General features: G+C 48.4%; 4 protein-coding genes and 1 long non-coding RNA gene across 5 annotated transcripts; 2 read left to right on the top strand and 3 right to left on the bottom strand.

Moving 5' to 3' along the window:
• Positions 1-2050: 2050 nt before the first annotated feature.
• On the bottom strand, positions 2051-3112 carry LOC125553691. Its single transcript, XM_048717433.1, has 2 exons — positions 2888-3112; positions 2051-2747 (listed from the first exon to the last, which is right to left on the bottom strand). The coding sequence occupies exons 1-2, from the start codon at positions 2966-2968 to the stop codon at positions 2475-2477; spliced, it is 354 nt and encodes a 117-aa protein (XP_048573390.1). The 5' UTR covers positions 2969-3112; the 3' UTR covers positions 2051-2474.
• A 7832-nt stretch (positions 3113-10944) lies between these two features.
• LOC125551075 (proteoglycan 4-like) lies at positions 10945-13197 on the top strand. The gene is made up of 4 exons (XM_048714224.1): positions 10945-11286; positions 11475-11631; positions 12409-12487; positions 13050-13197. Exons 1-4 carry the CDS (start codon positions 11061-11063, stop codon positions 13188-13190), a joined length of 603 nt encoding a protein of 200 aa, XP_048570181.1. The 5' UTR covers positions 10945-11060; the 3' UTR covers positions 13191-13197.
• Positions 13198-20389: 7192 nt separating this feature from the next.
• LOC125551076 (factor of DNA methylation 1-like) lies at positions 20390-27965 on the top strand. The gene is made up of 8 exons (XM_048714226.1): positions 20390-20549; positions 20653-20714; positions 20833-21710; positions 21845-22026; positions 25040-25129; positions 25220-25507; positions 25595-25807; positions 27490-27965. The coding sequence occupies exons 2-8, from the start codon at positions 20689-20691 to the stop codon at positions 27715-27717; spliced, it is 1905 nt and encodes a 634-aa protein (XP_048570183.1). The 5' UTR covers positions 20390-20549; positions 20653-20688; the 3' UTR covers positions 27718-27965.
• Positions 27966-28221: 256 nt separating this feature from the next.
• On the bottom strand, positions 28222-32884 carry LOC125551077. The gene is made up of 2 exons (XR_007302190.1): positions 31918-32884; positions 28222-28488 (listed from the first exon to the last, which is right to left on the bottom strand). It is a non-coding gene; the product is annotated as an uncharacterized LOC125551077 (long non-coding RNA).
• Positions 32885-42733: 9849 nt separating this feature from the next.
• On the bottom strand, positions 42734-44713 carry LOC125553692. The gene is made up of 2 exons (XM_048717434.1): positions 44045-44713; positions 42734-43999 (listed from the first exon to the last, which is right to left on the bottom strand). Exons 1-2 carry the CDS (start codon positions 44177-44179, stop codon positions 42734-42736), a joined length of 1401 nt encoding a protein of 466 aa, XP_048573391.1. The 5' UTR covers positions 44180-44713.
• Positions 44714-70778: the final 26065 nt, after the last annotated feature.

A 70778-nucleotide genomic window follows, 5' to 3' on the forward strand; every position in this document is an offset into this window, starting at 1 on the left:
CCCAAGGGAAGCCGTCAAGGCGAGAATGATGTGCCAGCTCCTGTTGTGAAGCTAGCAGGAGTAAGGGAGGACAAGCGTGAAGCCGGTAGGTGAAAACAACGATTTTCATGTCACTATACGAGACTCCAAATGGCGCATCATCCATGTTCTGCAACCGTCACATCAGAGTTTGTGCCCAACAATATATCCCCAGCTGAAATATCTGATTTATTTCGGCTATTCACACTTTGGTGGACGGATTTTCAAGCTCCTTTGAGATGAGAATGCATGGCCTATATTTTCATATCGCCCTGAGAGTTCATTGTATTGGCAAAATAGGGCATCTGGTTAACGGTGTTCATCATGTTTATCTTGTACTCCTATAGCCGATGCTCGGTGTTTGCCAATACCAGCGAGGCCGACTTAATTATTTATTCGGCCACTGATCAAGAGTTTAGTGCATAAAAGCTCTGACTCATGATGATAGTTATCTGCAGGATCCATGTTACGAGACAGACGATGTTCGGCGGGGGCTTGATGGTGTACTTTGGTCAACAATGAGTTGAGTCACCGAACAGTTGTCGGTATTCCTTTGAGGTGCATAGTTATAATTGCTCGGCAAGACGGCTTGGCAATGTATCGTCGAGAGGTTCTAATATTTCCAAGGGGTACCTGGACAAAGTAAGGTTAGAATTGACATGAGAAATTTGTGTGGAGGCCTTTGTGACATCCAATGGTTGTTCTCAGACGACTATCATCCGAAGAAGTTCTACTCAAGCAGCAACAAGCCCGAGCATATGGCCGATAACAATTATCGTCCTCAGCATACACAGCCGATGGAGTGTTGACATCGTGCTTAAACAATACCCGAGGCAAAGTATTTTCTGGCACGCAAGCTCTGCCAGAAAACAGGGGGGCATGTGTTGACACCCGATTTTGGCACGATACAAAACACAATGAATATGGCCTCAAATGAAGAAGTTCTCAAAGTGAGAAAGTTTCGTATCATCAAAAGGATAAACTTTGATATTTGGGTCATAGCCATCCGATCTCATCTCTAAGGCCGAAGTTGTGTTTGAAGTACTGAGATTTTGTATTCAGAACACTTTTCGGCTGATTACACCCCTAAGACTGCCCCATATTGAAAAATGATCTACACGATTTGTCTTCGTCTCGTCGAAACGATCGATTTAGATATAAAAATCATCCAAATCCGAGTCCGTATGCAAAAGTTAAAACAACCGGAGTGCAGCTCAGTCATGAGGCGAGATGTGGCGCGCCCTACCAGACGCATGTCTGATGGGTAGCGCGAGGGAACAGGTGTTTTGCGCGAGCGATTTGACCCTCAAGATGACCTCTGATCAAAAAACGTTCAACATGAAAGTTGTTCGTCTTGTCGAAACGGTCAAGATTGCTTTTAGGCTCATTTTCATTCAAGGTCGTTTACCACCTCAAAAATTACCCGCAATGTGCAGCCAGTTTAAACCGAACAGTTTTGGAAAGTTCGGACAAAACCAATCCGAATTTGACTAGTATTTTGGACGTGAAACCAAGCCTTTTCCTTGCACGGGAAGTCCAGCCGCCTCTTATATACCTAAGGGGTGACGGCCGATTGAACAACACACAATCGAACAAACACATCTACTACTTTTTCATGTTCATCTACTTTTTATCTCTTCTTTGTATCTTTCTTCTCGTTCTTCGCTAGTTCTTCATGCTGGAGGGCTGCGGATCCACGAGGCTCTAGGGGCGAGCGAATCGACCTGGAGCAGCCCATAGCCGCCGCGAGCCCTGACGGGGTCCCTCCCGGGCAAACGGGGCTTCGGGTCTACAAAAGCATCTGTCGGCTGTCCTGCGTATCGCGCTGCCGGTCAGATCTCCTTCGACGCGAGCTGCGGTGCATCATCCCCGACGTCGAAGGTACATGGTGACGTGTTCGTGTGCGAACAGAATCTTAATGTGCATACAGCAGATTCAAAACGCCAATCGATTCATGTGATGTATGAGCAGCGAATATGTACTTTTGGATGTAAAGTTGAATGATTAGATAGATGAATGACCGTACCTTATGGTTGATGGCGTCGTTGAGTGCAACCGGAGCATGTTGCCGGCGTCGGTGTGTTCGTTTCTTGCGGATCTGGTGGCGGCCGAGTTTCGCCGAGGTGGCTGCCGAGGTCGTGGTCTTTGTGTGACCGTGTACCTCCGGGAGATGCTTCTCGTACAGCCTGCATCGCTCGCAGCCGCGCATGGCGGCGAAAGGAAACCCTAGAGGGCTCTGGTTGGAAGTGTGTAGAAATGCCAATTTCCAAGATGTGTGGGAGGAAAGCCAATTTCCATGACATTCTGGAGCTGGTTTGAGAAGGAGGGCATGTATCTAACAGCAAGCATACAAAGCCTGACTAGCTTGTTGATCATGTCAAAAGCTTCATCAAGTTGAAGTTTTAGAAAACCATTCTCTTGTTGCATTTTCTCTAGTTGTCCATAACTTAGGTCCTTCACAACAACACCTGTAGCGCGTTCCATGTATCTAAAGCCTCCACCGCAGCGGAATCCTCTGCTATCTCTTCGTTGGCAGATCGAACCCCTGTAATAATCATTTGTGATGGAGAAGCACCAGCGCTGTGAGTAGAGGTATAGAAAAGCATAGTGACAGATATTGTGTTCTGCGAGTAGATCCTTCTCTGATAAATAGCTTTAGGAATCCCAAGATACTCCAACATAATATCAAGAATCATTCTTGCAGAAATTGTCAAAGTGGTATGGTCAACCTGGATGTTTGTAAATGGTTCAGACACGAAAAAAATATGTAACTGATAAATGAGCAGCAAAGGAATGTCTAAGCATAGGAGAATATATCAATTTTAAATGAGTTGCGAGATATAAAGCATATTGATAAGTTTGGGCTAACCTTTGTAGGAGGAGACAATTTTTTGTTGGTGGATGAAGCAGAGCCAGATGAACCTTGCTTGACAAGTTCGTCCAAGACCATCACAGCCAAAGTCGTCAGTTTTACACACAAGCACTCTAGGAGCTACAGGGATAAAATATGGTACCAAGTAAGAACGAGCAATAACATGCAATAAGATTGATTTGAGGTGGCAATGTGTGGTCAATATAGTCAAGAAATAGTGAATAGAAGGTATGGGTGAAAAATAAATATTTAATCACTAATTTTTGTTTTAAACATTTTAAAATCCAAACTTTTTAAGTTTCTGTAAATAATAGAGATGTAAAGTACATAGCAGATGGCATTGCATACAAAGGCAGCATACAAATTTATGACTCATATATTGATACACCGGATGCTTTGTTGGGCAGTGTTCAAGAGAAGTACACTTTGCAGGGCAATTTCTGAAGAAAGGAAAGAAAATTCAAGGCGTCACACAAAGGAGACATAACAACAAACACGTGATGAGCGTGAACGAAGCGATACAGCCAGGAACTGAAAATGAACACACGAACATGCATCAATAGAGATGAATAGAGCATGAAACGTACCTTGGCGGTGATGAAAGGCGCAGCGAAGAGGGAGGACCAGGAAGAGCAATCGATGAACAGCAAGAGATCTGGCAGTCACTTAACACAAACCTGGTAAAAGAACACCATAGAGGAGCAGTAAGAAGAGAGCAACACCTATCAAAAAGAGAACAACAGGCTGGCTTAAGGGAGGAGCGATTCTACCTCCATGGTTCTTTACGAGCTCCATTTTACTAATCAGGAACAATCAGAATAAAAGACAGAGTACCATCCGACGATCAATCATTGAGTAACCATCAGTGCATAGCGGAGTTGGGTAAGTATTGAAACCCTTAGATAAGCAAAGATTCAGTACATGAATTTGGTTACATAGGAGAAAAATTAATCAACACGAGGGCTTGTGAGAGCAAGTGAGCAAGAACATACCACTGTGAGCTCTTCTGCATCACTGCCTCTCTAGCATTTCTGACTTCCCCCGCAACAGAAGAGGTGAACATCACGGACCATAAAACACGTCAGTTTCATTAATCCTCTCCTGCATAATGTGTTTCTTGTTGTGACAATAAATAAGTAGAAGTTGTGCCTCCATCCTCCTCATAGCCATTGTCCTGAGCTCACTCCAAAACAAAATATAGAAGGCTAAAACATTAGTAAGAGCATGAGATACATACAAATACGGTAGGAAGAAAATGGGGTAGTATTGATAAATAATACATGCAGCCAACATCTCATAATCCTAACAGAGTGCAGTGTTACCAATTTTCTGCAGTTATTAACTCTGTTCAATATATTTGCACAGATAAAGTGTTGAAGAAAACAAATTAAAGAACTCTGGCGCTGGGTAATGTCTAAAAAATAAAGAGCTCTTTTACAGTACCCCTAAATGATTATAAGCCCTCCATTTCTGTTAATCCGATGGATGATCTTAATCGGTACTTCAACAAGTGTACAAGAGAGTACCAACTGAAAAAGCTAGGGAGTACCCCGATCTTAGGGGTAAAAATGTAATCTAGATGCAATTAATTTATCGTGTCAGTACGGCTGCTACATAATAACGTTTCAACTTGACGTGATTAATTATTTTTAGAACCCTAATTCTTCACTGGGATAGACGCCGGCGACGGCCATGCCATCCCCGCATCAGAGTCTCAGGGAGAGACGGCCATGAAGGCATGGCTGCTCAAGTACTTGTCAAGTGGCGTCAGCTGGGTATGGTCACCAACCAGGGCAATGCTGAAGCGACAGGACCAGGGCGAGGCGGGATCACTAGGTCGGCTGGAGCTCCATCATGCTTGCGTTGACCAAGTGGTGGACGTTCATGTGTGGGGTTGATCTGGCCAAGGGATAGCATTGGCAGCCGCGTGCGTAACAGCTCATGAGATGATGGCGGCACGCCTATAGGCCGATAAGCACCCGATTTTTTTAGGGTACTCGCTTTTTTTAACATGGATAAACAGACGTGTTACCAAAAAATTTATAGCAGATCTGATGTGAAAGATATCGCTTAAGAATATGAGAAAAATGACTAAACTATCCTTTCAGGTGGATGGCCAGATTTTAGTGGCACTCCATCCCTTCTTAAGGGAGTACCAGGGTACCGTAAAAGAGCTCAAAATAAATACGACTACAAAACTCCTCTTGGCATCCAGGCAGTACAGAACTTCAAAACGTGAACTGAATATAACCAGATAATGAGACATAAACTCAAGGAGTTTTTTTATATAGTTGGGGAAGCTATTGAAGACCTCCACGGTCAGTAATTACGATCATGGAAGCGAAGCCTTAAATGCCCTTTTTGCTAATTGTTTAATATGTGTCTGCCCATGGTGTGGATCAATACAGTACTCCAGTAAGGTAAAGCAAGACGAAATAAACAAATTATGTTCTTTTTGTTGCTTACATTTATATTTGCCAGACCATGTAGCAAGTGCACAAGAATAATTTCTACAAACTTAGGAGATAAGATCCGGGTAGCATGAATGTCCACCTCGATTGATTGAAAATTACAGGAGCTTAAATCAATCCGGGGATGTGACATACATCACCAAATGGAGTCAATCACGCATGGGGAAGGATGTGGCATGGAGTAAGCATAGATGGGAACAGAGAGGGAGAGATGGAAGGGTTGAGCGAAGCTTACCTTGGCTTGTTGGCAGAAGATGTGCTCCCCGCCGGTCGATGCAAGCACCGCTCCCCAAGCCATGCCCATGATATTGACCGCCGCTCCCGCCACATGTAGAGGCCGCTGTACTCACCGGCGCTCACCACTGTCCTTCATCGCTCGAGCCACCGCTAATAGAAACTCGTATCATTTGTGATAAATTAAACTCAATTGCATCCAGCGTGATAACCAAAAGAACAAGTGTGAATTATCAATTTTGGTGAACTTAATCACCACCTTAAAATTGCTTTCTCACCTGAATCAAAAGAAAAGAAAACTGAACACATACAAATAAGCCGAACACATACAAATCAGCCGGGGACAAACCGGCAAAATAAATATTAATTGTGAAATGGCTGACCTGATCTGGGAGCCAGAGCAATCATCATCGTCTAGCAGAGTGATCTAACTCTTTGGAAGCGAAAAGCAACGGGTCTGCCGTGTACAAGCTCTTCCTGTAGTCCAATATGTGTTAGAAACTGTTCTCCCTGTACACCGTAGTATGTTTGCTGCTCTAGGGCTGTGTTGAGCTGCTGGTTGGTTGAGAATGATCAGTCGGTCATACACTCAGTACCTGAATGTCAATGCAATGTATTAGCATCCGATCACAGGCAGGTGTAGTATGATAAAAGATTGGATTATATCTTCAAAACCATGCCTGTGCAGCCTCATTATATCTCTGACGTACAGAAATATGTAGCAGTTCGCAAGAATTTCTCGGGAAATGATGGAAAACAGGAGCCGGGCTTTTTTCTTCGTGTTTTCAGGATAGCCTCCATACACCTATGGGAATCAATATCAGACCACCGAAATCAGGAAGGTAACTTGAAAGGGGAAAAATGAAGCACTCACCAGGCAATAGTGCAGTTCAACTATCTCTGAAGTGCTGCAGTGTCTGCCGAGCATGATGATGAAAAACAGTTCCAGAAGCTATAGATGTTAGCCATCGTTTGCCCGTGTACATAGCCTGCAACACCAGTGTTTTCTTAGAGATTTGGCATCTTTATGTCACAAAGAGTACCGATCTGTCAAATCCGTTGTTGTTTTTCAGAATATCTAATTGCTCATTGATCCCTGCAATGCAGTTGACTCTCAAGAAATGTCCAATAAATGGAACCAAATTGGTTTCTTGACTTCCCATGAAGATAAGACGCCCTGTGCAGGTTCACCAGCTTGTTAATCACTGCTCGGCTGATGACGAGCGATGTGACATTCGTAGTGATCGAAACCTGTAGTTCAAGGTGCTTGGTGCCGAAGCTGCCATTGCCCAGCAAGAGGGAAAACTGGATCGCCTTGCTCGATGCCGGAATCGTAGCCAGGCCCGTGGGAGACATGGCTTGCGCAGGCACTGGCTCAGCCGGCAGCGACTCCGAAGGGCATGTGATGTGACGCATGTCTGCGTTGGCGAGGGATGCAGAAGCTCTTCCATCGCTTGGCGCAGCTCTGAAGCCATACGGCCCAACTTTATAGATCACTGTATTTTAAATGGCATTAACAACTTCAGTTAAGTTCATCTCGTTTCAAAATGCACAGCACAGCAGAATTTATTTCAAATCCATCTTCATACTTCCACATATAACAATCTTGCTCAAAATCTGTAAGAGGAAAAAGGAACCAACCGAAAAATCTTGCTTGAAACCTCATACAAGAAAAAGCACAATGAACTGAAGCGGCAACAAAAAGCGCTGCAAATTGTACCTAAAGACAAAGACAACCCACTGAGCAGATGAAATAGCAAACCAAATCTGACGATAAACCGATCAGCGCGATTTTTCTAAAAAAGGTAAAGAAAATTGAACGTATCACAGTGAGGAGACATAAGATCAAACACCTCATGAGCGTGAACAAACTGACACAGGCAATGAAAGAACATGCGGTGCCCCCATGTTTGGTTTTGGTAATTGATGACAATCTCTATGGACTAATGGTTGCCTTGAGTTATATTTGAAAGTTTTGTCCATAGACTTTTCTTGGAGTACATGTGTTGGTTTCAAGGAGAGTTTGTGTCAACCAAGGTGCTATTCAAGGAATTACGTAAAGATTGATTTTGTGAGAGGTTGATTAAGACTAAGTCAAAGAGTGAATCAAGTTGATCAACCCACAAAGCGTAGAAGATGTACCGAGAGGGATCAAGTGATCCCATGGTATGGTAAGCATTGTCAATTACGCTTTGTGTACTAACCCATGGTCTTCGTGAGGGTTCTTTGTGGGGTTAGGTTGCGGTGTGCAAGTTCAAGTGGAGCATCACGAAGAGATCAAATGCTTGAAGCTTGCCGTCCTTTGTGGTGACAATGGACTTATGAAGATGTGCGAAAGAGTGGCTCACCCATAGTGGAGTATGGGGGAGCAATCAACTAGTCTTCAGCAAGTCAACACAATCAAGAAAGGTTGCGGTGTGCAAGTTCAAGTGTAGCATCACGAAGAGATCAAATGCTTGAAGCTTGCCGTCCATTATGGTGACAATGGACTTGAGAAGATGTGCGGAAGAAAGGCTCACCCATAGTGGAGTATGGGGGAGCAATCAACTAGTCTTCTCGAGCCAACACAATCAAGAAGGGTGGTCCAACTTGAAGGAGTCAAGATCGTCATCATCTAGCTCAGGTGGACCATGTGCAAGGCAAAGATTTGCCCTTGATAGGTTTTCTATTTTACCGGTCTCATGATGGTAGTTGGGAGACCGGGTTATAGGATCGATTGCCATACTATCAAGGGGGCTCTCAATGAGTAGCTTGATCGTATCGTTCGTTGAGAGGTCAAACCATTGCATCCTTACATCATCTTTCTTGGTTTTTATTTGGTTCTCTTTGTGAGTCTTAGAGCTTACGGTCATCTTGTTGACAAACTTGAGTTCATCGAAAACGGAGTTCGCTTGCATCTTCTATGATGTTTTTGATGTTGGAGGTTTTGCCGGTTCTTCTCGGTTGGAGGTTTCACTCTTCTTTTTGTTAGGCATACCTCCCCTGCCTCTTCTTGATGCTACTCGTCGTCTTGTTTCCAACAAGTTTGAGTTTGCTCAATTCGGAGCTCATATGCAGAAGTTATGGCAGTTCTGGTTTTCTTGAGTGTGGTTTTTGTCAGGGTCCCAGCGGTAGTACCATGGTACCCAGCGGTAGTACCGCTGAGGAGTCACAAGCGGCAGTACCGCTCCGCAGCGGTAGTACCGCGGTGACTCCACAGCAGTACTACCGTTGGCTTACCAGGTCCCTACCACGTCGATTCGAGGGGTCTTTTTCTGTGTCGGATTGTGCGGTACCTCGCTGCGGCAGTAGTGCGGCAGTACCACTCCTTAGCGGCAGTACCGCCCTTCCTCCGTGGTAGTACCACCCGGTTCCCTCTTTCCCTTTCCCCTTCGTTCTGCGCGGCAGTACCGTCGAAGGGAGCGGTAGTACCACTTAACCCAGCGGTAGTACCGCTGTCTCCTGCGATACTACCGCTCCAAGGTTCATGTTTTGTTGCTCCTTTTCCCTGTTTCTTCCGCCTGAGCGGTAGTACCGCTCGTGTGCGGGCTGAGCACATAACGGTTGGATTTTCCCCCTCCTATAAAAGGGGGTCTTCTTCCCATTGAACCTATCCTTCGAGCTCGTGTTCTTTCCCCATTGTTGACCTTCTTCGAGCTTGCTAACTCTCAATTCCTTCATGGTTTCTTACTAGTTTTTGAGGGAAAAGAGAGAGGAGATCTAGATCCACATTTCCACCAATCACTTTCTCCTCTATGTGAGGGGAACCCCTTGGATCTACATCTTGGAGTTCTTTGTGTTCTCTTTCTTGTTCTTCCTCTCATTTTCCTCCCTAGCATTAGTTGCTTCGGTGGGATTTGAGAGAGACGGACTTGGGCACTCAGTGTGCCCTTGCCATTGCATTTGGTGCATCGGTTTGAGTTCTCCACGGTGATACGTGGAAGTTACAAGTTGAGAAGCTTATTACTCTTGGGTGCTTGGTACCCTTGAGCTTGTTCCTCTTGGGTGCTTGGGTGCCCTAGACGGTTGTTGGTGTTCGGAGCTCAATCATTGTGGTGCAAAGCTCCGGGAAAGCGTCGGGGTCTCCAATTAGGTTGTGGAGATCGCCCCGAGCAATTTGACGGGTACCGGTGACCGCCCCCAAGGGTTGCCAAAGTGTACGGGTTCGGTGACCGCCCCTAAGGGTTGCCATTTGTATGGGTTCGGTGACCGCCCTCAAGGGTCCCTTAGTGGAATCACGACATCTTGCATTGTGCGAGAGCGTGAGAAGATTACGGTGGCCCTAGTGGCTTCTTGGGGAGCATTGTGCCTCCACACCGCTCCAAACGGAGATTAGCATCCGCAAGGGTGTGAACTTGGGATACATCGCCGTCTCCTCGTGCCTCGGTTATCTCTTACCCGAGCCCTTTACTTATGCACTTTACTTTGTGATAGCCATATTGTTTCTTGTCATATATCTTGCTATCACATAGTTGCTTATCTTTCTTAGCATAAGTTGTTGGTGCACATAGGTGAGCCTAGTTATTTTAGGTTTTGTGCTTGGAAAATTAACCGCTAAGTTTATTCCGCATTTGTTCAAGCCTAAAACGTAATTATTTTAAAACGCCTATTCACCCCCCCCTCTAGGCGACATCCACGATCTTTCAGGTAGGAATCAAAAATCAACACACAAACATTCATGGATATGCATGAGCAGACCACGAAACGCTCCTTGACGACGATGACAAGCGGAGAATAGAAAGCATAGGAGGGGCTGGGCCTGCACATCAAGAAATACAGAGAGATGATTGGGAACTCACCTCGGCTTGATGTCCTCTCCACGTCTCCCTCTGCTGCGGTTTGCGGCGGTTCACGCTCGCCGGATTGAGCGCCAACAAGGAGGGAAGGACGGAGCGCAGGCCGCGGGTGGAGGAGATGGAGCTCGGGGCAGGAGATGGAGGGCATGAGCGTGGGGGAGGGCGGCGGCGGTAACTCTAACTGGGAGGAGACGTTGGGTGCGAACGGAGAACGAGCGATCGAGGAGATTGCGTTTTGTTTCTTTTTTTCCTTCGATATACAGTGCACCCCTCACGCCATTGGTTGCGCCACACAGTGCGCCTCTGTCCCACGTGGCATGCACGAGTAAGCCCCTTTGATGCACACCTTATTGTTTTGGATGAGCAAAGTGAGACAATGATTCATATTCATGGTCTGTTTATTGTAGTATTACCTCTATTTTTTTTGGAGGAAGCAATATTACCTTTATTTATTCATAATAAAACCCTGTTAAAAACTACTGATAGCTAATTTTGAATTGGAAGGGGTAGATATTTAAAAAGACTGTACATGATTTTTTTTTTCTTCTTCTCTTGAATATTCGTGGGTTCAGCGGGTTGTTCTCCAATCTTCCGTAGCAAGGCTCTCGTCTCTTCTTCTTCCCGCTCTGCTGCTCCGCCGCTCAGCTACAAACCCCACCCCCAAATCCAACCCAATCCCGCGCGAATGCGATGGAATCCTCTACCACCAACACGACCACGCCACCGGCGGCAGCCGCCAGCAAGCGGAGGCGGAACGCGGCGCTGCCCCTAGGGGATCTGACTAACCTCCTCCCGAGCACCCCCGCCCCGAGAAAACCTAGCGCCAAGCGGCCCCTCCGGCCGCCGCGCTCCGACGCCTCCGCGTGCACCTCCTCCGCGTTGGCCACGCCCGTCTCCAAGGCCTCTTCCGCCGCCGGTGAGCTCACTGCCCCAATCTCGGCTCAGTCCTTAGTTAACTAGCAGCAGCATCTTAGCTAGGCGCGCCGATTTCCTTCACCATTATCACACCGCAACGCCTTCTCCGTTCGATTGCTGAGGTGCTGTGGATTATTTGCTTCTCCTTGCGTGGCACCAATTTGAGTTTCTGACTCTGGATCTTTGCAGCTGTTGAGGAGCCGGGTTTGGTGAAATCGCCCATCTCGACGATTTACACGAGTCGAGGGACCCGGGGGAGGAGAAATCCCACCAGTGTCAAGGCGCCTTTTCCTACTGGAGCAGCAGCAAGTTGCCCCCCTCTTGGGAAAGCTACAAGGGCCGGCAGGTGAGCAAGTTGATATGTGCCTCGGGCAATTTAGTCCCCTTTCGTTCAGAACTGACTTGCATTTCATTACTTCGGTTCAGAGTTCAGACCCTGCAGCTCTACACCTGCTTTTGTGCTATCCATTGTGTGATTTACTTATGATAAGCTTCTGCCGTGAGATAGTTCATTTCGATTGCTGTATTTAGTTTGTCTTCAAACCAGACCAAGTACAACAAAGTTTTAATTAATGCAGATTTTTATCAGTAGGTGAGAATAAATTTTCATCGCAAATGATAGAATAAGGTGCAACAAACGCACCAACCAGGCAACCATAATAATTGATGACAAGGTCCATCTGATTTTGCACAGTGCTATTTCTGTTGTATACCTGCAGCCCATTCATTTTGTTGCATAATCTTGTTAAGCCCGCAATAGTTCTGTTTGAAACACAATATGAACAGTTAGAGTTCAAGTTCTAACTGGTCTAGACTGTCAGAATACCTGTCTGCTTATTATATTTTGATGGTTTTGTCAGTCTGGCTATCTATTTGTTAACTGCTTGCATTCTTGTTGTTAAGTGCTTTGGATACTGGTAGCTTGTACAGTGTCTTTTGGGTTTTCAAGAGAATGAAGTTATCAAATCATATACTATGTCATTAGTAATAGGGGTAACTGGATAAGTAAATGTTCCCAGATGTCCAGATATCTGCAAGTTCCGAATGCAAAGTCTGAATATTGGCATAGCTAATGCTTGCAATGTGAGCGTATTTAGTTAACTCAATTGCACCTCCCTTTCAGTCACTCAACTAAGAAAGCCCCAGCAGCTCAGGATCCTTGTCCTATTTCATCCTCAGCTCCTTGTCATCAAGCTAAAAAGGTAAGCAGCAGTAAACTTTGAGCCATTTTCCAAGAATTTTTCCTTGACCGCCATGCTCTCTTTGACTGATCTTTATGATACGAATATTAATTATGCTTGCTGTTTGTAGCTCATGATTTTGCCCAAACTTTGTCATTCAGTAATATGTGACAAGTAAATGGTAATAAGGCACATATTGATTTTCTGCTTCATGCTCCTTTTCATGTGTATCTCCTATGCGGCATTTATTCAACACTGTATATGAAGATATGCTTATTTGAGTAAATGTTGACACCTCACTTGTATGCTGTAGAGCAAGTACTGGCACCATAGTGTCGGTATCACACAAACTTAAGAAGGCAGCTCAAGGATTATGTATGTTTGGTCCATCTAAATATCCGCTGATATTGTTTTTATTCTGAATGTGAAGGACTTAAGTAGTACATGCGCTAGTCGAAACATCAGTGCTTAAGCCTACTGTATAAACAGCCTTCCACAGAATCAACCTTAGGAACAAAAGTAAAAATGTTGGGACCCTAGCAACAGTGATTTCACCTTGCTGATTGCTTGAATTTCTGAACAGAAGAAGAGGCACTTGGGGGTGGAGAACTCATCTTCTGGCAGACCCAAGTTACCAGATGATTTCGTCGAGAAGCAGAGAGCATACTTCCAGGAGATCGACGCCTTTGAACTGCCGGAGGAAGAGGCCTCAGAAACTGACTGACCTGCATCGAAAATCAAGCCTTATCCGTCGATCATGTACGATACAGCTGTACAGAAATGTACTCGCGCGGGTTACTTTTATAGGACAACTGCGAGTTATGAAGTAGGAACAGACAGTCCTTGTAACATAGGTGGTGTGCTTTAGTGATCACTGATGCTCAGTTTCGCGTGTTTGTAGTTGTTGTATTGATGTCTAGTAGGATATGGTTGTGTTGGGACATGTCCTTGCAAGTTTTTCTGTGTGTGGAAGGAGCCATGTCCTTGCAAGTTTGTTTCCCCAATGTATGTACATTGAGCTAAAATGATGTAATGAATGGAGTTATCCAGCAGTTACCTTTAAAAGTTGCAAAATAGCTTCAGCCATCTCCCGATGACTACTCAGGTTAGTGAAGATGTGGTATGATAAGGGCATCTTCAAGGTGGACCCGCAAACCTTCCGTAACCTTCCGGACTGCGCTGTCGGTCCGGACTACGGAAGCCATTCAACGACGATCTGTATCGGTTCGTGGAGCGGTCCGGAAGCGATTTCTCGAACTGTTCCCAAGTCTGCTTCTGACTACCCTGACCCATCAAAAAAACCCTCCCTCCTCTCCGTGTGCTCCCACCCGGCGCCACCTGTCTGCATTCATGCTGCTGTAGAGCGTGCCGCTCCGCATAGAGGAGGGCCGATGCGACCTCTCATTGCCTCTGCCATTGAAGCGGAGTGCTGGCTGCACGCCCGGCTGAACACGCCTCCTCGTCGCATTCATACACCCTCATTAATCCCCCGTGGAAGTCGAGAAACATACTTCGTTCCACACGTCCGTTCATGGGCGGGTCGGCATTAAATGCAACGCCGGCCGAGCTCCTACCGTCTGCTCTCTATTTAAATGAGGGTAGACGTCGGGCAAGAACCACACCCCTCCGCCTCCTCCCAATCTCCTCCACCACTCTTCTGATGACTTCGGAAGATCAGTTCTTCGACGCACAAGCCAACTGGGTGGCCCGCCGAGCCGACCGGATACGAGCGAGGCAGCTCGCTACTCCACCTCCCGAGCCTCACTTGACGGAGCAAGTTGTCGCCCCAAGCCGCCGCGTGGTTCAGCAACTCGCCGCTCTAGGCCCACTCGATGAGGAGTGGCTAGTTGCTCGACGCCGTCACAGCGGGGAGCACAGCGGCACGAGCATCATCGCTGCCGTCGACGACCGCGCCTCCCACATCTGCGGCTGCGCCTCCCCTGCCTGCGACCGCGCCATGCAGGTAGAGGCAGAAGTCGGGTGCACGGAGAGCGACGAGTGGGAGGCCAACGCCTCCACGTCCGTCGCTATCACCAAGGAGAAGTAGAACACGGGAGTCTGCCGCCGCTTGGGTCCCATGAAGGACACCGGCGTACACAGCCGATGTCTTGCCCGGTTCTTCTCTTTCGAGGACCTCTGTCGATCCCACATGGGCTTCACGGAAGCACATGCACCGCCTTCCCCTCCCGCTGAAGCATCAGCCGGGGGTTCCACTCCGATGGCTGGTGGGGAAGCGAGCCGTCCTTTGCGCTGAAGCATATACCTCCAGGGGTCCCGACAATCCGGTGATCGGGCTGCCGGACATGAGGAAGACAAATGGATCCGCGGACGGTGATTTAGATTAGGTATTAATCATACCTTCAGAGCTGGATATAACACCCTCGATGCGACTATATCTCCCACGTGTCGAGGCACGACTTAGAGGCATAATCGCATTGAAGGCATATGTCGCAAGTTAGGCAATCTTCACAACATCCCATGTAATATAAATCATAAGGGGGAGATAACATAGTTGGCTTACACTCGCCACGTCAATCAAGTACATAAATAACATTACATCATCCAAACACTCATGGCCCGACTACGGCGCCAAAACAAAAGAGAACCCAACATGCGACACGGTCCCAATCACCCCCAACTGGGCACCACTACTGATTATCGGGAAAGGAAACATAGTAACGTTGAGAGTCCTCGTCGAACTCCCACTTGAGCTCAAGTGCGTCTCCTGGAGCAGAATCATCAGGCCCTGCATCTGATGTAATAGTAATCTGTGAGCCACAAGGACTCAGCAATCTCGCACCCTCGCGATCAAGACTATTTAAGCTTATAGGTAAGGCAAGGTAAAAATATGTGGAGCTGCAGCAAGCGACTAGCAAGTATGGTGGCTAATCTTATTCGCAAAAGAGAGCGAGAAGAGGAGGCAAAGCGCGAGCGAGAAACTAGAGAACAACCTGCGCAAGCATTACTCCAACACCGTGTCCACTTCCCGGACTCCGCCGAGAAGAGGCCATCACGGTAACACACTCAGTTGATTCATTTTAATTAAGTTAAGGTTCAAGTTATCTACAACCGGACATTAACAAATTCCCATCTGCCCATAACCGCGGGCACGACTTTCGAAAGTCCAAATCCTTGCAGGGGAGTCCCAACTTAGCCCATGACAAGCTCTCACGGTCAACGAAGGAATAAACCTCCTCCCAATACGTTCCGATCAGACTCGGTATCTCGGTAATTCAAGACACTTCGACAGGTTAAAACAAGACCAGCAACACCGCCTGAATGTGCCGACAAATCCCGATAGGAGCTGCACATATCTCGTTCTCAGGGCACACTCTGATAGGTCAAGCTACGAGTAAAACCAACCCTCAAGTTTCCCCGAGGTGGCCCCGCAGGCTGCCCGGTTCGGACCAACACTCAGAGGGAGCACTGGCCCGGGGGGGGGGGTTCAAAATAAGATGACCCTCGGGCTCCGGAAACCCAAGGGAAAAAGAGGCTAGGTGGCAAATGGTAAAATCAATGTTGGGCATTGCTGAAAAAGCTTTAATCAAGGCGAACTATCAAGGGGTTCCCATTATAACCCAACCGCGTAAGGAACGCAAAATCCGGGAACATAACACCGATATGACGGAAACTAGGGCGGCAAGAATGGAACAAAACACTAGGCGAGAGGCCGAGCCTTCCACCCTTTACCAAGTATATAGATGCATTAAGATAACATAGAATATAATGATATCCCAACAAGTAAATAAATGTTCCAACAAGGAACGGCCTCCAATCTTCACCTGCAACTAGCAACGCTATAAGAGGGGCCGAGCAAAGCGGTAACATAGCCAATCAACGGTTTGCTAGGACATGGTGGGTTAGAGGTTTGACATGGCAATTTGGGAGGCTTGAAAGCAAGTGGTAGGCATCATAGCATTGGCATAGCAAAAGAGCGAGCAAACTAGCATAGCAAAGATAGTAGTGATTTCGAGGGTATGATCATCTTGCCTGCACAGTTGTCAGAGTTGACTGGATCCTCGAGAGCAAACTCAACGGGCTCCTCGTTAGCGAACTCGTCTCCCGGCTCTACCCAAACAAGACAAACAAACAACAAGGATACAATCAACCACGTGCAAGGATCAAGCAATATGATGCAATGATGATATGCTATGCGGGATGCGATGCGGGATGCAAAATGCAAGATATGACAGGAAATGCATGAACCTGGCCTCAACTTGGAAATACAAGTGTGCCACTGGAAAGATGAGATGAAATCGCTTGAAAACGATATAAAGAACGTCGGAATCGGAGTTACGGTTTGGAAATGGCAAGCGATTCAAATATGACACCGGTCTGCGATTTACAGCAAGTAGCCAACTAAATGCAACGAAATAAACATGCTACAGCACCCAAACATGACAACAAAATACATGGCAGGGATGCCTACAAGATGCTTAACAAAAGTCTAGCACTGAGCTACGGCCTAATCATCCATTAACAGGTTCAAACAAGCATGGCAAAAATGCATATGGCAAACAGATCTCAGACTTAGTGAAATTATCACTTGTCTGGAATTTCAGACCAGGTTGCACTCTTCGGAGCAACAAAACTACATGCTACAGGACCTGAACATGGCAAAGTAAAGCATGGCATGGAGCTACTCAAAGAGCTTAACAAAAGTCCACTAGTGACCTTGAGCTAAAAGGGATCAGAAAATACAATTGCAAGCATGTGAACATAGCAAAAACATAATCAGTTTTCAGGCTTAGTGAAAAACTGGCACATGCTGAAAACATAACTCAAGTAGGCATGTTTACGAGCTCGATGCACTCACCACAGTGCAAGTCATGGCAAGACAAGCATACACCCATCAAGAAGGCACAAAATACAAGCTAGACATGGTAAGAACAATAGCATAGCATACACGGATCAACTACAACATCATCGGCAAAATTGCAAACAAGTTGACAATCTGCCCAGATTCACAAAGTAGCAAAAGTAGAGCTCGATTGACTCAAGCTAGGGTGCGCCATAATTGCAAACAAAGACATGGATGGATAGAGCACTACAATATTAACAAAACATCCTTACTGATCATCCTCAAAAGAGGCATGGATCACTAAGAAACACCATGAACATATGGCAACATGAGATAAACAGCTCAAGGACTTGGTGGAAATGCTAAGTCCCTGAAAACAGAATTAACAAGTGCACCACTTTGCAAGCTTGCACTAGTCACCACATACGTCACAAAAATACATGGGTTGCACCTCTGGAAAGATGACAAAACCCTTAACAAAACATATGTAGAGCATCAGGGCATATCATGCACACATTAATCATGGCAAAAATGACAAAAACCTAAACGGATTAGCAGATCTGACAATTATCTCAAGTAGCCCTCTTCTAACAGCATTTCGGGCATCAAGATGAACTCAAATGAAAATGATGCAATGGAATGAAATGATGTACTCTCTGAGATGAACATTTTGATATGCTATATGCATGAATCGGAGCTACGGATGCGAAGTTACGGAGCTACGAACAGGGGCATATGGATCTGCAATTTCGGGACTTAGAAGAAAAAAACAACCTCTAGGGTTACTGTTCACGGATCTCAGATCTGCACGCAAAACGAGGTCGGACGGGTCCCTCGCCGGAGTTCGTCGCCGGAGAAGAGGGAGGGGCCGGGCCGGAGCTTGGGGGCGACGCCGGCGAGCTCCGGCGGCGGCGCGCGAGGCGGCGGGGTCGGGACGGCGCCGGCGGACGGCTGGGCAGCGACGGCCGGGCGGTAGCGGCGCCGACCGGAGAAGGAGGCGAGGCGGCGCCGGGCTGTCGCGGCCGGGGGAGACGGAGGCGCGGGCGGCGGCGCAACCCGGGCGGTGGGGCTGGCGATGCGGGCCTCGGGGGCCGGCCACGGGCTCCCGGGCCTGGCGGCCGAGGCGAATGGCGGCGCCACGTGGCACGCCCGGAGTGGCTGCGGGCGGGCGGCGCGCAGGTCGGACACGTCCGGTCCGGCGTGGACGTTGTCCGGCGGCGCGAGGAGGAGCGGATCTAGGGTTTTTGGACGAGGGGATCCGGATTTTTCGGGGAGGGAATATAAATAGGCATAGGAGGAGCTAGGAGAGTTCAAATGAGGTGCGGTTTTCGGCCACGCGATCGTGATCGAACGCTCTAGATGATGGAGCAAAGTTAGGTGAGTTTTGGGCTAAATTGGAGGGGTGTTGGGCTGCAACACACACGAGGCCTTTTGGGTTAACCGTTGGAGTATCAAATGAAGTCCAAATGATACAAAACTTGGCAGGCGGTCTACCGGTAGTAAACCAAGGCCGCTTGGCAAGTCTCGGTCCAATCCGGAAATGTTTAATCTCCACACACGAAAGAAAGCTAGAAAAGACCACCGGAGGAGAACGAAGCGCCGGAATGCAAAACGGACAACGGGGAAAATGCTCGAATGCAAGAGATGAACACATATGCAAATGCAATGCACATGATGACATGATATGAGATGCATGACAACGACAACAACACACGAAGACAAAGACCCGAACCCGAGGAAATAAAGTAACTTAACGCCGGAAACGACAAGAGTTGGAGTACAAATTGGGAAAGTTACATTCGGGGTGTTACACTGGACTAGCACTGTTGATGTAAAATGTACTGAAATCCGGCATATTTATATGAAAATCCGGCTTTTTATATGAAATCCACCATGTTTGCGTGAAAGCCGGCCGTGTTTGCACGGATTTCGTCAGGTTCTTGAGTTGTTGTGAAAATGTATGTGGCTAGCGTTGGATGGCTGCCCTGCGCATCCGTGTCCGCGGACTGATCCCTCCCAGTCTGCAGATGAATGCGGGAGATTTTTTGCGGGTTACCACTAAATATGCCCTCAACAAAGAGTGTTATAAGTTCTGATGTACGTTCCACCGAACACTTGAGGTCTTAAAAATGCGTCAATTTTGCTGAAAGGTGAGCCACTTTCTTTGGTCTGCCCTTATTCTTTCTTTCATTCCATAATATAGAAGTGTCTTTGACACTAGTTGAAGGGCGTAATTATTGAAGCATATTTTGACTGGTTAACACAAGACAAAGTAGTGTGTTCGCGTCCTTTAAATATTTTTCCATTGCCTCGCAAAAGTTACATTTTCCCGAGGCTTTTGTAACACAAAGCTCTTGGGGCCTGCTCCAAGTAGTAAGCCAGTAATGTGTCGACACGTTGCAGGAGTAGAAACTTGGTGACGGCTGGACTCTTTTGTTTCCGGACCATGTACAACACTCAAATATCTAAAAACTGGAATTTAGGGGGGGGGGTGGGGGGGAATCTTCAAAAACCGGCTTCAACAACATATCTAAATCTGCATGAAGATACAAAAACAGACGTGGCACCAAGTCGAGCTGCAACCCAGCAAACTTTCACCGTTGTCACCCTGCCCCGCACCCTCCCCTTCCCCGCTAGTTGATTTTGGCCGCCGGCTGGTCGGCCATCCTGAGCCCCGCCGCTCGGGGCCATCTACTGCAACCCCCAGGACCGCCGTCGCCACTTGGTCACGCTGAGCTCCTCCCTTCACGCGCCCCCCTCCCCCGTTTTCCGAGGTATGGCGCCGTGCCGGTCAGAGCCCGCATCCTCGCCATCGGGTCCGCATCCCGATAGCCCGACATAATTGTTCCCTGAGTTTCCGCTGTCGCCACCTCCCGCTTCGGCCGACGCGCAACGATTCCGCCCGATTCAGGCCTCCCACCGACATCTTTATGTTCCATGTGGTTCTGGAAATGTGGGTATCAATTTTAGGTATATATGTTGTAAAAGCAGAATCTTTTTGCCTACCCAAATCTTCACTCATGTACCTAGAAAATGAATTGAGGTACTCAAAATTTATGCATCGCTGTCCCTTCTAGGACATCCCATAAAAAAAAAATACTACTACTCACTTGCTCACTTGCTCAGCGCCCCCTCCCCGTCTCCCCCATTTGGACATTTCGGCCTTTCGCCTCCTCGATCACGTGATCATCTCCTCTGCTCTGCCCCCCGCCCGGCCACAGCGCCGTACACTACACAGCAAGGCGGCGGCTCGCCTCACCCAGCGCCGCCGCGGACCGCAAGGTGAGCCCGGACCCTCCCTCGCCCATCGTTCGTGGTCCGTCTCCTCCCCGCCCCTTCCTTTGAGCGACATTGGACTGATCCTCTCGGGGCCTTAAAACCCTAGGTTGGTTGTGGCGGCGTCTGCCAGCGGCGGCCATCCATGGATTCCGGCGATGCGCCTGAACGGTACGTGATGCCCAACCCCTCCTCTTTCCGTCTCTTGAGATCTCGCTCTACGCCCTGCGAAATCAAGGAACGCGGCAGCTGCCTGCAATTTAGCGCCTTTCTTTTCCGATTTTGGCAGGATTCGCGAGGAAACGGGTTCTAGGAGCAGAGACGGCCTGCCTCAGCGTGACGCGACTGGAGCAGGTCCAGATGCTAATCGCCATGGGGGAGACCGCGTCCTTACCAAGCGCCTGAAGGATGAATCGCCTGACACATCGGAGCCACCGCCGTCACGGCTGAAGAAGGCTGTGGAGCTGGAGCCTCACCCCGTTCAGAACAGAGACGAGCAGTTCGTCCTTACCAAGTGCCTGAAGGATGAATCGCCTGACACATCGGAGCCACCGCCGTCACGGCTGAAGAAGGCTGTGGAGCTGGAGCCCCACCCCGCTCAGAACAGAGACGAGCAGTTCGTCTGGCCCTGGATGGGAGTGTTGGTCAATGTGCCTACTGAGTGGAAAGGAGGGCGCCAGGTCGGGGAAAGTGGGAACCGCCTGAAGGAGCAGCTCTCGGCCTTTTGCCCGCACAAGGTCATTCCTTTGTGGAACTATAGAGGCCACACCGGGAAAGCCATCGTTGAGTTTGGAAAAGACTATGCTTCTTTCTGCAATGCCTTCAAGTTTGAGAACCACTTTGAGGCAGAAGGACATGGCAAGCGGGACTGGGAGCAGCGCAAGTATCAAGGGCGCGAGATGTTTGGATGGGTTGCAAGGGCTGATGATCAGAGAGCCCCGGGACCGATCGGGGAGCATCTGCAGAAAAATGGTGATCTGAAAACCGTTGCAGAACTTGAGAATGAAGGAACGCGCAAAACCGACAAGCTGGTAGCTAATTTAGCCAGCGCAATTGAGGTAAAGACCAAGCATGCCCAAGAACTTGAATGCAAGTACAATGAGACAACCACCTCACTTGACAAGGTGATGGAAGAAAAGGAGCTGGTCCTCCAGAGATACAATGATGGTTGGTCTGCAATCTTTTGCTGTTTATATGTTCTGTTATGGTAGAACAGCATATGTGCATTTATCTCCTTTGAGCATTGGGGCCTTTCCCTTTCAGTTATCTAATTATGCATTTTGAACTTGCATTATCACCAGAAATCCGCAAGATGCAGCAACTTGCTCGTAGGCATTCTCAGATGATCCTTAATGAGAATCAGAAGCTTCGTTCGGAACTGGAGGCGAAGATGCAGGATCTTGAATTCAAATCCAGGCAGCTTGATGAGCTTGCTGTGCGAAGTGACTCGGATAGAAGGAACCTTGAGAAAGAGAAGGAGAAGGTGCGTGTCCATTGTCACCGATAAAGAATTATGGAAGTTAGTTTTTTGTGTCCTCTCCTTTTGTTTGTTTTCAAGGATGGTTGATTGTTTCTGTGCTTCTTTTAAATAGCATCTTTCTGTTTACTAGTAACTAGCTGGATGACCTGTGCATATGCGCGGCTAGAATTACTACATGGCATTAATATTGGAATTTTCTTCTCCTTCCTATTTGTAAATGAATGATCCACGATTTAATTCATGCCACATTCATTAATATTTGTATGTCTTTCTAATATAGAAAATAACGGTAGCCACTAGCGAGTGTATTTTATTTAACAAAGGAAGACCGTTAGCATTGAGATCCGTGGCCCACTATATACAGAACAATAGACTTTCTTACTAACCTCTAATTTTACCTCATCCACTCTTGTTTATCTCATGTTCCCTATCTTACTGAGAATATATTTTTTCCGTATTCTCCAGCATGAATTAAATTCAAACGTGGGGCACCAGTACTTAAACATCGTGTTCTGGTTTTTTAGTTGTCCTTTTATCTAATGCAAATATCATGCCTTCTGATGCTTCCATGCATCCTCATATTGCTCTAGTTGTTTCTGTCATCTACCCATCTAAGGCATGTCATTATCTGGGCATATTTATTCAAAATTGCTACAATATTTTCTCTTGTGGTAGTTTCTTCTCCTGTTGTACACATGCTGTATTGCATAGGCTTATATTTTTCAGCACGGCTGAAACTACATACTAGATACTCACGTGATTTGTTGCTTCCCATATTTACTTTGACAACAATGACACCATTTTGCATTTTATATACTATGTATTTTCGCTTACACACAATGCATTACCATCGACCATTCTTACCTGATGGCATGCATGCTCTGTATGTGGTCCTTATGCATGCTTAGACTTATGATCCTTTCCAATCTACCACTTCTCTCTGTCTTTTTTAGTTGCTCTAAACTTTTGACCGCCAATCCATATGTGCATGCATGGTTATAGAACTATGCACCCGATGCATGTACTTAGATCCATGGCATGTTACACTAAAATTGCTGGCCTTATTTTACACAATTTCATAGTAATCTACACCGTTGCGATCTGATATTACCAAAATAAATGCTTTAAGTAGATACTTTCTTCTAGTGCATAAACACCGTTATAGTACATTCATCAAAATAACCTTCGTAGCGTTTCCTATTACTCTGAAATACATCAAAATATGTGATGTAGATATTCTATTTTTTTATAGAAGCAATCAAAGATGTTATCATGTTGGCCATTAGAAGTAAATGCTGTGAACCTTTCTTTCTTAACGCTTTGCGTACTAGTATCGCTATTGAATCTGCAGAAAGTATTTCTATATTGTTCAGTCGAGATCTACTGACAGTTTTTGTTGTACTTTTCTTGCGTTTGACATGTAGTTTTGAGATGCGTGGGTTTTTATATTTTCCAGAACTTGATCAGTTCGACATTACTATTCATTTGCACTTTGCTCAAATTTCTAAGAGTAGTAGCCTGAACTCTGAAGTTGACGCGTAGTACAAATTGGGATGCATGACGTTTCGTAATTTGACTCCTAAGCTGATTCAAGTGTGCGGGCTCTGATTTTTCACGAGGAGTATGCCTTAATTGAGATGCATTGGTGACTTTCCCTATTCGATTCCTAAGCTGATTTAAGCGTACATGCTCTTATTTTGAGAGGAGCACGCGTATGGGATTCTGATTCAGATGTACATAAGTTCTTTCCTAGTTTTATCTTACAGTTCTATACCAAGCACTATTGTCAGTTGAAATTGGTCTATGGTTTTGTGCGCGTGCGTCCATCTGAACGTCTTAGTTTTTGTTGTTAAGTTGATCTTGATGAATCTCTACTGTCCGATTTTTCTAACCTTAAATTGGTGAATCTTCACCTTTCATTTCATGTTGGTTTAACAATATAATAAATAGATTCATATCATTGCATTTTTCTTATTTTTGTCGTCACTCGAAATTCCACTCTTGGACGGCAATAGATTGCAGAGAGGTTTAACAGTAGGACAATTTCAGCAAAATGCACGTAATTTGTTTTTTACTTCTAGAGAGGGCATGACGGTAGGCGTGAAATGTAGATGCCACTCTTGGACGTAATGCTGTGAACCTTTCTTTCTTAACGCTGTGCGTACTAGTATCGCTATTGAATCTGCAGAAAGTATTTCTATATTGTTCAGTCGAGATCTACTGACAGTTTTTGTTAGACTTTTCTTGCGTTTGACATGTAGTTTTGAGATGCGTGGGTTTTTATATTTTCCAGAACTTGATCAGTTCGACATTACTATTCATTTGCACTTTGCTCAAATTTCTAAGAGTAGTAGCCTGAACTCTGAAGTTGACGTGTAGTACAAATTGGGATGCATGACGTTTCGTAATTTGACTCCTAAGCTGATTCAAGTGTGCGGGCTCTGATTTTTCACGAGGAGTATGCCTTAATTGAGATGCATTGGTGACTTTCCCTATTCGATTCCTAAGCTGATTTAAGCGTACATGCTCTTATTTTGAGAGGAGCACGCGTATGGGATTCTGATTCAGATGTACATAAGTTCTTTCCTAGTTTTATCTTACAGTTCTATACCAAGCACTATTGTCAGTTGAAATTGGTCTATGGTTTTGTGCGCGTGCGTCCATCTGAACGTCTTAGTTTTTGTTGTTAAGTTGATCTTGATGAATCTCTACTGTCCAATTTTTCTAACCTTAAATTGGTGAATCTTCACCTTTCATTTCATGTTGGTTTAATAATATAATAAATAGATTCCTATCATTGCATTTTTCTTATTTTTGTCGTCACTCGAAATTCCACTCTTGGACGGCAATAGATTGCAGAGAGGTTTAACAGTAGGACAATTTCAACAAAATGCACGTAATTTGTTTTTTTACTTCTAGAGAGGGCATGACAGTAGGCGTGAAATGTAGATGCCATTTGGTACCCCCCCCAGTATCTCTGCATAAAACTCATGTCAGGCTGTTGTGGTGAATACAGAATGAGATCAAAGCAAAGTATCTTAAGATGGCAACGTCGGAGCAACAGAGGGCAGATGAAAATGTGCTGAAGCTTGTGGCAAAACACAAGGTTTGTGCCTTACTATATATTGTTTTACTTGAGGTTTTGAGATACTAATATCTATGACTGTCTTCCTGTGCTGAAAATGGCAAACTGCAGAGGGAGAAAAAGGCTGCTCTAGATGAGATTATCAAGTTAGAGCAGAAACTGGATGCCAAACAGAAGCTTGAGCTAGAAATAAAACAGTTGCAGGGAAAATTGGAAGTGATGAAGCATATGCCAGGTGAAGAAGACTCTGAATCAAAGAGGAAAATAGATGAACTTAGTGCCGAGCTTCAGGACAAGTATGATGAAATGGATGCAGTGGAAGCACTCCACCACACTCTGCTTATGAAGGAAAGGATAAGCAACAATGAGTTGCAAGATGCTCGGAAGAAGCTAATAGATGTAAGTTATCTCATCGATTGAGTACTTGGATTTGTCTAGTATTATGTTTGAATTACATTTCAAAGCTATCTATTGCATATGCTGCAGGGTCTGCGGGATGTTACAACTGCCCGAGCAACTATAGGCGTTAAAAGAATGGGTGATCTTGACCTGAAATCATTTGCTAAGGCTTGCAAAGGTAAAATGTCAGAAGAAGATGCAGAAGTAACTGCTTCCATTCTTTGTTCAAAGTGGGAAGAGGAGATTAAAAATCCAGAATGGCACCCTTTTAAAGTTATCATGGTCGAGGGCAGAGAGAAGGTAGTAATATCTTCGCTCTTGCTTTTATACACTTGATGTTCTCTAATAGCTTGTAACTCGAGTTATCAATTTCACATTGAATTTCCTGTTCTGCAAACATTAACTCGGTTCATCTATTCATAAGTAAATTGTGGTGAGAGCTGAAAATTGGAGACACAAAGTTTAATTTACTGCCCTGCATATTCTTACATTAATCTAAAGGGACAAAAGTAGCAGAAATTCTCACATTAATAATGGAAAGGGAAAATACTTAATCTGTTGATCAAAAGTATTAGCAACCATAGATAGCGAGAGAAAGAACATTCCATAATACAAACATTGGACTTACTGAGTTAAGGGCTCCGGATAGTGTTATCATTTCTGAATCTTGCTGTGTTTGAGCCTGACCCAGAAACATTTGTTACATTACTAATCAGGTCCTTTCTGTTTCCTCCATCTGTTACTTCCTTGCTCCTTCATTACATGCAAATAAGAGTGGAGGAAACAAGAAAACGTCAGCCACCAATTGTAACCAGCCAAGGGGCTATATTCTTGTGTAATTTTTAATCTAGTTTTTTCATGGGAGTTATAAATATCTTGTTTTTCATGGCATGGTGTCAACTGTGGATGTAAGCTACCGCACGATATCTTTTACAGCTAACCAATTAGAAAGTCAATTAGGCTATGCCATAAATAATTTTTCTTTTGTGCAATAGCAAATATTGGATTCTTGATGAAGGAATCTGAAAAATTAGCCATATGTATCTATGCTTGTTGTGAATGTTAGATAAGTTTCATTTACTTGATTTAGCAGCTTGTGGAGAGCTTGGTCATATGCATATATTTGTGCAACTTCAATGCTAGGAAGCTAGATTTTTGAGTTCCTGTGTGCAAAACCTTATGTTGATGTTAGCTGCTCTTGATTGAGATATATAGCATCTAATTGAATAAATGGTGACTTGTATCTATTCAAGACTCTCTTTCTTCCATTTATTGTTTTTCTTTGAAGCTGATGGTCAGTTCTATACCAGTTAAGTTATATTTAATTCGCAAGCTTTTTGGAAAGATAGTACATCTAGCATTTGCTCATGGAGTAACCAAACTTCTTACTGATAAAAAGCTTGCCACTCAGTATCCACATTGCCGGATGCTAATAACTCCCCCTCTCCTAGAAGTTTATGATAGGGACGCTTTTATGATATTCCTTAGTCAATTAAAAGTTGGTTCTCAGTTCCTAGCTTGGTTAAGCTGGACACAACATGTCTTGGCTGTTGGAATTTGACATGATACTTGATACATGGAGCTCAAAGCCCTCCTGTCATCTGCAAACAATGTTTGCCCCCTGAACTTTTTGTAGCATGCTTGTTCCACATGCATGGAAAGGTATATTTGATATATTTGATATACTGGTTTATTAATGCAGTCATGCATTACTATGTAATGAAGCAGGCGTGTCTTACATTATTTCACACGCATAAATTATTTTTGTTCATCCATGTTTTGTTATACTGTGGCAGCATTTAGACACTACATAGCTCCTATATGAATACTTTGCTAAATTCACAGCACAAGATCGTTGATCACTGTCTGTCTTAGGCATATTTGTGGAGCGCACGAAGTTTTGAAGCTTTTGGTGCCTGTTTTATCTTACATGTTTAAAATGGAGTAGTATGTTTATCTAATGGTGTGTGCGTTGATGTTAGGAAATTCTCCGTGAGGATGACGAGAAGCTGCAGGAACTGAAAGAAGAGCATGGTGAGGAAGTCTATGGGTTGGTGACAAAGGCTTTGCTTGAAGTGAATGAGTACAACCCTAGCGGCCGCTATTCCGTGCCGGAGCTGTGGAACTACAAAGAGAATAGGAAGGCAACCCTGAAAGAAGTGGTCCAGTACGTGCTGAGGCAGTGGCGCACACAGAAGCGGAAGCACTGAGCCCAAGTACCTAGGTTCCTGAAGCAGTGAAGTAGTGAAGTAGAAGTGTATTGATCTTATATTGTAATGAACTCGTGAATGTTGGTGATTGGTTTAGCCGTGGATCATTCAGCCTTGACCCTGGCCCTGGTTGGTATAGCATTGACATGAATGCTGGTAATTGGAGATTGTGAACTGTCCTGTTAGGATAATGTATTCTGTACCAAGCTATGAAGTAACTGTCACTGATTTCAGCGACAGTTAAATCCGAAGTGAGTATTAGTTAGTTATATAGCACGAGAAACTTTCAGCGATGTGTCGGCGCTACAACTACAGTTTTCCGCAATGTGCTGTTGTCTAGATTGGCGCCTGATCGTTCATGCCCAGATTTCCGCGATGACTGCGCGCCCAAGTCGAAGCAGGTCACCGCTTGATCATGTTTTATAACCCACCACCGAAGGCAAGGATTCCTTGAATTATCTCTGACTGCGCGCCCAAGTCGAAGCAGGTCACCGCTTGATCATGTTTTATAACCCACCACCGAAGGCAAGGATTCCTTGAATTATCTCTCGTCACAGAGCAACTAGGTACATCCACGGTTGGAACAAGCCACACTCACATCAAGCACACCTCATCCTCATGCAAACACGGAGTAGCAACTTGAGGTAAACATTACAGCACTCACTACAGAACCATCAGAGATATTCAGGTTAGCTCTCCAAAAACGTGTGCCTGCCTGCATTCATGCGCCGCGCGTGTGTGTTGACTGTTGAAGACCTCAGTTGCGAGCGCCTATAATTGATGTAACAACAAAATACAGCCTGATTAGAACAAGTGAAGATGTAGTCCAATAGTAACACATAGCAACAGTCAGAGTGTAGTAATAAAATCAGGCTGTACATTTCATTCAAGCGATTAAGTTCTTAAAGCTGAGCCACACTACATAACAGTATATAAGATGGCTTACTGGATTCACTAAGCAAGGTAGATTATTCAGCTAGTGTTGTCGGACTGAAATGCCATACATAGTGTGCTAATAGCCTCACCAGGAGTTGACTCCCGGTAGCCTGAACTAAACGCCTGTGCGGGATCTTCTTATATCAATTAACAGAAGGTGTGCACACGACATGAAGCAAGCTGGTTACAGAAGCCATCTAATACGAGGCTAGATTCATCAATACCAGCAAGTATGGTATTGGCAGGCGCTAACTAAGGATCTGTCGATGATCTTCAGAAATGAAACGCAAAACACAGAAAGTAGGCCACTTTAAGACGATGGATTGCTCGATCTAGAAGTACTGTAGCTAGGGTTCTTAGCCAGCCAAGAGATGGATCTCACCGACCCCGAATGGTGCTTAAATAGCAAGGGAAAGTAGCTAAAAAGTAATAAAGCAGAAAAGCAGCGATGCATAAAGTTTGGTAACAAGTGGGCCAGATTATGTAACAATATATATGATGAGTTAGTGGGTTCACTAAGCAAGGTATATTATTCAGCTACTGTAGTGGGTACGCTAACAGCATCACTAGAAGTTAACTTGTAGAAGCCTGAAATAAACAATGGTGTGGGATCTTATATTAGTAGATAGACAAGGTGTGTACACAACATGTAGCAACTTGGTACAGCAGCAGCCACAAGGAACATAACTAGACATAACAGGGTGCTTGAAAACTGTGACAAAACAGAGTAATGCGCAGAAAATATGAACATACAAGAAGCAGAGCAATCATTCAACAAAATGTGTAGTAGCTTTGTGCAAAGTGAAAACTGAGAAACATGCAACCCCTAGTATTCTGAATGTCAAGGCTCACAGTTGGTCAACCATATCTAGTTGTCATGCAGTTGAAACTTTGAAGATATAGCATCTCCAGAATTCATGCTAATAACTCAATCAACTCTCTCGAAACAGGCTTTCACCCCCGCTTTTATATATAAAGCAACAACCGAACAAAGTACACGGCCGAACGATACAAGGTGGAGAGGTAGTCCTCTTACAAAGCCGATCCCAGAATAAACGGATCACCAATGGTACCGATGAAAAAGCACAGGAGGACCGAGTACAACGCCATGCTACGCCCTATACACCTAAGCTCCACGACAACGCCCTCAGGAGGGATGCCGGCGCCAAGCGTCGCCGCTGTCGAGTCCACAATGGACAAAGGTTTTCACCTGGAACCCGGACACGGATGGGAACACCACGACGACGTCTTCAAGAAGAGAGCGGCGCCCTCGAGCGTCACCATCGTCGGCGCCAGAGCGCAGAGCTTTCGCCCGGTAGTTCTCGCGTGTCACCACGAGGTCTTCAGAAGAAGCATGACAAGCTCAAGTCCCCAGATCTGGATCGAGACGCCCCCACGGAGACTGAGAGCGCGCCCGAGCTACCTTGCGCCAAGCCTCTCGCCGCCCACACGACCAAGAGACAATGCCACCACCGCTGCCATGATGCCTGCCGGAGAGCCAACCATGCGGACCACCTTCCAGGGCCGCCGCCCCGGCATCCATGCCACGCGACAAAGCCAACCGTCCGCTTCACCGTGCACAAACCGTGGTTAGAGAAGCCCGGCATCAGCCCCCAGGCCAGGGTCAGCGCCACCACCGTAGGGGCACCCACACCTGAAGTCCCCTCCTATCCAGGTGGACCGCCGGGGGGGGGGGGGGGGGGGGGGGGGGGACATGGCCCAGTGGCTACCGACGGCCATCGTCGAGCCATCAACTCAGAGGATGTCCGTGGCCTACGACACAAATCTGACTGCTGGCACAACACTGTCCTGACCACCACCACCACGGTCCTTCATCAACGCCATAACGAGAAGACGCCCCCCAATCGAACCACAAGCTCCCATCTTGACCGGAACGGAGGCGGCCCAGAGCCGTGCACCGACTCCAGGGCGACCGGACGTTGGACGCCGCGCAAGGAGCGACGAGCCCCGGGTAGGAGGACCGCGTCAAACTCTCGCACCGGATGCCAGTCCGCGTTGCCGGCCAACTACCAGCCAACGCATCCGGGGATCTGGGCATACCGGATCCAGATGAGAGGCCGCCAAGGCAGCCGGCAGTCCGGCCGCCGAGCAGCCGCATCCACGGTGCCAGCCCCGCGGCCCCTCGGCTCTCCACGCATTGTCCTGCCACCGCCGCCCGAGGCCAAGGCGTCCACCGTCCACCCGCTGACCAGCCTCCACCCGCCCGTGAGAAGAGCCGCCGGCTACCTTGCTGCCAGCAGCCGCCGTCCGACGCCCAGGAAGCGCCAGGCCGCGCCGCCCACAGCCCTCATCGCATCAGCCCCTCACGCGCTAGATCCGCACCGCCAGAGCTCGCCCGGCACGATCCTCCACCGTCCATGCCGCCACCACGCCAGCAGCCTCCAGCGCACCCGCGCGGCGTCGCGTCGCGGTGCCCGTGCCGCACCTCTGCCTATGGGGGATCGAGAGGGCCCCGCCGCCGCCGGCCCGGACGAGCTTTGCCCGGCCAAACCCTTTGGCGGCGACGGGAGAGGATAGGGCTGGAAAAAAAGCTCGAAGCTCGTGAGCTAAATGAGTAGCTCGTGACTCGGCTCGAATCGACTCGAACTCGAAGAATAACGAGTCGAGCCGAGCTTTAGTTTAAGATCGTTTATAGACCAAGTTAAACGAGCCAATCTCACGAGTACTCGTGTAACTCGTTAGGCTTGGTACAAAAGATCAGCTACTTCCAATATAAAAAAAGATCAGCCACTCAGCACCCTATGTCCCAGGCGCACAACACAAGGCCTAGCCGTTGAAGGCCCAACCGCCTAGGAGACTCATGTGTTACAAGGAAATTACTATTGTTTAGTGATATATATGTTTAATATATACATAATAATTTTTATAATGTTTGAGGGTTTTATGTTCATATCTTTAACGAGCTTAACAAGCTAAACGAGCCAGCTCGCGAGTTATACGAGTCGAGCCAATCTTGGATTTGAGCTCGTTAATGATAACGAGTCGAGTCGAGCTAGCTCGTTAACGAAACGAGCTCTAGCGAGTCAAGCCGAGCTGGCTCGACTCGGCTCGAATTCCAGCCCTAGGAGAGGAGGAGGGAGGGTGGGGAGCTCGGCAGCGGCCGTCTAGGGTTCCCTCCCCGCCGCCACGCGGGGGCGGCGCGGGAGGGAGAGGAGAGTACAATCAATCAGCCCTGTTGGTCTTGTCTCCTACGGTGAACTTAATTACGCTAATCAATCAACTAGAAGTTAGTAGTTTCCATACCTGCACATAAAGCTTCATATATCATAATCGAAGAACTCGGGAAAACCACGGAGTGAAATACACTGCTAGATGGTCATGACAAATCATGATGACAAGCATTACGCAACCAGCAAGCAATAAAACATGCTGCCATATGGTCATGTTGTACAACACCACTAGTTACCACAACAATTCAAGCTAATCATCCTACTAGAATATGAGAACTACCCAATTTTCAGAACCACATTATGTAAAAGTATATATGATGACTTAGTGGGTTCGCTTAGTAAGGTAAATTATTCAGCTATTGTAGTGGACTTAAATGCCATAGTACACTAACAGCCTCACTAGAAGTTAACTTGTGGAAGTCTTAAATAAACAATGGTGTGGGATCTTATATCAGTAGACAGAACATGAAGCGTGACTTTTTCTCAAAATAAAAACATAAAGCAACCTGGCAGAGCAGCCACAAGGTGCATAACTAGATATAACAGGGTGCTTGAACACTACGAAAAAAACAGTATATCCGCAGAAAATATCAACATACAAGAAGCAAAGCAATCAATCAATGAAATGTATAGTAGATATGTGCAAACTTAAAACTGAGAAACATGTCAAGCCTCACAGCTGGTCGACTATGTTTGGTGGTCATGCAGTTGCAACTTGAAAGATATAACATCCCCAAAATTCATGCTAAATCAATAAACCTAGTTTCCATAGGTGCACATAGAGCTTCAAATTTCAAACACCAGGAGAGTAAAATGCACTGCTAGATGGCCGTGACTCATGATCAATCATGATGACAGGCAATATGCAACCAGCAACCAATAAAAATCATGCTGCCAGATGGTCACATATATTGTACCACCAGTTACTTCAGCTATTCAAGCTAATCATTCTAGTATAATCTGGGAACTACACAATGTTCAGATAACATATGCAGAACAATTCTAAAGCAGTGCAGTACATGTAGATGCTGGAGAATGATACTAACCATCTACATTAGAGGATTTCAACTGGTGCAAAAGGGTCATCCTCAGAAAACTTTGCTCCCCGCTGAGAGGTCCAGCATCTGCCTCCCTCAGTACCAGTACTCTCATAGGCAGAAATCTTACATTCACTGGATAGCATCTCATCCACAGACCTTGAAATGAGTCTTGGATTGGTCATCAAACTGAAGAATGGAAAGATGGGATCTGAGACACGTACCATGGAGTAGATTGGGCATGGATGCTGGTCAGTTGGTCGGCCGTTTCGTTTCGTCGAGCAGCTGGCGGGCATGCTGCCATTGGAGTTGGGGGGGGTGGGTGGGTATGAGGGGGAGGAGGTCGTGGACGTCCGTGGCAGCGAGGAGACGGAGAAGAGCCAGCGCCGCGCCCTTGAGGTTACTCGCCGTCGCCGGTGCTGGTGGTTGAGCGGCGAGAAGCGAGGATGCGATGCGGTGAGCCATGCGATGCGGTGAGGCAGTGAGCAGACCTTGAGCCACTTAGGGGTTACGGCTCGGTCGGTTCGGTCGGAACCGAAACGTGCCGGTCGGTTGCCCTATTGGCACGCGGGGGTTTGGGAGCACTCCATGGTCGCCGGCCGCCGGAGCTCGGAGAGGCAACCGGACAGGATTAAAAAACAAAATAGAAGAGAAGAAAATGGTTGGGCTCAATTAGCCCGGCCCAAGAGAAAAAAGGGCTCCTCGTGCGTGCGGCGTGCCCAACCAGAGCGAGAGAGAGGGAAAAAAAAGGCCAGAGAGACGAGGAGGTGGCCGTTAAATTCAGTTCGTCCCCGCCCTCCCCGCGTACTCGTCGCTCGAAACCTTCTTCCTCCTCCCACCTCCGTCCCAACTCCCAACGCCACCGCGCAGCACTGCGACTCTCCCCACCGGAAGCCAGCCAGCCAGCCAGCGCACCGCACCCTCCTCCCCCTCCACCCCAAACCACCTCGTGCTCCCTCTGCAAGCCCGCATCCTCTGCGATGAATCAAGTTGGCCAGCGGCCACCACCGCCGCCGCCGGGGAGCTTGATCAGGATCCTGCGCTCGGTGGCCTATTCACTGGGCTTATCTATCCGCTCTCTCATGAGGCTACTGTGGCGCGCATGCCGCTTACCGGCGGGCCAAGACGAGGAGGAGCGCAATGATGCCAAGAACAAGAACAAGACAGGCGGCCGAGACGATGAGGATCGCCAGAAGATGACGGAGATTGCCGCCAGGAAACGAGCAAGGAAGAAGGCCAAGAAAGCGGCCAGAAAGGAGGCCCAGGCGAAGGCCAAAAAGACCAAGAAGGAGGCCAAGGCGGAGGACAAGAAGAAGAAGCAGGAGGAGGAGGACATGCAGAGGAAAGAAGAGGAGGAGGCGGCCAAGGAGGAGGCCAGGATCAGGGAAGAAGAGCAGAAGGCAGCCAAGGAGAAGGCCAGGCAGAAGCTTGCCGAGGACAAGAAAAAGGCTGACCTGGAGGAGGCCAAGAGAAGGCAGCGGGAGGACGCCGCGCGGAGGAAGGAGGAGGCCCAGATGGAGGAGGAGGACAGGCAAAGGAGGAGGGAGGAGGCCCAGAGGAGGAAGCAGGCGGACAAGAACAAGAATGAGTATGAGGTACGATCGATCATGCGCTTGCTCGCTCCTTTTGCTATGAGTTCAGTTTTCCTGTTCCTTTCTGCTCCTGACTGAATTGGCAAAATGAGGATCATCAGCGTTACTTTCTGTTCATCAGCGTGTTTTGACCGATCATCAGCGTTTAGGCAGGTTTAGATCTCTAAAAAAAACTGATGTTTGCTGTCACTATAATGGTAGATGTAGAATAGTTGATCACAATTCTGCTACATTACAATTTAAAACCCCAATCCCTTGCCATGTTTTAGTTTCTACTGAAGAAATGCCTGAAAAATGCCCACCTCTGCTTATGGATGATGCAGAGCGTGTTGATTCTTTGTATGGAATTTTAGCTAGTGTTCGATCTTGATGAAGTGACCGTTCTAAGGATAAATCACCACCCCGATCTCTATATCTAGTCAGGTTGCTCCTTTCCCCTTTGTTGTCAAGACTACATCCATCGCTAAGCCTACCTGAAAACATTTGGTCATTTGAAGTTGGGGATTTATCAGATAGCTGTTTTGGTGAAGAATGTGTATCTTTCCTTAGTGTTTGATCATATTTGACGATGTAGAAATTTCCAATGGTATGTCACGTGACTGGAGATCATCCTTTTGTTTGAGCCTTTCCGAAGACCAATTGCCCATTATGTTTTACTAGTTTGCTGCATTTTTGTTGCTCATAAGCATGAAATTGACTGAGTGATTCTGAAAACTGTTTGACTGTTGTAGATTGAGAGAGATGCTCATAGGAGCTTCAGGGATAAGAATCTTAGCAGCCTCAAGGATAATGGAATGACCGTCTGTATGATCTGCTACTTTGAAAAAGAGGACTATAAGTATGGATGTACTGACAAGCAGGTAGCGCTTTTCTCTCGACTTCCTAATTGAGTGTGGTAAACTAAATTTAGGGACTAATCTTGGTTTTTGTTTGTTTGTTTCTTTTCAGAAGGATCGCCATATCGGAAATCGTCACAAAGCGGGAGTGGAACACTGCAAGAAGGCGGGTTGCTTTGTGATTGCCAAGGACAAGAGCCAGCTAGGGAAGCACCACTACTATTGTCATGGCATGAGCAAGTAAAACGGTATATCCTCTGCACTTCATGAAGACTATGTTCTGCTTAGCATGAAGGGCTGCCCTTATTATAGCCTTTAGAATTTGCAGGAATCTCTTTTGAGAATTTTGTACAAATATTGCGAACACTCTCTCATAATAAATTTTAAGACTAAATGCCATCGATTTTCCTTTCAGATTGTTCATCATATCAGCAGGGCGCGCAAGGGAGTTGGGATTGAAAGTTGCAAGAAGAAGGGCTTCCTTGTTATAGAAAAGGAGAGGAACATCTAGCTCCATAGTTTGAGCAAATGAGCCCACTGTTTGGTTCTTCTGTAGCAATTGATAGCATTAGTTTTTACTTTGTTTCACAAGAGGCTTCTGCAGCGAGTGCTAGCATTAGTTTTTACTCTGTTTCTTTCACATGAGATGTGTGCACTAGGGTCTAGTGTGCTCATTGGAGAATTTTGTACAAAAATCTTGTGAATGGTCTTTTGTGATGGATGGAAAGGCTTTGGTGTCTTAGATTCTAACGAAGACTGTTTATACAGCAGAATTTAGTACTGATGTTTCCACTTCTATTGAATCCTTTACATTCAGAATACGAACAATAGTGGCAAATCATACAAATGATATTATGCAGCAGCCGCAGACAAAAAGAAAATGAGTGGCTGCTGGTATACAAACAGAAATAGAAATAGCAATAACACCCAGCCTCTGCAACAACGCAATATCGTAAAGAGATTACGGACATTGTCATTGTGATGGTTTCCTGGTTCGTGCGATGAAAAAGTACTGATGAAAATCTGCGTTAGTAAAAACTTCAATGTACTTGGTCTGTTTTCAAGACAAACAAAATACAGATGCAGGGTTCGAATGTAAATTCAGAACCAGCCAGAATGATCTGGCCCTTACATAATGTCTCTCAACTAGACTTGACCTATCATAAGAACTAAAAAGCATCCGTCTTCAAATAAAATCCCTCTTCTTGCCAGCCTTCGATCGAACAGCATTGGGCACATGCAACTGACTACGCTTGCAGTTAGAAAAGACATGCCATTACTGGTAGTGGTATCGACACGCCATGCGAGTGTATTCTCTTGATTTCGCCAACAGCATCATCAAGATCTAAGAGGTTGTTATTCTGCTGATGGTTGGTATGCGTGTCTCTGTATAATTCAACTTCTTTCATGCACCCGTATCACCAAGGCATAAGTGTTTTGGTAGAGCAAATTCCCGCTGACGAGTGTTTCCATCATAGTTTTCATCCATCTTCGCATATGTGGCTTGAACCTGCACAATGCCCCCATAGCGTGTGTAAGTGGGAATCGATAAAAGAAAACTATTTCGATGAACAGCACAGCATTCAAATATTTACTGGACATCTATCCAATCTTTTGTAAGTGATGAAAATCTCTTGTTAGCCCAAGTATAAGGAGGCTGTTTTACAAGATGGCGGAAGATATGAATTGTGTAAACCCACGTCAAAGCAACCACGCTGTTTCATAAGCAAGGGAACTTTTTTCGCTAGCCTACATTATGACATTCAGATGTCCCATACAAAAGTCAGGTCGAACCAAACCACCGTTCACGAGAAAATGATCATTCAAATCATTAGTTGTGATCCCTGTAGATTTCAATTTTAAGATATAGATTACCTACACTGCGAGGCATGGGTTGACAAAATGCGGTGGGCAAGATATTGCATGTTTGACTGTCGTGGCCCCTTGTTCAACCTCAACATGAGATCCGACTCATCGCTGCCTATGCGCCTTGGAATCTGTCGCCAACATTTTGTTTCCTATTTTTTTGGCAGACTGCGCTAACTTGAAATTGTAGTGGAGTATTGGATCCCCAATGAGCATGAGATGGCTTGATTGCCGTCTCAGAAAAAACGCTAACACTACATGTTTGCATGAGCATCCCAACAAATATGACGGCCACAGTAGCGTTCGGTGTAAATTAAAGATTCTAAGCTGTTTTGAGTGACAATCTTCCTCCTTTTCAATGTAACTCGCCGTAATGCTTGCCAAAGCATGAAAGAACCATATGAAGTAGCCCAGGAGCAAAAAGTGTAATTACATATAGCATTCAAATAAAATCTTCAAAGTTATCTTCAAACATGGTCAGGGATTAGCAATTGCACTGACAACATGTGCCGATAATATTTAGAAAATGATGTCATGTCCAATAGCTAGTTAATTGTAACACCCTTGATGCGACTATAGCTCCCACGTGTCGAGGCACGACTTAGATACATAATCGCATTGAAGGCATATGTCACAAGTTAGGCAATCTTCACAACATCCCATGTAATATGATAAATAAAAGAGAGATAGCATAGTTGGCTTACACTCGCCACGTCAATCAAGTACATAAATAACATTACATCATCCAAACACTCATGGCCCGACTACGGCGCCAAAATAAAAGAGAACCCAACATGCGACAACGGTCCCAATCACCCCCACCTGGGCGCCACTACTGATCATCGGGAAAGGAAACATAGTAACGTTGAGAGTCTTCGTCGAACTCCCACTTGAGCTCATACGCGTCTCCTGGAGCGGAATCATCGGGCCCTGCATTTGGTGTAATAGTAATCTGTGAGCCACAGGGACTCAACAATCTCGCACCCTCGCGATCAAGACTATTTAAGCTTATAGGTAAGGCAAGGTAAATATAAGAGGAGCTGCAGCAAGCGACTAGCAAGTATGTTGGCTAACTTATTCGCAAAGGAGAGCGAGAAGAGGAGGCAAAGCGCGAGCGAGAAACTAGAGAGCAACCTGCGCAAACATTACTCCAACACCGTGTCCACTTCCCGGACTCCGCCGAGAAGAGGCCATCACGGTAACACACTCCGTTGATCCATTTTAATTAATTAAGGTTCAAGTTATCTACAACCGGACATTAACAAATTCCCATCTGCCCATAACCGCGGGCACGGCTTTCGAAAGTTCAATCCCTGCAGGGGAGTCCCAACTTAGCCCATGACAAGCTCTCACGGTCAACGAAGGAATAGACCTCCTCCCAAGACGTTCCGATCAGACTCGGTATCTCGGTAATTCAAGACACTTCGACAGGTTAAAACAAGACCAGCAACACCGCCCGAATGTGCCGACAAATCCCGATAGGAGCTGCACATATCTCTTTCTCAGGGCACACTCAGATGAGACATCCTACGAGTAAAACCAACCCTCAAGTTGCCCCGAGGTGGCCCCGCAGCCTACTCGGTCGGACCAACACTCAGAGGAGCACTGGCCCGGGGGGGGGGGTTAAAATAAGATGACCCACGGGCTCCGGAAACCCAAGGGAAAAAGAGGCTAGGTGGCAAATGGTAAGACCAAGGTTGGGCATTGCTGGAAAAGCTTTAATCAAGGCGAAATATCAAGGGGTTCCCATTATAACCCAACCGCGTAAGGAACGCAAAATCCGGGAACATAACACCGATATAACGGAAACTAGGGCGGCAAGAGTGGAACAAAACACTAGGCGAGAGGCCGAGCCTTCCACCCTTTACCAAGTATATAGATGCATTAAGATAACATAGCAATATAATGATATCCCAACAAGTAAATAAATGTTCCAACAAGGAACGGCCTCCAATCTTCACCTGCAACTAGCAACGCTATAAGAGGGGGCTGAGCAAAGCGGTAACATAGCCAATCAACGGTTTGCTAGGACAATGATGGGTTAGAGGTTTGACATGGAAATTTGGGAGGCTTTCAAGCAAGTGGTAGCCATCGTAGCAATGGCATAGCAAAAGAGCGAGCAAACTAGCATAGCAAAGATAGTAGTGATTTCGAGGGTATGATCATCTTGCCTGCACAGTTGTCAGAGTTGACTGGATCCTCGAAAGCAAACTCAGCGGGCTCCTCGTTAGCGAACTCGTCTCCCGGCTCTACCCAAACAAGACAAACAAGCAATAAGGATACAATCAACCACGTGCAAGACCAAGCAATATGATGAAATGATGATATGCTATGCGGGATGCGATGCGGGATGCAAAATGCAAGATATGACAGGAAATGCATGAACCTGGCCTCAACTTGGAAATACAAGTGTGCCACTGGAAAGATGAGATGAAATCGCTTGAAAACGATATAAAGAACGCCGGAATCGGAGTTACGGTTTGGAAATGGCAAGCGATTCAAAAATGACACCGGTCTGCGATTTACAGCAAGTAGGCATCTAAATGCAATGAAATGAACATGCTACAGCAACCAAACATGACAACAAAATACATGGCAGGGATGCACACAAGATGCTTAACAAAAGTCTAGCACTGAGCTACGGCCAATTCATCCATTAACAGGTTCAAACAAGCATGGCAAAAACGCAAATGGTAAAACAGATCTCAGACTTAGTGAAATTATCACTTGTCTGGAATTTCAGATCATATAGCCCTCTTCGGAGCAACAAAACAACATGCTACAGGACCTGAACATGACAAATAAAGACATGGCATGGAGCTACTCTACAAGCTTAACAAAAGTCCCTTAGTGACCTTGAGCCAAAAGGGATCACAAAATATACTAACAAGCACACGAACATAGCAAAAACATAATCAGTTTTCAGACTTAGTGAAAACTGGGACATGCTGAAACATAACTCACGAAGGCATGTTTACGAGCTCGATGTACTCACCACGGTGCAAGTCATGGCAAGACAAGCATACATCCCTTAATAAGACACAAAATGCAAGCTAGACATGGCAAGAACAATGGCATAGCATGCACGGATCAACTACAATAACATCGGCAAAATCGCAAACAAATTGACGATCTGCCCAGATACGCAACGAAGCAAAAGTAGATCTCGATTGATTCAAGCTAGGGTGCTCCACAATTGCAAACAAAGACATGGATGGAAAGAGCACTACAATATTAACAAAACTCCCTTAGTGATCATCCTCAAAAGAGGCACGGGTCACTAGGAAACAACATGAACATATGGCATCATGAGATAAACAATCCCAGGACTTGGTAAAATCACTAAGTCCCTGAAAACAGAATTAGCAAGTGCACCACTTTGCAAGCTTGCACAAGTCACCACACACATCCTAAAAATACATGGGTTGCACCTCTGGAAAGATGACAAAACCCTTAACAAAACATATGAAGAACTCACGGGCATATCATGCACACATTAATCATGGCAAAAATGACAAAAGTGCTAAACGGAGTAGCAGATCTGACAATTAACTCAAGTAGCCCTCTTCTAACAGCATTTCGGGCATCAATATGAGCTCAAATGAAAATGATGCAATGGAATGAAATGATGTACTCTCTGAGATGAACATTTTGATATGCTATATGCATGAATCAGAGCTACGGATGCAAAGTTACGAGGCCATTAACATGGGCATATGAATCTGGGAATTTTGGGGACTTTGAAATTTATACCTCCGGAAAAGTCAAACCGGGACGAAGTGGTACGGGACGGAGGGATCCGGGTCTGGGCGAGGGTGTTTGGATCGGGGGAGTGGTGGATCTGGTCCACCCTCCGGGATCTCGCCGGAGAGGACGACGCCGGCGAGGTCGGACGGCGCTGCGGCAAAGGTCGGCGCCAGCGCGCGAGGAGAAGGGCGGCGGCGAAGTGGCGGTGCGCTCCGGAGATGCGCCGGCGACGGAGGTGGCGGTGGCAGCTTGACGGCGGGCGGCGACGCATCGGTGGGGCGGCGGCGCAGGCGGTGCAGCCGGGCGGCGGGAGGCGCGCCGGCGATGGCGCCCAGGGCGGCGAAGTTCTCGGCCGCGAGCGGGAGGCGGCGCAGGTCCGGTGAGGAGGCGGGGTGATGCGGGCGGACGACGGCGGCGGTGCGGGCTCGCGCGGGCCCGATCTGGGTCCCGTGGGCCGGCGGCGGGGCTGAGGAGAGAGAGAGGGCGGCGGCTGGCTGAGGTGGCGGCGCCTGGTTGGTCGCGGGAGGCGGATGAGGCGACGTGGCGGCTCCTCATTGGTGCGGGTGAGGTGGCCGGGCGGTGGACATGTCCGGGCGGCGCGGGAAGAAACGTCCGGCTACGCGCGGAGGAGGAGGTTAGGGTTCATCTGCGCGAAAATTCCGAGAGGAACACATATTTATAGGTAGAGGGAGTTAGGAGAGTCCAAATAAGGTGCGGTTTTCGGCCACGCGATCGTGATCGAACGCTCTAGATGATGGAGCAGAGCTAGGTGGGTTTTGGGCCAAATTGGAGGGGTGTTGGGCTGCAACACACACGAGGCCTTTTCGGTCCCTCGGTTAACCGTTGGAGTACCAAACGAAGTCCAAATGATACGAAACTTGACAGGCGGTCTACCGATAGTAAACCAAGGCCGCTTGGCAAGTCTCGGTCCAATCCAGAAATGTTTAATCCCCACACATGAAAGAAAGATAGAAATGACCACCGAAGGAGAACGAAGCGCCGAAATGCAAAACGGACAACGGGGAAAATGCTCGAATGCATGAGACGAACACGTATGCAAATGCAACGCACATGATGACATGATATGCAATGCATGACACGCAAGCAATGACATGGTAACAACAACGAATAACTAGAGGACACCTGGCACATCGGTCTCGGGGCGTTACATTAATGCAGAACATCCCAATTAAATAAATGATTCAAGCACAATGAAAGCATCAGAAAGACACTTTTTATAAAACGTTTTTATAGTCTATGACAGTGTCAAAAAACGCCTTATATTAAATTACAGAGGGAGTACATAATATCTCATACAGAAGAGAATAATAGACCATTCTAACAGATGGTTATCACATGGCTTGTTAGGGACGAGACTTGCCTGCTCCCTTCTCGTGTGCCCATCCGTGCTCCCGCATACGTGGCTTGATCTGATTGGAACAAAATAAGGCCCAGCCCCACCCCCTTAAAATCAGGGGGGGAGATGATTAGATTAGAAAGAAAAAAGGAGAAAGACAACCGTTGGATTAGGTGGGAGCACGGATGGGAGCATGGGAAGGGAGCAGGCAAGCCGGATCCGCTTGTTAGGGGGGGGTATCAAACAAACAAGAACAGAAAACGGAATTGTTGTAGAGCACCATTTCCATTCCTAATATTTATTTTTCGGCCATAGTTTCATCAAATACAGCAAACAATATACGAAAAAAGAGATAGACTGAACATGCTTCCGTTGTCATAGCATCTGCCCGCAAAAGAATGGCAAACTTGGTCGACAGACCCCATAATCAAGTTACATAATTAAGAAAAGCTACCTATTCGTACAATGACAGATTCAACACTGTAAGACTCGGTGTTAACCATATGGGACTTGGCCAGCTGGACCAAAGTGGGGACACAATTTCCTCCCTACTGCCATCTTCAAGGTTGAGAACACCTATATCCCGGGGATTCGTCTTATACATCCAATTATATTGCTCAGCATCTGCGAAATAGACACAATTTGCCTTCAGTTGTGGATATTCTTCAGCACTAAGGCATATAGACTGGTTACGCCCAAGAAACAACACGTTATGATGCAAGCTATTTATTTCCACAAGCTCTTGTGCTTCCATATCGACTTTGTGTAAAAAGATTTTATTTGTTTTAACTATGGGCTCCTCATAGCCCGCATCTATGAATTCAGCCTTCCTGCAAACTTGCAGCAGATCACCCCATGGAGCCTGAAGAAGGAAGAATTCCCCCTTGTACTCAGAACTGTGAATGGCAATCTCATCCGCAATTATATTCCTCGTGGCGGTAGGACCAGTGAGGTCAAAAGCATCCGTTCTTCCGGCTCTTGTGGATGCATACAATAGACCATCCATGTAGATGCATTGATCATAGTCCCAATCCGGCATCAGCAAGGTCCACTTACAATCTCCTACCCTTGCAAACGAAAGCTGACATCCTGGACCATGGATGAGAACCACAATGTAGCTTCCTGTGGACGGATCCGGAAAGATAAATACCCTGATGTAGACATGGTAACGAAGCTTGTCGGGAGCATGGGGGAACATTTTGGGACCAACCATTTCGGGGTCTAAGTCCGGATCGTAAAGTTGCTGCCGCAATATATACATAATAACTGTGCCTGCATTGTCAAAGATTGGCTCTACATAACCAATGGTGACCACCGACGGGAGAGCAATCTGCTGGCCAGTGACCGGATTGATAAGGTGTAGCTCAGACTTGTCATCCGCGGTAACTAGCCAACCATGTGATGACCCAATAAGATACCTGTTGCGGATGGGTGGATCCGGGAGAGTTAAATTGTAGACCCTCTTCTCTGCGAGGTTGTAGAGACAAGCTACATTCTCACCAGCAGATTTAGAGGTGTAGAGGAGGCAAGGCGTTTGAGGCCGTTTGTACAGCTTAAGCTGGCTGCAGAGGCTGGTATACGCGGAGCGCCAGGAGGAGCTGACAGAGGCCGCACACATGAGGTCAGGTATCTCCAGGAGTGAAAATATGTCCATCAATACATCCTGCGGCAGCTCCGGCAAATTTCTCACCACAGTTTCAGTTTCCATGGGTGGTGAGACCTTTCTCAATACATCCTGCAGCAGCTCCGGCAGTTTTCTCAACACAGTTTCAGTTCCCATCGCTGGTGAGACCTTTCTAAATTTCCCCAATGAACCGGGAGAAAGAACCAGGAGCTTAGGCAAAATTTTCAGGCCAAAATGTGCAAAGCTCGTTATCCTGGCTACGCTACAGACCTCCATTGGAGCAATTGCAAAAGCAGGTCTTGTTGGAGAAGAGTTGCTTCAGCGGCAAACCAATTGGACTTGGCTTGTATCTAATCTGATGAGAAGAAGCACACCGAGGGCTGGCTGCACTTTATATCCAGTCGAGCCGAGGCCTCACCTATGATCCGATTAGAAGAAGGGAGTCTGGATCCAGCGAGGATTGTTGCCGTAGAAACTCCAAAAAGATCTGGAATTCGAATCCGAGCAATTACCGCAAGGGCTCCCGTCGATTGCTCCACTGCACCTCGGAAGGATGCCCCCCAACGATGGGAGAGGAGAACCAACTAATTGCCCGCCGCAGTGTAGCCCGACGTCTCAGCCGTCCCAGGATCCGCGAGAAGGCAGAAGGTAGCGCCGGCGAGCTTGGGCTTCGTCGGCGGCGGTAAATGGGATGCAGGAGGGGTGGTGAGATTAGCAGTGGAAGGTGGCGGCGAGAAGGTGCTTGGCTCCGCCGTCTTCGTCGCAGGCGGCGGCGTTGTGGGGGCAGGTTGCCTTTGCAGAGGTGAGCGGAGAGGCCTTAGTTATGCGACCGAGCACCGTGTGCTCCGCGCGAGCGAACGATTCCTTTTTCATTTTCTTTTTTGATTTGAAAACTTTTGCGCGAGCGAACGATTCCTTTTCCTTTTTCTTTTTATTAGAACTTCCGAGCCAGCGACCGATTCATTTCAATCGTGTTGAAATGCGTCGCTTAGTAGATTTTCTTTTCTGTCTGATAAACTCTAGAAACGCTTTCGCTCAACCAACTAACTATCTCGCTTCATTCATCGCCTCCGTAATCTTTAGATCTGCCTTTCATACTGCCACGACTAAAGCAGTGTTCTCCTACTTCACGCCCATTCTTGACTCCGCCAAGCCATGACCGTTCACCATCGACTTCACGGTGATGCACGTTGGTCCCTTTGAACTCTCACTTCTAGAAGCTCCTTTTTCCCGAGCACGAGATATGGACGACTACCAAGCACTTTCCAATGGGTCAAACACCAGGCCTAGATGGTTTCACCATTGAGTTTATGTAGAGTGCTTGAGAGGTGATCAAGGAGGACATTTGCGGCGTGTTTGGCGAGCTACATTCGCTCAATTTTCGAGGCTTTCGCAAGCTTAATGAGGCACCCATTACTCTACTTTCCAAGAAGGTGGACGATGCGTCACTCTTCGACTACCGGCTAATCAGTTTGATCCACCTCATAGTCAAGTTTTTTGTGAAGGCTCTCTCTCCGGCCCGCCTTGCATCTCAGCAGTATGGTTTCCACCAACCAAAGCGCGTTCATCGCTAGCAGAAGCATTCATGATAACTTCCTACTCGTGCAACAAATGGCACGCCTTCTCCATTATCTTAAAGCTAATAGGATGCTTCTGAGGCTTGACATCCCTGCGCCTTCGACTCGGTATCCTGGTTTTTCCTCCTTGAGATACTTCGACTGTTGGGGAACGTAGCATGCAATTTCAAAAAAATTCATACGATCACACAAGATCGTTCTACGAGATGCATAGCAATGAGAGGGAAGAGTGTGTCCACGTATCCTCGTAGACCGAAAGCGGAAGCGTTAGGTTAACGCGGTAGATGTAGTCGAACGTCTTCATGATCCAACCGATCTAGTACCGAACGTACGACACCTCCGAGTTCAGCACACATTCAACTCGATGACGTCCCTCGAACTCTTGATCCAGCAGAAGATCGAGGGAGAGTGTTGGTGTCAAAACCGGCGGATCTCGGGTAGGGGGTCCCGAACTGTGCGTCTAAGGCGGATGGTAACAGGAGGCAGGGGACACAATGTTTTACCCAGGTTCGGGCCCTCTTGATGGAGGTAAAACCCTACATCCTGCTTGATTTATTCTTGATGATATGAGTATTACAAGAGTTGATCTACCACGAGATCGGAGAGGCTAAACCCTAGAAGCTAGCCTATGGTATGATTGTATGTTGTCCTACGGACTAAAACCCTCCGGTTTATATAGACACCGGAGAGGGTTAGGGTTACACAAGGTCAGTTACAAAGGAGGAGATATCCATATCCGTACTGCCTAGCTTGCCTTCCATGCCAAGTAGAGTCCCATCCGGACATGAGACAAAGTCTTCAATCTTGTATCTTCATAGTCCAACAGTCCGAACAAAGGATATAGTCCGGCTGTCCGGAGACCCCTAATCCCGGACTCCCTCAGTAGCCCCTGAACCAGGCTTCAATGATGATGAGTCCGGCGCGCAGTGTTGTCTTCGGCATTGCAAGGCGGGTTCCTCCTCCGGATATACCACAGAAGAGTTCAAATAAAAGGATAGTGTCCGACCCTGCAAAACAAGTTCCACATATCTCCGCAGAGAGAATAATATTTCCACAAATCTAATCTGCTGACACGTTTTGGCCACATGACATTAAGCCATGGCCCGGTGATTATTCAAACTGTTTCCTTTAATTAGCCCCGCACATAACGCGAGGCGGTTTTTTGACACGTCTTGTCAAAACAGAGATCGTGTTCCCCTAATTACGGGATTCTCATCAATACGGTCGTGGGTAACCCAACCGTGCCTAAGACTCCTAGATTTTAGGCAAGTCCCAAACGACCACTAGGAGGACGCTTGATACTCACCCTCTTTATAAAGAGACAAGGCTTTTACTTTTTTTCCCCGTGCTCAATCGAATCCTTCCCCCGCCTCGAGTTCTAACACCAAAGCCCAGGTCAGGTGCTTCGGACCTTCAATCATGTCCGGATCTAGCCTTCAAGGCCGGTGGATGCCCTCCTCCGTTACGGAAGAGGATATCAAGAAGTTGAGGAAGGCTAGATACCTGACCACCGAGGTTTCGCATCGGTTGCCTGCCCGAGGGCAGGTCGTCCCTACTCCCGAACCCAACGAGAACGTTGTGTTCATCTCCCACTTCCTCCGAGGTCTAGGCCTCACTCTGGATCCCTTCGTTAGGGGTTTGATGTCTATTAGGGGCTAGATTTCCACGATCTAGCCGCGGACTCCTTTCTCCACATCTCGGCATTTATTGTCGTATGTGAGGCCTTCCTCCGCATTACCCCTCACTTCGGCCTGTGGCTCAAGACCTTTGACGTGAAGCCGAAGATGGTCGAGGGAAGCATGTAGCGTGTGGAGGCGCATTAATAAGCAAGATCGCTGGAGCTCCATGGCCAAAGGGTTCCTTTCCAGAGGTGTCCGGATTATGGCAACGGGAGTGGTTTTACATCACAGCTCCCAGAAGTGCCAAGTGGGTGGCTGCCCCTGCTTTCCGCTCGGGCCCTCCACCACAACTGATGTCATGGATTAGTAGAGGGCTGAGCTGGGGTCCAGCCAAGGACGTGCATACACTGCAAAGCCGCATTCAAGATCTCTTCGAAGGAGATTTCAGTCTGGTTATGGTGGTGCAAGTCATGCTGGTTCGTCGAGTCCAGCCTTGCAAACGCCGACCCCTCCGCATGTGGGAGTTCAACCCAGAAGGACCGCGCACTATTTAGAATTTCCTCGGCCTGACGCACGAGGAGATGTATAAATCATTCTTCGGACCCCAAATAGAGTGTACGGAAACCACCGAGGACGTGGGCCTGAGCAGCAACCGCACCGCGGCCCAAGTAAGTAATCCTCTAGCCGAACACACTGTCTTTTATTTATCATAACATCATTCTGAAGAGTCGCTCTTTGACCAGGACTGGATAACAAAGGCGAAGGTGATCCGGTGTTCGGCCCCCCTTCCTGAAGGCTTGGACAATCCGGTGCTGGAGAAGATGCCCGAGCCAGCACCTTGCCTGGTGCCCTCAAAGGAAGATGAAGGGGGGAATAAAGAGGGCGAAAGCGGGCCTCCACCGCTACCTATTCCGACCGAGGGAACGAGCGCCTCCGTGAAGGAGGATAACCAAGGGGAGGAATCTGATATTCTCTCACCCCGGGGAAGGAAGAGGACTACCTCTGAAGATCCAGAAACCAAGGTTTCCAAACGGGAGAAGAAATCTCCACCAGAGGGTCCTGCCTTGGAGGGTGCTCTTGCCGCACAAAGTCCGCGTGAGGATCAGCCCTCTAACGAGCTGTAAGTAATAAAAAAGTACTTTAATAGTGAAGATATACTACCTTACCTCTGAGGAAAATAACCGAAGCATTTATCTTGCAGTTCGGATCTTAGCCCTTCTCAACAGAGCTCGTCTTCGGGGGATCTTCTTCCAGAGATGATGGAGAGCAAAACGCCTCCCCCGGACTCCTTCGCTCAAGAAGCGGGCGACCTTGAAGTGTCATCACGGAGGGCCTCGCCGGATCAGGTGAGGCCAGAAGATATTCCTATGGTCACCCGAAGTCCCCAGTATCCGGCTCTTGAAGAGAGCAACCGAAAGAATCCGGCACCGTCTGGTATGCGGTCGGACACATTGAGGGATCTGCTAGAGCGAGCAACTATCTCAGAAGAACACCGTACATTGATGGGTACGGTGATTGAAAGGATTTCGTCCGCCGAAAGCGGGTTGCATGAAGCCTTTATGAGTCTACTGATGGGTTTTGAGGTACGTGAAATGATATACATTTGTGATAGTACCGCACATTTTTAGGCGTGCCCTATGTAGATAGTAGCCCCTGAGACTCTGGTTGTCATCGAGAACAGCGACAAACAAATGATCGTAGTCTCAGGTAATAACCAGACCGCCTTCATGTGCAGGTGGTTGAAGCTCCGGTGGCTAGCCGGACTCATGGGTTTGCCGAACTAAAGCGGCAACTGGATGCGGCGGATGCCGACATTGAGCTTGTTAACAAGCGGCTCGACGAGGCACAGGGTAGGTGATTTTTTTGGTGAATGTCACATAGTAAGAGCAGCGTGATGCCAGTATCTTTAATATGTTGTGACTGCAGATGGAGCTGCCACCGTGGAGACCCTTCGGGCGGAGCTTGCCCGAGCCAAGGAGCAAGCAAGGAGTAATAATGCGGCCGCTTTGAAGGCGGCCGAAGAGTTAAGAGCCGAGAAGGCCGTGCATAGCGAGACCAAAGAAAAAATGGCCAAGATGACTGTAAAGTTGAAAGACACTGCCGATCGCTGCCAGCTTCTTGAAGAAGAAAACTGGGCGAAGGCGATGGACCTGGAAAAGGCCACGATGGCTACCAAAGACACCCGCTCTGCAATGAGAGCAAAGAAGGAGGAACTGTGTGAAGCCGGGGATATTGTGGCTGGGAAGCCTTTTATGCTGCGGAGGAAGTTTGGAGATCCTCGGTATGCCCCTCTGGATCGGCTGTGGAGTTCGGCAGACGCATATCTGGACTTGGCGGCGAGCGCTGTTGATGTGGCCGAATACTTCCAAGATCAAACAGATCGTGAAGTGGACAAGCTGTTCTGGTCGCAGTTTAACGTTCCAGAGCGTCCGCTTCCATTGACTGATCAGCTAGCCGAATGGGCCGAACTCAATAGGTTGTCCGGACTCGCCATGAGGTCTGTCGTGGATCAGCTGTGGCTGGAAAGGCCAAAGCCGAATAGCTATTTTAGCCTGGTGCAACAGTTCCTTGGTGTGGTGCCGCGCATCAATGCGATGGAAGAGGTCGGCGTGCATAGAGGGCTCGCGGATGGCCCTTGCCCGTGTCAAAGCATACTGGGCGGAGATGGATGCTACCACTATTGCGGCGCAGGGTTCGGCCATAGGCCGAGTGGCTGCCGAGCACTATTTTGAAGAAGTTCTTGAGGGTGCTCGTTTGATAGAGGCCCAGTGCTCGAAGAATATTATGTTCGAGTGACATGTATTCCCATTGTAAAAACAATGTTTTTATTAAATTTATCAAGGCTGTATTTATACTTTTGCCCGAAAGTAATATGATGCCTCCTATGCGGCCGTTTACGTATATATATGTATATCCTAAAAGATTGCAGTCGTCGGCTTCAGCCCCCACGCATATAATGCGGGGGTGTTCGCAGAAGATGCATGTTCACACTTAATCCAACGTCTTGGTCCTATTAAGGAGGTGATAGCGCATCGAAATAGGCAATCAGACTATAATGCTTTAACACTTTCACTTAGCCAGAGGAGTTTGACAGTGGGGCTACTATATAGCCCCTGGTGGCTCCGCACTCACCTGAATTCGGGGTGCGTACATGCCTGGCCGGGAAACGACCCTTCGTTAAGGCGGAGGAATTCTAAGATTCCGATAGGTCATCGAGTGGTTGACCAGTCTCACGCTATATCATGACAGTCAGTTTTCGGCTTTCTCTACTGAGGTGCTCATCCAGATGAACCAGGGCACAATCGCAGTAGTTCTCCTGGTGCCGCCTTAGCTGATAGAGCGGAACGTAAGGCAGCAAAACACAGGAGCCGGGCAAGCCCAACATTTGACCAAAGACATGATTCGGAGCTGATGCATATAAGGCCAAACTCGCGACGCCGAACACTCCCTAAGGTATTCGGTCTTTATTGTGGGCCTGAACAGTGCCCTTTGTAAGAAGCCCTTGGTGTCCAGGTACGTGCATTACTCTGATGTGGCCACATGCCAAGACGTCAGCATCCTTCTCAATTGTACTGAGAATCCGAGGGATGTGTATCAACAAGAGACGGTAAAAAAGGTTGACGCAGGGTCTTAATCTAAAAAGAATCCTTGGAACGGGTCCCTGCTGCACGTCTGCGCCTGTGTCTCCGTTGTGCCATATCCTGGACGGGTGTAGCACGATGGTCATCTGTAAAAGAGAGGAACTTAGGTGAAAAGTTGTCATGCAAAAAGGTAGGTTTAAAGAAACCATGTTCAATTTAAGATGAGTAAAAGTTGCCACTTGTCCGCGCTCGTTGAGCCCCTTGTATTTGTAATAGGGGTATGGCCATCAAACCTGTATGAATTACATATAGCTGCGCCAGACTCGTCTAACCGTGTCCGTGGTCTTGATGACCTATTGAATGCTTTAGTTGGTGAGGCCGTTTTAGTGTGCGGCTGCCAAGGCAGCCGCACTATCTTCCGCGCGCAGGGATCGCTCAATATTTCCATTTACTATAATGATGCCACGTGGACCGGGCATCTTAAGCGTGAGGGAAGCGTAATGCGGTATTGCATTAAAGCGAGCGAAAGCTTCGCGTCCAAGTAGTTCTTGATAGCCACTTTGGAACGGAGCAATGTGGAAGGTTATATTTTCGCTACGGAAGTTATCGGGGAAGCCGAATATAACCTTAGTAGCAGGGAGCCCGTGCAATGAGCCCCTGGGCCCGGCGTTACTCCTTTAAAGGTAGTAGTCGGTGTCAAAACCGTCGGATCTCGGGTAGGGGGTCCCGAACTGTGCGTCTAGGCCGGATGGTAACAGGAGGCAGGGGACACGATGTTTTACCCAGGTTCGGGCCCTCTTGATGGAGGTAAAACCCTACGTCCTACTTGATTAATATTGATGATATGGGTAGTACAAGAGTAGATCTACCACGAGATCAAGGAGGCTAAACCCTAGAAGCTAGCCTATGGTATGATTGTTGTTCGTCCTACGGACTAAAACTCTCCGGTTTATATAGACACCAGAGAGGGATAGGGTTACACAGAGTCGGTTACAATGGTAGGAGATCTACATATCCGTATCGCCAAGCTTGCCTTCCACGCCAAGGAAAGTCCCTTCCGGACACGGGACGAAGTCTTCAATCTTGTATCTTCATAGTCCAGGAGTCCGGCCGAAGGTATAGTCCGGCCCTCCGGACACCCCCTAATCCAGGACTCCCTCAGTAGCCCCTGAACCAGGCTTCAATGACGACGAGTCCGGCGTGCAGATTGTCTTCAGCATTGCAAGGCGGGTTCCTCCTCCAAGTACTTCATAGAATATTTTGAACACAAAGGTAGTGTCCGGCTCTGCAAAATAAGTTTCCACATATTGCCATAGAGAGAATAATATTTACTAATCTGCTGACATATTCCGTAGCGTGACATCACACCACGGCCAAGTCTTTATTCGAATTGTTTTACCATCCCACCTCAGCGCGTTTAGCGAGGCGGTTTCCTTGGCATGTCTTGTTAAAGCAGAGATCATGTCCCCTTATTCTGGGATTCTCATCAATACGGGCGTGGGTAACCCAACCGTACCCGTTGGTATATTTTCTCGATCAAAGGCGAGTCCCAAACGGTCACGGGGAAGGCCCTTGGTATTCAACCTCTTATAAAGAGACCAAGGCCTTACTCCTTTCTTTCAATCTCAAACGAGTTCGCCCTTCGCCTTGAGTTCCAACACCCAAGGCTCCAGATTTCAGGCACTTCGGACCTTCGACAATGTCCGGTTCCGACCTTCGAGGCCGATGGATGCCCTCCTCCGTCACGGAGGAGGACGTGCTGAAGTTGAGAGAGGCCAGGTTCTTGACCGGCAAAATCTCGCATAGGCTGCCTGCTCAAGGGCAGGTCATTCCCACTCCCAAGCCCGGTGAGAGTGTGGTGTTCATGTCTCACTTCCTTTGGGGGCTAGGCTTCCCGACGGATCCCTTCATGAGGGGGCTCATGTATTATTATGGGCTGGAATTTCACGACTTAGCCCCGGAGTCCATCCTCCATATTTCCTCATTCATCGTCGTGTGTGAAGCCTTCCTCCGTATCACTCCTCACTTCGGACTATGGCTCAAGACCTTCAAAGTAGAGCCGAAGATGATCGAGGGACGGCACACGGAGTGCGGAGGTGCTTTTATAAGCAAGAATGCTGGTACTCCATGGCCCGAGGGCTCTTTTCAAGAGGAGTCCAGCTTATGGCAACGAGAGTGGTTTTATATTACCGCTCCCAGGGCCCCTAAGTGGGTGGCGCTACCTGCCTTTCGCTCGGGTCCCCCGCCACGACTGGCATCATGGGTCAATATGGGGCTGGACTGGGGGCCGGCAAAGGACGTGCCCCTGTTGCCGGGCTGCATCCGAGATCTCCTAAAAAGAGACATCGGTCTGGTCGTGGTGACGCAGGTTATGTTAATTTGCCGAGTTCTGCCCTGCAAACCTCGCCCCCTCCGCCTGTGGGAGTTCAACCCGGAGGGACCACGAGTTCTCCAACATTTTCTTGGCATGACGCCCGTGGAGATGTACAAATTGTTCTTCGGACCACAAGTAGTGTGTTCAGATTCTACAGAGGACGCAGGTCTGAGCTGCAATCGTCCGGATACTCAAGTAAGTAGCCTTGTGCCCGGACTCGGTATCCGTATATTTATCATAAAATTGCCCCTAAAAGAGCTGTCCTTTAAACATGAGTGGATAGCGAAAGCAAAGCTAATCAGGTGTCCGGCCCCCCTCCCCGAGACCACGCCGGGTCCCGTGCTAGTCAAGATGTTGGAGGTTGTGCCTTCAAAGGGAAGCGAGGGAGGGGACAAGGAAGCTACATCCTCCTCAAAGGAGGTTTTCCGGAAGGGAGGAATCGAAAATTCCTCTCCTCAGGGGAAGAAGAGGACCGCCTCTGAAGACCCGGAGACCATGTCCTTAAAGCGGGGGAAGAAATCTTCGCCAGAGGGTCCTGTGTTGGGGGATACTTCGGTCGAATTATGCCCTCAAGGGGATCAACCCTCCACCGAGCCGTAAGTAGAGAGGAGTTTTCTTTTTAAGAAACGAGAGAAATCCCTGCTTTATATCTGAGAAAAGTAATCGAAAATTTACCTTGTAGCTCGGACCTTAGCCCTTCTCAGCAGAGCTCGTCTTCGGGGGATCTTCTTCCGGTGATGATGGAGAGCGGAACGCCTCCCCCTGCCGTACCGCCTTGTGAGGCGGGCGACCCTGAGGTATCATCGCGGAGGGTTTCTCCGAATCCGGCGGGGCCGGAAGGTAGTCATATGGCCCCCCAAAGCCCTCCGCGTCCGGCCTTCGAAAAGGGCCATCGGACGAGTCCGGCGCCGTCTGGTGCGCGGTCGGAGGAGCTGAAGGATCTTCTAGGGCGAGCATCTATCTCAGAGGAGCACCGTGCATTGATGGGTACGGTGATTGAGAGGATTTCATCCGCGGAGAGCGGATTGCATGAGGCCGTCAGGAGTTTACTGGCAGGTTTTGAGGTACGCGAAATAATGTACCCTTTTTGGACAGTTGCGCATAAATAGGATGCGCCCTGTGTAGATAGTAGCCCCTGAGACTCTGTGTGTTGTCAAAAGTGACGGCGCACAGAGGATCATAATCCCAGGTCTAATATGCCGCCTTTATACGTAGGTGGCGAAGTGTCCGGTGGCTAGCCGGACTGATGGATTTGCCGAGCTAAAGCAGCAACTTGACGTGGCAGATGCCGACATCGCGCTTGTCAACAAGCGGCTTGACGAGGCACAAGGTATGTAATTCCTTCGGCGACGCCTGGTAAGAGGAGCTTTATGCCAGTATCTTACAATGTGTGCGCTTGATGCAGATGGTGCTACTGCCATGGAGAATCTTCGAGCGGAACTTGCCCGAGCCAAGGAGCAAGCCAGGAAAAGTGATGCGGCTGCCGGAAAGACAATTGAAGAGCTGAAAGCCGAACGGGCTGCTCACTGCCGAAGCAAGAAGGAAATGGCCGAGATGGCCGTGAAGCTAAAGAACGCTGTTGACCGTTGCAAGCTTCTTGAAAAAGAAGATCAGGCGGAACAGACGGACCTGAAGAAGGCCGTTGCCGATGCCAAGGATGCTCGCTCTGCGATGAGAGCTATGAAGGAGGAGCTGCGTCAGGCCGGAGAGATCGCGGCTGGAAAGCCCTTTATGCTGCGGAGGAAGTTCTGTGATCCTAAACATGCTCCGTTAGACCAGATGTGGAGTACGGCAGACACCTATCTGGATTTAGCAGCGAGTGCCGCGGATGCGGCCGAACACTTTCGAGATCAAGAAGATCGCGAAGTGGAAAAGCTCTTCTGGTCGCAGTTCCACAATCCGGAGCGTCCACTATCATTAGCCGATCGTTTGGCCGAATGGGCCGAGCTAAATAGGTTGTCCGGACTCGCCATGAAGTATGTCATGAGTCATCTGTGGCCAGAGAGGCCAGAGCCGAAAAGTTATTTCAACTTGGTGCAGCAGTTCCTTGGTGCGGCGCCGCATATCAATGCGATGAAGAGGTCAGCGTGCATAGAGGGTGCGCGGATGGCTCTTGCCCGTGTAAAGACATACTGGGCGGAAATGGAAGCCACCGCTGTTGCATCCCCAGACTCGGATGGAAGCCGAGTACCTACCGAGCGCTATTTTCAGGAAGTTCTGCAAGGCGCTCGTTTAATAGAGACGCAGTGCTCGAATGATACTATATTCAAATAGCATGTATTGTTGTAAAACAATATTTTGATAAATTGTAGAAGCTTTTTATACTTGTGCTTGCAAGTATTATAATACCTCCTGTGCAGCCATTGAACATATACGTATATATAATATGAAAGATGGCAGTCGTCGGCTTCAGCCCCCACGCACATAATGCAGGGGTGTTCGCAGAAGGCGCATTTTCACACTTGATCCAACGTCTTGGTCCTACAAAGGAGGTGATAGCACAGCGAACTAGGCAATCGGACTATGATGCTTTATCACTTTCACTTAGCCATAGGAGTTTGACATTGAGGCTACTTATATAGCCCCTGGTGGCGCCTGCGCTCGCCCGAACTCGGGGTGCGTATGTGCCTGGCCAGGAAACGGCCCTTCGCTAATGCGGAGGAATCCTAAAGATTTCGGTAAGTCATCGAGTGGTTGACCAGTCTCACGCTATATCATGACAGTCAGTTTTCGGCTTTCTCTACTGAGGTGCTCGCCTGGCCGAACCGGGGCACAATCGCAGTAGTTCTCCCGGTGCCGCCTTAGACGATAGAGCGGAACGTAAGGCAGCAAAACACAGGAGCCGGGCAAACCCAACATTTGACCAAAGACATGATTCGGAGCTGATGCATATAAGGCCAAACTCGCACGCCGAACACTCCCTAAGGTATTCGGTCTTTATGAGGGCGGGCGGGATAACGCCCTTAGTAATAAGCCCCTAGTGTCCAGGTACGCGCAAAACTCTGACATGGCCACATGCCAAAAAGCCAGCCTCCTCCTTGGTTATACCAAGAAACCAGGGGATGTGTATCAAAAAGAGACAGTAAAAAAGGTTTACGCAGGGTCTTAATCTGAAAAGAATCCTTGGAACGGGTCCCTGCTGCACGTCTGCGCCTGTGTCTTCGTTGTGCCGTATCCTGGACGGGCGTAGCACGGTGTTCATCTGTAAAAGAGAGGAACTTAGTTAAAGAAAGATCGTGCCGAACATGAGTTATACTAAATAAACAAAGTATAAATTGAAATGGGTAAAATTGAGCTTTATTGTCTCTTGTTTTATATGCGCAGAGCCCCTAGTACAGGGGTATACGGCTATTAAGCCTTTATCAATTGTATGTTTATGCCGGACTCGTCTAGCCGTGTCCGTGGTCTTGATGACCTGTTTAGATGCTTTGGCTGGTGAAGCCGCTTTATTGTGGGGCTGTCAAGGCAGCCGCACTGTTTTCCGCGCGGGAGGAACACTCAATGTTTTCCCTTTAATGAGATGATGCCTCGTGGACCGGGCATCTTAAGCGTAAGAGATGCATAATGCGGTATTGCGTTAAAGCGGGCGAAAGCTTCACGTCCCAGCAGTGCTTGATAGCTACTTGAGAATGGGGCGATGTGGAAAGTTAGCTGTTCGCGATAGAAGTTATCGGGGGAGCCGAACATAACTTCTAGCCGGAGAGAACCCATGCAACGGGCATCCGGGCCTGGCGTTACCCCTTGAAAGGAGGTTTTGCTATGGCGAATTTTTGTTGGGTCTATCCCCATGTTGCGGATTGTGTCCTGGTATAATAGGTTTAGACCACTGCCGCCGTCCATCAGGACATTTGTAAAATGGAGTCCGCGGATTATTGGATCTAATACCAAGGCAGTCCAGCCTGCGTTCCGGATACTTCTAGAGTAATCGTGATGGTCGAAGGTGATTGGTTTTAACAACCATTGGCGAGACTCCTTTGGGATAGGCCATATGGCGCGTATCTCTGGTGGTGCCGTTCTGTTCGTCACGTGAAGTAAGTGTACTGTTTTGACTTCTTGTGGGAAATCCTTTTGTTTCCTGGTGCTCTGCTTGTGGGGTTCGTCGTCGTCCTCACTTGGTGTGTCGAGCCCCTTGTGTTTGGTGTTGAGTTTTCCGGCTTGCTTGAAAACCCAACAATCTCTGTGGGTATGGTTCGCAGGCTTCCCGGGAGTACTGTGTATTTGACATATCTTGTCCAAGATTTTGTTTAAGTTGGATAGCTCGTCCCTGTTATCCTTGAGGGGCGGCTTTCTCTGATTCTGCCGCGAGCTTTTGAATCCGGCGTTGACCGTTGTGCTCTTTGGGCTGTTTCCCTTATTCCGGTGCTGGTCCTTGCTGCGTCGGGGTTTTCCGTTTCCATCCCTAACTTCGGATGTACTTGGGTCGCTGGTGCTACATCTTGCCAACCAGCTGTCCTCTCCTGCGCAAAAGCGGGTCATGAGGCTTGTTAATGCGGCCATTGTTCTTGGCTTTTCTTGGCCGAGGTGTCTGGCGAGCCATTCGTCTCGAACGTTGTGCTTAAAAGCTGCTAGGGCTTCGGCGCCCGGACAGTCGACTATCTGATTCATTTTAGTAAGAAATCTGTTCCAGAATTTCCGGGCTGACTCTCCGGGCTATTGAGGTATGTGACTGAGATCGTCTGCATCCGGAGGGCGGACATAGGTCCCTTGAAAATTTGCCCGGAAAGCATCCTCAAGCTCTTCCCAACTTCCAATGGTGTTTTCGGGAAGGCTTTTGAGCCAATGCCGGGCTGGCCCTTTAAGCTTGAGGGGTAAGTATTTTATGGCGTGGAGGTCATCTCCTCTGGCCATGTGTATGTGGAGGATATAATCCTCGATCCAGACCCCAGGGTCTGTTGTTCCGTCGTACGCCTCTATGTTTACGGGCTTGAATCCCGCTGGAAATTCATGGTCCAGCACCTCATCGGTGAAACATAGGGGGTGTGCGGCACCCCTGTATTTGGGTGTGCCGTGATGTTCGGATATTTGTTGTGTTGCATTGCTTACTAGAGCTTGCTTTCTTGGCCCGTATATAGATCTGGCTGGGCCGTCTTTTTGGTGCGGATCCTTTGGTGGATCGCGTGCCGGCTTGTGTGCGGCGCCGCTTGCCGCTCCATGCTGGCCATGCGGTCATCCATCCGACCGGATGGCCTTCCTATTTTTTGACTGCGGGGGCTCTAAGGCTTCCTCGTCAAATTCAAGCAGTAGCTTTCGCTTTGGATAGCTTTTTGTGCGGCAACTGCCGGCATATTTGTCTGCGGTGTTGCGTAATTTGCTCCATCTGATTCTGAGTGCATCTTCCGCAGTTTTGAGCTCCCGCTTCTGCTTTTTCAGGCTATGCGCAGTGGCGACGAGCCTTTTGTGGAGGTTCTTCTGCTCCATGAGTTTATCCGGCGTAAGGTCGTCCGGACTGTTGTTTTCGCCGGGGACGGGGTGTTCGATTTGTTTATCCAAGTTGCCCTGTTCGGATGCTTGCTCGAAGGCATGTTCGTCGTCTGCCGGCTCGTCCTGCTCTATGGCTGGGTCTGTATGGCTACTGTCTCTGTCGAGGCGGGGCTTGGAGCGGCGCTTACGTCGCTGCTTTGATTGCTTTTCGAGTGAACGATCCCTCGTTGCATCCCTGTGTTCCTCGTCGTCGCTTCCTTTGGGTGTGTCCACCATGTATACATCATGAGATGAGGTGGCTGTCCAGTGCCTTACAGGCATTGGTTCATGTTCATCTCCTACATCATCGTCCATACCGTCGATGTCTTCGAAGTCAAAGTCGAGCACGTCGTTTAAATTATCGACAGTGGCTATGAAGTGGGTGGTGGGTGGGCTTTGAATTTCTTCATCATCCACATCCCAACCTTGTTGACCATAGTCCGGCCAGGGCACTCCTGATAAAGAGAGAGACTTTGGTGAATTCAGAATATCACCGAAGGGCGAGTGCTGAAAGATGTCCGCGGCGGTTAACTCCATGATCGGCGCCCAATCGGGTTTGATCGGTCGGGGCGCGGAGGGCTCGGAGTCTGGAGAGGAGTCCGGCTCCTTGGAGTCACAGGCTTCGCAGAGAATAGGGCTGGTGTTCGGCTCGATCGCCGTAGAGATTGCAGCCCACAAGGCGGTGTCTAACCACCCATCCTCGATTGCTGTGATCGGCTCCGAGCTAGGGGTCTGAGCGGACACAGGTGCGGCCTCCAGGGCACTGTTCGGCGACAGAGCTAAATCATGCCCATCATGACAATGCGGCGCGCCCGGCTGTGGCTCGAATCCGTCGAAGATTAAGTCTCCGCGGATGTCGGCCGTGTAGTTCAAACTTCCAAATCTGACCTGATGGCCAGGGGCGTAGCTTTCGATCTGCTCTGGATGACCAAGCAAATTGGCCCGCAGTGCAAAGCCGCCGAATACGAAGATCTGTCCGGGGAGAAAAGTCTCACCCTGGATCGCATCGCTGTTGATGATCGGAGAAGCCATCAGGCCTAAAAGTGACGACACAGAGGAACTCTCAATGAAAGCACCAATGTCGGTGTCAAAACCGGCGGATCTCGGGTAGGGGGTCCCGAACTGTGCGTCTAGGCCGGATGGTAACAGGAGGCAGGCGACACGATGTTTTACCCAGGTTCGGGCCCTCTTGATGGAGGTAAAACCCTATGTCCTGCTTGATTAATGTTGATGATATGGGTAGTACAAGAGTAGATCTACCACGAGATCAAGGAGGCTAAACCCTAGAAGCTAGCCTATGGTATGATTGTTGTTCATCCTATGGACTAAAACTCTCCGGTTTTATAGACACCGGAGAGGGCTAGGGTTACACAGAGTCGGTTACAATGGTAGGTGATCTACATATCTGCATCGCCAAGCTTGCCTTCCACGCCAAGGAAAGTCCCTTCCGGACACGGGACGAAGTCTTCAATCTTGTATCTTCATAGTCCAGGAGTCCGGCCGAAGGTATAGTCCGGCCCTCCGGACACCCCCTAATCCAGGACTCCCTCAGTAGTATTGCTGTGGCAAATTTTCATTGGATCTATCCCCATTTTGCGGATTGTGTCCTGATATATCAGGTTTAGACTGCTGCCACCGTCCATCAGGACTCGTGTGAAGTGGTATCCGTCAATTATTGGATCTAATACTAAGGCAGCCCATCCTGCGCGCCGGATACTTGCTGAGTAATCCTGATGGTCGAAGGTGATCAGTTGAGACGACCAGTGGCAGAACTCTGCGGTGATAGGCCCTTGGGCATATTTATCTGGGAGTGCCGCTTTGTTTCTCCCCTTTATCACGTGTAACACGTTTACTGTTTTGACTTCTGGTGGAAATTTCTTCTGTTCCCCAGTGCTTTGCTTGCGAGGCTCATCCTCGTCTTCGCTTGGTGTATCCTGCCCCTTATGTTCGGCGTTGAGCTTGCCGGACTGCTTGAAGACCCAACATTCTCTGTGGGTATGATTTGCAGGTTTATCGGGGGTGCTATGGATCTGACATATTTGGTCCAGAATTTTGTTTAGGCTGGACAGTTCATCTCTGGCGCCTTTAGAGGGCGGCTTTTGCTGACCTGGCCGAGAGCTTCTGAATCCGGCGTTTACCGCCGTGCTCTTCGGGCTGTCTTCTTTATTCCGGCGCTTATTATTTTTGCCGCGTCGTGATTTCCCGTTTCCATCTCTAACTTCGGATGTACTTGGGTCGCTGGTGCTGAATCGGGCTAGCCAGCTGTCCTCGCCCGCGCAAAAGCGGGTCATGAGGCTTGATAATGCTGCCATTGTTCTCGGATTTTCTTGGCCGAGGTGTCTGGCAAGCCATTCGTCTCGGACGTTGTGTTTAAAAGCTGCCAAGGCTTCGGTGTCCAGACAGTCGACTATTTGGTTTTTTTAGTAAGAAACCTGTTCCAAAGCTTTCGGGCTGACTCTCCGGGCTGTTGAGTTATATGACTCAAATCGTCCGCATCCGGAGGTCGGACATAAGTCCCTTGAAAATTTGCCCGAAAAGCGTCTTCGAGCTCTTCCCAGCTTCCGATGGAGCTTTCGGGGAGGCTTTTAAGCCAGTGCCGAGCTGGCCCTTTGAGCTTGAGGGGTAAGTACTTGATGGCATGGAGATCATCTCCTCGAGCCATATGGATATGGAGGATATAGTCCTCAATCCAGACCCCAGGGTCTGTTGTTCCGTCGTATGCCTCTATGTTTACGGGTTTGAATCCCTCTGGAAATTCATGGTCCAGTACCTCGTCGGTGAAACATAGGGGGTGTGCGGCACCCCTGTATCTGGGTGTACCGCGTTGTTCGGATGTTTGTTGTGTTGCACCGTATGCTGGAGCGCGCTTGCGTGGTCCATAGATGGATCTGGTTGCGCCGTCCTTTTGATGCGAGCCCTCGCGTGGATCGCGTATTGGCTTATGTGCAGTGTTGTTTGCCGCTCTATGTTGGCCGTGAGGTCGTCTATCCGGCCAGATGGCCGTTTTAATTTTTGGTTGCGGGGGATCTAAGGCCTCCTCATCAAATTCAGGTAGCAACTTCCGCTTTGGGTAGCTCTTGGTGGGGCAATTACTGCCATACTTCACTGCTGTGTTGAGTACTTTACTCCATCTGATTCTGAGTGTGTCTTGCGCAGCCTTGAGCCTTTGCTTCTGCTTTTTTAGACTCCTCGCGATGGCAACAAGCCTTTGACGGGCATTCTGTTGCTCCGGGTGTCTGTCCGGTGTGATGTCATCCGGACTATTATCTTTGACAGAGTCGGGTTGTTCGGTTTAATTCTTCGTGTTGCTGTGGTCCGGTGATGGTTCACCCTGCTCTAATGCTGGGTCTATATGATCGTTGTTTCTGCCGAGGCAGGATTTGGAGCGGCGCTTACGCTGCCGCTTTGACTGCTTCTCGAGGGGACAACCCTTCGTTGCGTCCTTCCGTTCCTCGTCGTCGTTTTCTTTTGGTGTGTCCACCATGTATACGTCATGTGATGAAGTGGGCGTCGAGTGCCCCGTGGGCAGTGGTTCCTCTTCATCTCTGGCATCGTCTTCCATACCGTCGATGTCTTCGGAGTCGAAGTCGAGCATGTCGGTTAAGTCATCGACAGTGGCTACTAAGTGGGTGGTGGGTGGGCGGCGAATTTCTTCGTCATCCGCATCCCAATCCTGCCGGACATAGTTCGGCCAGGACTCTCCTGACAAGGAGAGAGACTTTAATGAATTCAGTATGTCGCCGAAGGGCGAGTGCTGAAAGATATCCGCGGAGGTGAACTCCATGATTGGCGCCCAGTCGGATTTGATAGGCACGGGCGCAGGCGGTTCGGAGTACGTGGCCGGGGAAGGATCCGGCAGTTTGGCAACACGGCTCTTGTGAAGGGTAAGGTCGATATTCGGCTCGATCGCCGCTGAGGATACGGCCTCCGTGACGGGGACTATCCACCCGTCCATGGATGGTGCAACTGGCTCCGAATTGAGGCTCGGAGCGGCTGCCGGTGCGATCTCCTGAATACAGTCCGATGGTAGAGCTAAATCGTACTCATCGTGACCGCGTGGCGCACAAGGCAGGGGCTCGAATCCGTCGAAGATCAAGTCTCCGCGGATATCGGCCATGTAATTTAAGCTTCCAAACCTGACCTGATGGCCAGGGGCATAGCTTTCGATCTGCTCCAGATGGCCAAGCGAGTTGGCCCGTAGTGCAAAGCCGCCGAACACAAAGATCTGTCCGGGAAGAAAAGTATCACCCTAGACTGCATCACTATCGATTATAGAAGGAGCCATCAAGCCTAACGGTGACGACATAGAGGAACTCTCAATGAAAGCACCAATGTCGGTGTCAAAATCGGCGGATCTCGGGTAGGGGGTCCCGAACTGTGCGTCTAAGGCGGATGGTAATAGGAGGCAGGGGACACGATGTTTTACCCAGGTTCGGGCCCTCTTGATGGAGGTAAAACCCTACGTCCTGCTTGATTTATTCTTGATGATATGAGTATTACAAGAGTTGATCTACCACGAGATCGGAGAGGCTAAACCCTAGAAGCTAGCCTATGGTATGATTGTATGTTGTCCTACGGACTAAAACCCTCCGGTTTATATAGACACCGGAGAGGGTTAGTGAGGGAGTCCTGGGTTAGGGGGTGTCCGGATGGCCGGACTATACCTTCAGCCGGACTCCTGGACTATGAAGATACAAGATTGAAGACTTCGTCCCGTGTCCGGAAGGGACTTTCCTTGGGGTGGAAGGCAAGCTTGGCGATACGGATATGTAGATCTCCTACCATTGTAACCGACTTTGTGTAACCCTAAACCTATCCGGTGTCTATATAAACCGGAGGGTTTTAGTCCATAGGCCAACATACAGAACAACAATCATACCATAGGCTAGCTTCTAGGGTTTAGCCTCTGCGATCTCGTGGTAGATCTACTCTTGTACTACCCATATCATCAATATTAATCAAGCAGGACGTAGGGTTTTACCTCCATCAAGAGGGCCCGAACCTGGGTAAAATTTCGTGTCCCTTGCCTCCTGTTACCATCCGGCCTAGACGCACAGTTCGGGACCCCCTACCCAAGATCCGCCGGTTTTGACACCGACATTGAGTGCTTTTATTGAGAGTTCCTCTGTGTCGTCGCCATCAGGAAGGATGCCTCGCCCCGTCTTTAAAGACGACACCGTTGCTAAGGGAGCTTTGGCTGTCGGCCAAACCCTCCGGCTAGGTGGTTTTCTCATGACCGCCTGTTCGGCTTCTGCGCCGACGATGACCTCTCGAGCCATCGGAAACATTCTTCATGTCAGCTCGGAACTCGCCGAGCAGTTAGATACAATGGAGCTCTCCTCCATAAACAAGCTCTTGGATCGCATCGCCGCCCTGGGAGTCGCTACGGATTACGACCAGATTGGGCCTAAGCCTGATCTGAGAGAGATTAACTCTCCCCAAGTCACCCATCACGTTGCTGTGGTAGAGGGACAGTGCGGCGACCCTTCATCTATCTTAAGGACTAGCTACGTCCGGATTCCCGATCCCTCCATGCCGGATACCCGCGGAGGGGAGGATATCACTTAAGACCTGAACTCAGAGTCAGGCGACGGGTTGGATTCATTGGACAACATCCAGGAATCTAAATTTTCGAGTTCGGAAATTCCTCGGCCTCTGAGCCTCAGATGGGGTGAGGCTTCGGATTTAATTCCACCCACCCACCCGAACATAAGCGATATATCCCAAATCAGGCAAGAGCCCGAAGAAATAGTACATCATTACTAGGCCAGATTCCTCCTGGTTAGGAACAGGATAAGGGACTGCCGCGAGGAAGACGCAATCTCAATCTTCTGCAATAATTGCACGGACAAGGGAATCCTCAACGCCATAAGTCGCCGTGATATTACACGCTTCGCTGACTTGGCGTCCATTGTACAAAAATACTGTGCGATGGAAAGCACCTGGAAAACCAAAATAAAATTTTGGGACGATCTGACCCTGAATACAAACCCAGTCAGAAATAAAAGGGTGCATCATCGCCAGACACCCAGGTCAAACACCAAAAAGCAAAAACCCTCTACAGGGCATGGAACCGTACTAGAAGGATGGCTTAATGGACCCTGTAAAATTCACAGTACATAGGACGCCACACCAACTCACAGCCTTAGAGCATGTTGGATACTCCAGCAGGTGGCCAAAATTGGCGAAGATCTCCTAATTCCGGAGGCCACAGAAAGCCACCCCAGAGACACCAATACGGTATTAACAGTCTTCGAGACTTTCGCATCAAATAATATGCGAAAAAGGACACTCCGCAGCCTTGCCGAAGTCTACCAAGTAGCAACAATAAACCCATGGAGTGACACGGCTATTACCTTTAACGCCAGTGATGAACCTAAATTCTGAACAGCCCAAGCACCAGCCGCATTGGTCCTCAGTCCAATAGTGGACGACTTTCGTCTTACCAAGGTACTCATGGACGGCGGCAGCGGATTGAACCTCATTTATGAGGAAACCCTTCAAAAAATGGAAATAGACTGGAACCGCATTGAGCGAAGCAGCAAAACCTTTAGAGGAATAATCCCTAGTCGAGAAGCGCGCTGTATAGGAAAAATCACACTAGATGTGGTGTTCCGCACGCCGGATAATTACAGGTCCGGAAAGCTCTTGGGCTTCATTGTATCCGGTAGAGGATTTGAAGCAAATCCAGCCAAGATCCGAGCTCTGTCACAATTAGATATCCCAAAGGACCTCAAACAAATACAAAAGTTAACCGGATGCGTGGCGGCTCTAAGCCGCTTTATCTCCCACTTGGGAGAAAAGGCCCTACCCCTTTACCGCCTCCTTCGGCGCACCGAACACTTCGAATGGACGGATGCAGCCACGGCCGGACTCGACGAAATAAAAGCCATATTGGCAACAAACCCAGTCCTGGCCGCGCCAAACATTGGAGAACCAATGCTATTGTACATTGCAGCAACACATCAGGTTGTAAGCGCAGTGCTCGTCGTCGAACGAGAAACGGACGAACACAAATCCCCCCTTCAAAAACCGGTCTATTATGTGTCCACTGTCCTCACTCCATGCAAATCACGGTACCCGCATTATCAAAAGATTGCTTACGCGGTATTCATGGCATCCCGGAAGCTACGACACTACTTTCAAGAGTGTTCAATAACAGTAGCCTCGGAAGTACCACTTAACGATATTATAAACAACCGCGATGCAACAGGTCGGGTTGCAAAATGGGCCATTGAGCTCCTCCCGTCCGACATAACTTATAAGCCACGACGAGCCATCAAGTCGCAAGTTTTGGCCGACTTCGTCGCAGAATGGACGGAGGCCGAACTCCCTAAAGAGTACGGCACATATTCAAATTGGATCATGCATTTCGACGGCTCCAAGATGTTGGCCGGACTAGGGGCTGGCGTCGTTTTGACGTCCCCCACAGGAGACACAGTTCAATACATACTCCAGATTATGTACACAGACTCCAACAATGCAGCCGAATATGAGGCCCTTTTACATGGTCTTCGGATGGCAGTATCCATGGGCATTCAACGCCTAGAGGTGCGCGGGGACTCGAACCTCGCAATATCCCAAATAAATGGAGACTTCGATGCCAAGGATCCAAAAATGGCAGCTTACTGCAACGCCGTCCTAAAAATGTCAGCTCGGTTCGAAGGGCTTGAATTTCACCATATAGCCCGGGAAAATAATCAGGCGGCAGATGTCCTGGCACGCATCGGCGCAAAACGCGATGTAGTCCCCCCCAACATCTTCTTGGAAAGGCTGTTCAAGCCATCCGTAGTATGGGAAGGGGAGCCGAACAATAACAGCCCGGACCCAACCGCATTGCCCGACACCGAACATTCTGACACAATCGGAGGCTCTGCCAATGAAATAACACCTTCAGCCCACGCAATAATGGCCGTCATCGCCCCGTGGACAAAACCATTCCTCGCCTACCTTACTAGGCAGGAACTCCCCGAGGACCAAAATGAGGCACGCTGCATAGTGCGGCGATCCAAAGCCTACAAAGTCCACGAGGGAGAGCTTTATAAGAAAAGCACTACAGGAGTCCTTCAAAGGTGCATCTCCGAAGAGGAAGGGCGGAACCTCCTGGCTGAAATTCATGACGGACTCGGCGGTCATCATGCTGCAGCCCGGTCCCTTGTAAGAGGCCTTCCGTACAGGCTTTTATTGGCCGACGGCCCGGGCAGACGCCCAGGACTTAGTCCAGCGATACGTCGGTTGCCAGCTCTTTGCAAACCAAAGCCATATGCCACCCACCGCCCTCCAAACTATCCCCATCACTTGGCCCTTCATGGTCTAGGGGCTTGACATGGTTGGACCCCTTAAAGGCGGAACCCACAAGAAAAAATACTTACTGGTCATGGTGGATAAGTTCACCAAATGGATAGAAGCCAAGCCTGTTAAGACGGCCGAATCTGGACCGGTGATAGACTTTATATCTGGGGTTGTACACCGTTACAACGTCCCCCACAGCATCATCACTGATAACGGCACGAACTTTACGGCTGACGAGGTAAAACTCTGGTGCAAAAACATGGGCATCAAGCTCGATTATGCTTCCGTCTATCACCCACAAACTAACGGCCAGGTCGAACGTGCAAATGGTCTTATCATGAGCGGCATCAAACCCAGATTAGTGCGGTCCCTCAAGGAATCTAACACGCACTGGGTAGAGGAGCTCGACTTCGTACTCTGGGGGCTGCGGACCACGCCGAATCGCACCACCGGATACACACCATTCTTTATGGTGTACGGCGCAGAGGCAGTTTTGCCTTGCGACATAATTCATGACTCACCTCGAGTGCGCATGTACGAAGAAAGAGAAGCCGAGCTCGATCGGCAGGGCAGTTTGGACGCATTGGAGGAGGAGCGTGACGTGGCAAAAGCCCGTTCCACATTCTATCAATAGCAGGCTCGAAGATACCAAAGCAGAGAAGTACAGGCCAAAAATTACAACATTGGCGAATTAGTTCTACGCCTGCCGGACAATAAAAAGGACAAACTCAAGCCCAAGTGGTAAGGTCCCTTCATAATTGACCAAGTCCTGACTGGTGGAGCGTACCGCCTGCGAGATGCATCGGATAACCGACTCGAGCCGAACCCATGGAACGCAGCCCGTCTCCGAAGATTCTATGCCTAGCGCCGGACTCTGTGTTCGTCTCCTTCCTCTGTCCATTTTTTATATATCCTGTTTGTCTTACATTTCTCTCCTTCTCCCCTTCCTTTCTCTTATAGCCTTTAAAGGCTCATCAAATGACGTGCTATTCGCACTCATTGAACCTGGGGGCTTCTTTTAGCAGAAGCTTATTTATACGGGCTTCATGCCCAACACATGTGTGACACTTCCGCATGTACCTTTTATTTCACCATTATATGCATCGATATGACTTAAGTTTTGGCCAAGCTGGGTTGCCTGGCTCCTGTGCTTACCCCTACGTTCCCGATTATTCGGCTAGGCGGTAAAGGGAGCACCTCTGCGATTGTTACTGCCGGATCAACCGGATGTGTACCTCAGACTGGGTGAAGCCGAAAGCTAGCGTTCTTAAGGGAATATTCAGTCGGTGACCTAAAAGATGATCTTTTTACTTATTTATTTATGCGCCCCAGATGCTTTTTCCTGCATCTTTTTTGCAGAATGGGCATGCACTTTAGGGCATGCCTCCCAGGGAAAGGAACCCCTAACGGAACTATTCTCCTTGGAAGATGTTTCTTACTAACCATGTAATATAACATAACTAGTCGGGCACTTGTCTGTTCACGCACTAATGACCCCTACGCCTGGTCTCCATGCATTCCCCGGTTCTTATATAACCGCATGGGAATTCGGACACACTCCGGACCGTCAGGTCCCGAGGCTGAAGCAAAAAGGTCGGCCATGACAAACGATCTACAATCCGGCTAGAAGGCATTATAAATGTCAATTAAATTACATAGTCATTCTGACTGATTGTATTCCTCTTCAATACCATCTAACAGGCTGTCTAATTTACAGTCCCGCCGGGAATACTTTGCGGCCAATTCTACTTGGCCGTATACTAGGCTTACAGGGATCTCCTTCCCATCGGGCCCCACAGGACCGACCTCGGCCGTGTGGTTGGGGTCAGCCTTTGTGTACCGCGTCTTCACCATGGCCCAGGCCTCCCTAGCGCCTTGACAGCAGGCCGATATCTTCCACAATCGGAAGCGCCGCCATGCTCCCGTTAGCTTCTCTACAAGCTCTCCAAGACCTTCGGGCACGGAGATGGATGGCCACAGGGCCTGGGCGACGCCTCGCATCGCCTTCTGAACTCGCTCGAGCAGTTGCGAGAGCTCGGGAAGAAGGTCACCCGTAGAAGCGGGCATCTCCTCTACAGGACGACCTGTTAGCACACCTACAGAAATTACTCTGTTAGTCGACTTCCCCACCGAACTTTTTTTCCCAAAGGTTCGTTCAAGCACTTACTAAATATGACGCGCCGAAGCCGCTGATTCTCCTTAACGGAGTCTGACAGCTGGGCACGAACATCTTTCAGTTCGACGCCCAGCTTGGTGTTGGCATCTTGGAGATCGTTCTTCTCCCGCCTCACCTTTGTCAGCACCTTCTCACCAGCCTTCAGCTGGCGCAGGAGGTGTTGCCTTTCTGGATTCAATCCGGCGCCATCTGCAATTTCATTTGTCAGATTCGCACCCATGCCGTGCTTCGCAAAATACTTATCTTTCGAAGTGTATATTACCAGAGGGGGTCTCCTTGGGCTCCCCTGCCACGGCTAGTGCGGCCTCAAGTTGGGCTTTGCACTCTTCCAGCTCCTGGGACAGTAGGGAATTCTTTTCTGTAAGAACCTGCATAACATATGATCCTTGAATCAGTTATTCTAACTATTTCAAGTCTCGGGGGCTACTGGTATATATATATATAATTACCAAAATTTTCTTACCCGTATGTCTTTTACATATTGCTCCGTGGCTCTGGCTAGACCATTTTGAGCGGCACGGAGGTACGCATCTCCCAAATTGAAGGCATCTAATGCCCCTCGGGAGAAACAAGCGTCACGAAGAATTGTCCGGCGACGCCTGTGGTTCATGGCACTCTCCACCTCAGAGTTGGTGGCAGACAACCTGTCCACGTCCTCCGTCGAAGGAGCATCTGGTGCGCGCCTTGTGTTCGCCTCCGCCTCCGGACCAGGCTTTGGAGCCTGGCTGGTGGAGGCGCGATTGGCAGCCTCTCCGGATATAGTCCGGCGATGTCTCTTTGTCCTGAAGAGAGCACGAATGTTAACATGCCTTGAAGGTATAACACCTGGGATAAGGGGCACGCCATACCTTTGTGCTGACGTCTCGATCCGGACTGCACCTCTTTTCTGCCCACGAGGCCCTGCGGCCCCTCGTTGGCTTGTCACCACAGGTTCGGCCTCCCGTCTCAAAAACCTCCCCTGCAAAACTCGGTTGTAATCAGGAAACTGAAAACACGAGAGGGCGGACCCCTATTCGGGGTACTGGGACTTCGATCTCAGTTACCTGGGAGGCGGGGATTATCCCTGGGTAATCGGCCGTGATGGCCACCAAGGCGTTGTCCTTGCTCAATTGATGAAACACTCCATCAATCAGCTCCACGGATACGTCCGGATCCTCTTGAGAGGCCGGGTCGAGGGACCGTCCTGGGTCCTCGGGTTGTGGAGGAGGGTTGATTATTTCTTTAACAGCCTGGCACAGTTCCTGCGTTGAAGTCGCTAGACTAAATATTTAACGATGGGGATATAAAACAGATGGGCAAGACGCGACCACTTACCCAGCTTGGAGGATTGTACATAGAAAATCCACCCTTCGGGTCGACGCGGAGAAAATCCTCCTCTTCTCCCTTGTACAAAGCGGACAAGGTCTTTGTTAGAGACGCAGCCGAATCCGGCCCCTTTCGGCCGTAGCGGGTGGCGTCGTCCTCCCCGTTGAAGTCCCACATGGGGTGGCCTCTATACTGTAGCGGCTGCACCCCTCGCATGATGCATGCGGCCATGACCCCGATCATGGTCAGTCCGGAATGAGCTAACAATCTTATCCGGCCCATCAGGTAAATAATGTCCTTGTCACTTTCCTCTGAGGGCTCCGTGGACGCCAACTTAGGCGCTTCTTTAGTGGGGCACTGTCGAACTCAGGGAGGCCGATCCGGAAAGGATCCGGCAGCGGGACGTCCTCTATGTAAAACCATTCTGAAGGCCAGTCCTCGGACGCCTTCTTTGGGGTTCCAGATAGATATCTGGTCCCGGCGATGCGCCA

This window comes from Triticum urartu, chromosome 4 (genome assembly GCF_003073215.2).
Source record: "Triticum urartu cultivar G1812 chromosome 4, Tu2.1, whole genome shotgun sequence".
NCBI classification, from domain to species: Eukaryota; Viridiplantae; Streptophyta; class Magnoliopsida; order Poales; family Poaceae; genus Triticum; species Triticum urartu.

Bases quoted from the DNA above. Each gene is read 5' to 3' on its own strand.
- LOC125553691 (XM_048717433.1), bottom strand. From the start codon at position 2,968: ATGGTCTTGGACGAACTTGTCAAGCAAGGTTCATCTGGCTCTGCTTCA. The intron at 2,748-2,887 runs GTTAGCCCAAAC...ACAAACATCCAG, and splicing joins AATTGTCTCCTCCTACAAAG to GTTGACCATACCACTTTGAC.
- LOC125551075 (XM_048714224.1), top strand. From the start codon at position 11,061: ATGGAATCCTCTACCACCAACACGACCACGCCACCGGCGGCAGCCGCC. The intron at 11,287-11,474 runs GTGAGCTCACTG...GGATCTTTGCAG, and splicing joins CAAGGCCTCTTCCGCCGCCG to CTGTTGAGGAGCCGGGTTTG. The intron at 12,488-13,049 runs GTAAGCAGCAGT...ATTTCTGAACAG, and splicing joins CTTGTCATCAAGCTAAAAAG to AAGAAGAGGCACTTGGGGGT.
- LOC125551076 (XM_048714226.1), top strand. From the start codon at position 20,689: ATGGATTCCGGCGATGCGCCTGAACG. The intron at 21,711-21,844 runs GTTGGTCTGCAA...CATTATCACCAG, and splicing joins CCTCCAGAGATACAATGATG to AAATCCGCAAGATGCAGCAA. The intron at 25,508-25,594 runs GTAAGTTATCTC...CATATGCTGCAG, and splicing joins CTCGGAAGAAGCTAATAGAT to GGTCTGCGGGATGTTACAAC.
- LOC125553692 (XM_048717434.1), bottom strand. From the start codon at position 44,179: ATGGAGGTCTGTAGCGTAGCCAGGATAACGAGCTTTGCACATTTTGGC. The intron at 44,000-44,044 runs GTGTTGAGAAAA...GTATTGAGAAAG, and splicing joins CAGCGATGGGAACTGAAACT to GTCTCACCACCCATGGAAAC.